This window comes from Bubalus kerabau, chromosome 20 (assembly GCF_029407905.1).
Source record: "Bubalus kerabau isolate K-KA32 ecotype Philippines breed swamp buffalo chromosome 20, PCC_UOA_SB_1v2, whole genome shotgun sequence".
Taxonomy (NCBI): Eukaryota; Metazoa; Chordata; class Mammalia; order Artiodactyla; family Bovidae; genus Bubalus; species Bubalus kerabau.
In genome coordinates this window covers 62686128-62758216 of record NC_073643.1, presented here as the reverse complement: position 1 = coordinate 62758216, position 72089 = coordinate 62686128, and positions in this window count along the sequence as shown.

Here is a 72089-nt window from a genome sequence, read left to right as displayed (position 1 = left end):
TGCACACGTGTATGTACACATGTATGCATACGTACGGACGCATACGTAGACGTCTACATAGAGCATATGTACATCCACACAGACGTACGCGTGTCTATGTGCCTACATACGCACGTGTGTGTATGTGTCTGTACATATATATATATATATGTACACACACACACGTAGACGTGCACCCATGTACGTATGTACAGGTGCCCGCGTGCATCCAGAGTGCCTATACACAGGTTGATGTGCATAGATGCGCACACATGTATACACGTACGCAAACGCGCGTGTGTATACATACGTGGACATATGCATCAGTGTACGTGTGCATCTATAGCCATGTGTCTGCGTGGATGTCTACGTGCGCGCGTGTGTGTTTATCTATAGGTGTATATACGTACATATATATACTCACAGACACACACGTACATACCCGGACGGAAACACACATCCGCGTGTGTGTGTGTGTGTCTGTCTGTCTGTCTGTCTGTCGTGTGCGCGCACACGCCCGTATATACGGGGAAAGCACAAGCATATCGCAAAAGGGGCTTTTCTGTCCAACACCGATCAAGGCGTCAGACACCTCAACCTCCAAAAGGGAAACAACCCCCGATGAGCGAAGTGGGCAGGAGGCCCGAACAGACCCCTTCCTTCCAAAGAAAGGTAGAACAGACAGACACCCAGAAGCACAAGGGAGAACACACATCCACGGCAGGGCTGGGCTGGGCTGGGCTGGGCTGGGCTGGGGCTGCTGGGGGTGGGGGCGGGCTCACGGAAGCACCCCCCCCCCCCCCCGGGGCGTTTCCCTGGACAATGATCCTTCTCATTCGGAGGGGAAAGGCCCGGGAGCCGGGAATCGCTCTCACGACAGCAAGTTCGAACCCTCAGAGGACAGTGGCTCCTGATGGATCGAACGCGTCTTTTCTGCAGCTGAGAAAACTGTGGGCGGACTCAGAGAGATCAGATCTCATCCCCTGGCGCCTCACAGACAGAGAAACCACATCCCTAGGGAAAAGAGTCCTGCGATGTACCCTCCCCCAAAGATTCCCCCATTCGACCCAACCCAGCAACTCCACAGGGTGCCCACGGAGGGAGGGGACAAAGAAGATACGGACGTGTGTATGTGAGGGATCGACCCCTATCCCTAGGTAGACATCCGTTCACACATCATGCTAGAACTCTGTCTGTGTGCCTACGCCTGGATCTATTCACGTGCGCGCGTGCACACGGGCATGCAGACACACACACACACACACACACACACACACACACACACACACACACACACACACAGGAATGGGACTCAACCACCAGAAGGGAATGAAATCTCACAGTCTGCAGGAACCTGGAGAGACCTTTAGAGGGTATTATGCTACATGAAATACCTCAGATCAGTCGTTTCCATGCAGAACCTACCAAACCATACACCGTGAACAGAACAGAACCAAACAGAAACAGGCTCAGAGATACTACAAAGGAACACACGGGGGTCGGGGGGGGTGGGGGTTGGCCAGAGGAGGGAGGGGCGGGGGTTGGGGGTGGGAGAGAATGAGTGAGTGCCACTGGTGAGGGAGACAGACGAAGCGGTGCAACCTTCCACTTATGAAATGCATGAGTCGCGGGCACGTCTTGACACCAAATGGCAAATGTCATTTGCCGTGACACCAAGTGGTGACGGACAGTCACTAACTAGATGTATCCTGGTGATCGCTGTGTCATGTGCTACACGAAAACCTCGTCTGTACAAGCTGAAAATTAAAGGGGGGGACGCCCCCCGCCCCCCGCCCCCCCCCCCAAAATAAAAGGAAAGGAAGAAGGAGGGAAGGAAGGAAAGAAGGAAGGAAGGAAAGAAGGCAAAAGAAAAGGTTGGCAGTCAGTTAGACGTCTATTTGAGAAGAGTGGGACTTGTGTGTGTGGGGGGAGGGGGGGGAGGGGGGGAGAAACTAGGGTGAGGAGGAGGAGAAAGAAAAGGACCCGATTGCCTTGAGGGGGAGGGGGAGATGAACGATCCCAAGAGTGGACAGGACGGTCAGGTGAGTGCCATAGGGAAAGGAAACGAAGCCAAGCAACCGAACACACTCCCCAAGGTGGCTTTGTTCAGTCCAAGATCAAGATGTGGACAGCACGGTGTCCTCCAGCACACAGCGATACACAGGCCTCACTCGGCAGGGGGAGTTCGGGATAACCCTGAACGCCGAAGCGGACAAAAGAAGCCGTCACGTTCATCCATGGCTGAAAAGTACCATGGTCCCACGACATTCCAAACTCCTCTCAAACCATTGGAAGACTCTCTCGCTCACTCGCCGTTCAAAATGTAGAGAACAGAAAAGGAGCGAAACGATGGTGGCTGGCTGGCTGGCTGGCTGGCTGGCTTTCCGTGAGAGTGTGATTAGGGAACACATGGACAGAAAAGCATCCGATTCACTTGTGTAAAGCATCTCTCTTGCCTTCTCGGGCCTGGTGTCTTTCCTCTGTCTGGATGATCCCCCTCCCCCCACCCCCCACCCCACTCCCAGCTTGAAGATCAGCCTCCAAAACGAAGCCCTTTGTGCTCTCCAGGTCCCGCCGCCACGATCTCTTTGGAGCGCCCTTCTGAAGGGGAACGTTTTCATCCACGTCATCGCCCTGAGACAGCTTCAGCCTGTCCCTCCCCTCCCCAACCCACCCCACCGCCACCCCCCGCCGCCCTCTCCCCCTCCTGCTCCTCTTCCCCCTCCTCTGAACTGTCGAGCTCCTCTCGCGCTGGCCTCTCACCCCACACGGGGTGGCAGTGTTGGCCTAGGTCTGCTCAGGTGTCTCCTAACAGCATCCAAGTGGACTTCCACTGTTTCTCGGCTGCGTCGTTCGGGGACCGTGTTTTTCCTGGCCTTGTCTGCGGGTGGGGGAGACCCGGACGGGCCGGGGCCAGGCGGGGTGGGGGAGCCTGCGTGTGGGGGGAAGGGTGGGGACAGAGAGGAGGAGGAGGAGGAGGAGGAGGAGGAAGAGGAGGAGGAGGAGGAGGAACAGGGACACAGCTCCCCAGCGCCAGTGTGTGCCTGAGGCCTGGAAAAGAGATCACGCACCAGGCTGGCTCCGAAAAGGGGAATCGGTCAGGAGACCGGGCACGTTTGTTCTTCGCAGAGTCCCTGCGGATCGAACAGGCAGTGGCAAGTTTGGGGCTTCCCGCACTTAGAACTGTTCACCCATCGTGGACACAGGCGTCGGGCACACCGGGGGTTAGGCTCTCGGTGCGATGTCCACAAGCCGTAGCCACTGAAACGTGTGCACCCTGGAGCCGCCGCCGCCGTGCAGAGGGAGATCTCATCCGGCTTCCACGGGTCCTTCCCGTGAGTAGGCCGGGATCTCAGGAAGCACAGACATCCAGAGCGTTGAGTGCACCTGACCGTCACGCTCTCAGAATCCAAGTGAACCAGAAGGGAGGGTCCCTCACGTGTGGGTTTGTCTTTCCATCGGAGGCATCCTCTCTTGGAGCCGATTAGGGTCCCGCGGGCCCCGTGGAGCAGAGAGGACAGAGAATGCCCTTCGGTCCCCTGCTCCTCCCACGCGCACGCGCGCGCGCACGCTCCCCAACGGTCCTAGGAACATCCTGCCCCAGAGGAGCGTGCCGGCCACGACCCACCTACACGGAGACGTCCGTGTCCGTCCGCGTCAGTCATCCTCGTCCAGAGTCCCCCGTCCGTCTGCCCTCGCCTTCACGCCTGGCACTGTCCGTTCTGTAGGTTCGTATCGAACCTGCCCGGAGCCCGGCGGCATCTTCCCGGATCAGGGATCGATCGAAAACACCCTGTCCCCTGCCTCCTCGGCAGGTGGATTCTTCACCACTGGACCACCAGGCAGGGAAGTCCCTTCACAGCCTTCTAAAATCATCTACCCCGAAACAGTCCACGTCGTCCTCCAAATCATGGCACCATCACGACTGAAATGAAGGAAAATATGTTCGTTCAAGAATGTCTTCACTCCTCAGTGCTTCTTGCTTTAGAACCACAAAGGCTCTCTCTCTCTCTCTCTCTCTCTCTCTCTCTCTCTCTCTCTCTCTCTCTCTCTCTCTCTCACAGCACACACACACACACACACACACACACACACACACACACGAACAGAGGTGGGCTCATAGTCCAAAAGAAACCAACGTTTGTGTGTATCCATCCCACTTGTTGTGGCTGTCGTGCCGTCGCTCGTCCAAGACGCTGATCTACTATGGAATCCGATGTCGTCTTCTCTAGGACACGTCGAGAGGCAGCAAGCGTGCCGGTTTGTGAGAACCGAAGGTCAACCCGGCATGATGGAGGCCAGCCAGGTGTGGGCTCAGAGGCCCATCGAGATTCGAACTCCAGTTCACGGAGGGGAGCGGTGGGAACAGGAGCGTGGACTGCGAGTCCGATCCTCACCGTACCAAAAGGCGACATCATCCCCTTCCTCCCTCATCGGCGTCTGCACGGCTCCTCCTGGCCTCAGGGATCCCATTGAAAGGACGTACAGGTTGTGTCCTTTTCCCTGGCCCGACCGTTTCGAAACCCTCCAAGAAAAAGCGGTGACGTCAAGAGATCCGCCTCGAGTTCGGGACCGGGGCTTCCCCGGGGGCCCCGTGGCAAACCACCCCGTGCCCAGGCAGGAGACATGGGTTTCACCCCCGGTCCGGGAAGAGCCCACACGCTGCCCATATGCCTCGGTGATGGAGTCTGTGTTCTAGATCCTGGCCGCTGCGAGTGTCGAGCCCACACCCAGCAGCCACTGAAGCCCACGTGCCCCAGTGCCCCCGCGCCCCAAGAGGAACCACAGCCACGAGAAGCCCAGACGCACGACCGTAGAGCGGCCCCCTCTCTCCACAGAGAGAGAACAGCTTGCACGGCCATGAAGACCCAGCACGCCCCCACAGACATCAAAGACGGCCAATGATCATCCAGCGAGACGGCCTAAGATCGGACGCGATCGGCCAATACCTAGTCCTATCCCTCGGGAAGCTCCCTGAATCTTCTGTAGATACGCCTAAAGAAACCCCAGCTCTCCGTGCCGTCGGAAGCGCGGGAAGCTCTCCGTACAGTGCCGAGAGCACCGTGGAGACGTCACCCTCGGGCCCCGTGAGCCTGACTGTTCTCACGAAATCCCTCACAGTCCGGGCTCTGGAGATCGGCCCGCGCGGACCTGCAGACGACGCACGGCCATCCCTCTCGGCTCCCTGCGTGCTCACCGGCCCAGGTGTGCCGTGCCCCCAGCCTCTGCTCGCATCTCCTGGGCCTGTCTCCCCCATGCTGCTCCACGGACTTGGAATCATTCTCCCCTCTCGTCTGACACGTTTTCTCTTCTGTTCGACCATGTCTGGCTCCCCAGGCACCACTTCCCCTCGTTCTTCTCTTCTCATCCCACTCGTCTCGTGGAACTCATTCTATGCGTCTCCGCTCCGTTCCCTAAGGACTCTGTCATCACCCCACTCATCTGGGGATCGACCGGCACCTAGGCAACCCCGGCCCGTGACAACCGTGGTTCCGTGTCTATCGAACAACCTGCCGACCGCAGGGGGCGTGTGGACGCGAACGAGCCGTGGAAAGCTGGCACCGGGGAATCATCCCGCGGACACACCCTCTGGTTCCACGGTGCTCTCGGGAGCGTTTGGGTCGTCGTCGTCGTCGTCGTCGCCGTCGCCGTCTTCCCTAAGACGTATGCAGTCGCTTTGATTCCCACGGCGTCTATGGGCAAAGAACGGATCGTTCCCCGGATCTCCGGAGAAGGCAATGGCAACCCACTCCAGTCCCCTCGCCCGGAAACTCCCGTGGGCGGAGGAGCCCGGTAGGCCGCAGTCCATGGGGTCGGGAAGAGTCGAACACGACTGAGCGACTTCCCTTTCGCTCTTCCCTTCCAGGCATTGGAGAAGGCCGTGGCAACCCACTCCAGCGTTCTCGCCTGGAGAACCCCAGGGACAGGGGGGAGCCTGGCGGGCTGCCGTCTACGGGGTCGCACAGAGTCGGACGCGACGGAAGCGACTTAGCGGCAGCCGCAGCAGCAGCGACCGGATCACCTCAGAAGGACTTAGAAACGAGTCGTGGTTGAGAAATGATGGATCCTGCCAACAATCTCACTTCGGGGTATACATCGAAGGACATGAACACCTGAATCTCACCTAGAGAGAGGTCTGCACTCCCAGGTCCATCGCAGCATCATTCACAAGAGCCAAGATGGGGAACCCGCCGAAGTGTCCATCTAGGGAAGACTAGATCCAGAAGATCCACGATCCAGATGGAGATCCATGGATAGGTAGATCTAGGTGTCCCAGGTAGCCCCAGGAATGAACACGTTCTTACGTCGTGATAGCATGGATGTGACTTAGGGAGGGATGCCCAATGAATAAGTCAGGTAGAGAAAGAAACAGAGCGTCTCCTGTCACTTCCATGCCATGCAAGGCCATCTAAAGCAATGAAAACGATCATCACAGAGCGGCTGGGGGAGGGAGACATGGGAAGATGTCGATCGATGTAAGGGCGGGGGCGGCGGGAACTTCACGGATAAGGTACATATATACTGTCTACGTCACAAAGAGCACGGTGATTCTAAAGAACAGCCTTATCGGTATCGCCGTCTCATATGCGGAGAAGGCAACGTCACCCCACTCCAGTCCTCTTGCCCGGAAAATCCCGTGGACGGAGGAGCCCGGTGGGCCGCAGTCCACGGGGTCGCACAGAGTCGGACACGACCGAGCGACTGGCCTTCCCCTTTTCCCTTTCACGCCTCGGAGAAGGAAATGGGAACCCACCGCAGTGTTCCTGCCTGGAGAACCCCAGGGACGGGGGTGCCCGGCGGGCTACCGTCTACGGGGTCGCACAGATTCGGACACGATGGAAGCGACTGAGCAGTGGCGGCGGCGGCGGCGGCGGCGGCGGCGGCAGCAGCAGCAGCAGCAGCAGCAGCATTATCGTATTCGAAAGTTGCCATGACCGTGGACATGACCCATTCACTTCCCATACAACGGAAGAAGGACATGGCAACCCACTCCGGTATTCTTGCCTGGAAAATTCCATGGATGGAGGAGCCTGGTAGGCTACAGTCCGTGGGGCCGCAAAGAGTCTGAGCGACTTCACTTTCTTTCGCATACAGTCATGAGATGTATGGGTTGTGATCCAGCTATGAGCTACCGCTTGGGTGGTCATGAATGATTCTTTTGCAACAGACAGGTGCATCAAGTCACCATTCTGTACCCGTTAGAACGAAGGATGTTGTACGTCCTTCACGAAGAACATTCTATTTCAATACACCGGGACATGAAACACATAACATCACCTAGTTTTAGTATCTTTCAATGAAGAGTCTGTATTGGCTGCGCCAAAAGAAAAGAAAAGAAAAGAAAGCTTTATTTGGGGTGGGGGTGGGGGTGGGGGGTGACTTAGAGATTGCCATGCAGGGACACAGATTTCCATAAAACCCAGGGCATGTTCCCCAGGAAAGAGTCAGGGGCCTAGAAAGCTGAGCCTCGTGAGGTTGTCAAGCCAGCTGAGAGCACTTAGGATTTGCTGTCATGCAAAGAAGGACAGGTTTCTTCTTCCAGGGTAGAGGGTCGCAAGGTATTTAGGGAAAGGGGAGGGTAGGAGAGGTCTCTTGCATTTCGGGAACGCTGTTTCCTTCGAGGATGTGGAGGCCTCTGGGACCCAGGAAGTGCTCCAAGGGTACATTCCGTCCAGACGGAGACACACGGACCTCTTCCTCCATGGCCTCCCCTCTCTATTTGGGGGAGCTCTCTCGGCCATGCTGAGTCCACTTGGATGTGTCTTTCCCATGTCATACCCTCTGGCATTCAAAGATCTCCTTCCATCGTTTTATAAAGAGACCCGGCGTATGTATCTTTTTAGAGACGATGAGCGTCAGACGCGATCACTCTCCGTGGCGTGGTTTCGGGCACGACACCCCATACATTCCACGTCTCTCCTGGCCATCGAGAAAGGCTGCGTACGGCACAGGATGCCACGGGACCGGGGAGGTCCTCGGGTTCCGCCCGCCCTCGACTTGGCTGCGGTCTCCGGTTTGGTTCTGTTCCGCGTGTGCTTTCTGACCCACGTGATCGCTCCGGATAGGGCACCCCATCCAAGCTCACACCCATCGAGTCTGTGTGACTCCTAGTCACGCATCAGGTGGGGATATCGACGCCCTCCACGTGGATCCATAACCATCGCCGTCCTGTGTTCAGGAGGATCCTTTCGTGGGTCCCGGGGGCGCTACGTGCTGTCCGTAGGAACTATGGAAGGAGGCTCGTGACATGGTGCAGGAGACAGGGATCAAGGCCATCCCCATGGAAAAGAAACGCCAAAAAGCAACATGGCTGTCTGGGAAGGCCTTCCACATAGCCGTGAGACGCAGAGAAGCGAAAAGCAAAGGAGAAAAGAAAAGATATAACCATCTGAATGCAGAGTCCCAAAGACTCGCAAGAAGAGAGACGAAAGCCTTCTTCAGCGATCCGTGCCCAGACAGAGAGGACAACAACAGAACGGGAAAGACTAGGGAATCTCTTCCAGAACGTCAGCGATACCAAAGGAACGTGTCATGCCAAGATGGGCTCGATCAAGGACAGACATGGTATGGACCTAACAGAAGCAGAAGATGTGGAGAAGAGACGGCAAGAATACACAGAAGCACCGTACAAAAAAGATCTTCACGACCCAGATCATCACGATGGTGTGATCACGGACCTAGAGCCAGACCTCCTGGAATGTGAACTCAAGTGGGCCTTCGAAAGCATCACTACGAACAAAGCTAGTGGAGGCGATGGAATTCCAGGGGAGCTCGTCCAAATCCTGAAAGATGATGCCGTGACAGTGCTGCACTCACTATGCCAGCACATTTGGAAACCTCCGCCGTGGCCACAGGACTGGAAGAGGTCCGTGTTCATTCCAATCCCAAAGAGAGGCCACGCCAAAGCATGCTCAACCGACCGCACACTCGCACGCCTCTCACACGCTAGTAGAGTCGTGCTCAAAATTCCCCAAGCCAGGCTTCCGCAATATGTGAACCGTGAGCTTCCTGATGCTCAAGCTGGTTTGAGAAAAGGCAGAGGAACCAGAGAGCAAATGGCCAACGTCCGCTGGGTCATGGGAAAAGCAAGAGAGTTCCAGAAAAGCGTCTATTGCTGCTTCGTGGACTATGCCCAAGCCTTTGCCTGCGTGGATCACGGTAAACTGTGGACAATTCTGAGAGAGATGGGCATACCAGACCCCCTGACCTGCCTCTCGAGGTTAGAACTGGACACGGAGCCACAGACGCGTTCCAAATAGGAAAAGGAGTTCGTCACGGCTGTATCTCGCCACCCTGTGTATTTACCTTATACGCAGAGTCCATCATGAGAAACGCTGGGCCGGGAGACACCCAAGCTGGAATCAAGATTGCCGGGAGAAATATCAATCCCCTCAGAGAGGCAGAGGACACCACCCTTAGGGCAGAAAGTGAAGAGGAACTCAAGAGCCTCTTGAGGACAGTGAAAGAGGAGCGTGAACACGTTGGCTTGAAGCTCAACATTCAGAAAACGAAGATCGGGGCATCCGGTCCCATCCCTTCACGGGAAACAGACGGGGAAACAGTGGACACGGCGTCAGGCTTTATGGGTCTGGGCTCCAAAATCACTGCAGACGGTGACTGCGGCCACGACCTTAAAAGACGCTTCCTCCTTGGAAGGAAAGTCATGCCCAACCTAGATAGCCTATTCAGAAGCAGAGACATGACTTTGCCAACAAAGGTCCGTCCAGTCAAGGCTATGGTTTTTCCTGTGGTCAGGTATGGATGTGAGAGTTGGACTGTGAGGAAGGCCGAGCGCCGAAGAATGGATGCTTTTGAACCGTGGTGTTGGAGAAGACTCTTGAGAGTCCCTTGGACTGCCAGGAGAGCCAACCAGTCCATTCTGAAGGAGATCAACCCAGGGATTTCTTTGGAAGGCATGACGCTAAAGCGGAAACTCCAGTCCTTTGGCCACCTCATGCGAAGAGTCGACTCGTTGGAAAAGACTCTGATGCTGGGAGGGATTGGGGGCAAGAGGAGAAGGGGACGACAGAGGAGGAGATGGCTGGATGGCATCACGAACTCGATGGACGTGAGTCTCAGTGAACTCCGGGAGTTGGTGATGGACAGGGAGGCCTGGCGTGCTGCGCCTCACGGGGTCGCAAAGAGTCGGACACGACTGAGGGGCTGAACTGAACTGAATGATTAAAGCAAATGTACAGTGAAAGTTAAATAGGCCACAAACAGGCTGTTTTGTTTAAACTAACGTTTGTATTAAATGATAGATAGGCCAGAATGACTTTCCCATGCCTCAATATATGAAAATCTCTGCCATCATTTTCCCCTTTTAGTTGTAATTCCTTCCATAGGAAGCATTTACAATCAATATGTTTTTCCAACATTGCCAGAGCGGCTCTTTGGCCTGCTCTGCGTCGATCCGTGTCCCTTGGTGCTCGGCCTCTTTTTTGTTTATATGTTTGCCTAGTTGTCCAGTGGGAAGAAACTAATCAGATATCATGAACAGGCTCAGAGTTATGTTAATAGGGGAATGTTGTATGGGCCATATATTTTACCATCTATACCCAATTGTTACACAGACAGTACACATGTGCTTTAGGCAGTAAACTTAGAGTCTGCAGTGCTACACACCGTGAGTAGTTATACTTTGTGACAACTTCCCTGGACAATTTTTCCATCCTGTACATTAGGGTCAAAACTAGAAACCAAACAATTACTTTCCATTAGAAGTCTCTGTTACCAAAATCAGATCAATATTCCAGGAGAACTTTGTTTTCTTAACAGAGAAAAAGAACAAATTCAGTCTTGCATCAGTTTACTGTTAAAAACAAAATTTACATACCTAATTAAATTCAGTCTAACATTAATCCTGACAACATACAAAAATCTTTTCTCTAAGTTTCTTTTTCACAAACCCTTTATTATTTTTTAGATCCAAACAAATTTGTCCTGTATTTCCTCATCAAAAAAACAAAGAACTGTAGGAATAAACTATCATTTTTCTTCAACAAAAATATCTTGTCTTTCACAACAGCACATATCCTACTTGTTTTACACACAGAAATGTTTCCCTTATTATTTTTACATATCACAATTTTTACTCCTTGAAGCCTTAATAAAACTAAGTGAGTCAAATATTATACCAGCATTTTTTGATTGGCAAACTCAATAACATACTCTATAACCCCTAAAAACATACATGCTTTTCATAGCATAATTTTTTTTCAGTAGTACATCATACAGGTTTAATAAACCAAAACATCTTTGATTTCCCTCTAGTCTTACAAGACAAAAGGAAGTAAATTTAGATTTCTTTGACTTGTAAGTGACCATATTTTTAAGGACAATTCAATAGAGCTTCTTTACAAATTAACCTCAGCAATATTATACAAAAACAAACACACATGCTGATACACACAGTCAGACAGGGATCTCATTCTTTCATCTTTTTACATTTTATGAATCAACCATTGCAATTAAACTAATCAGTTTATGGATAATAGAATAGCCAAATTTACATACTTATTCTTAAAAGGCTTCTTTCCTTTTTCTTTTTTTTTAGCTTGAAGTTTTACCCAATTAACCAAAGACCAAAGTCACAGGCAAAGTGGACTGTGTTTGTATTTCAAGGACTTGATAAGAGTTAACTTCAAGCTTTCTCCTAGGCATATTTTCATTTTCTCAGGAGCCGGGAAAAGTGTTTTATCAAGCTAGCTTTCCCTAACTGCATATACAAAAAGAACCAGTTTTTGTGACTTTCAAGAGTTTCATCTTAACCAATTTTCCCTGAAGCTTAAAAAATAATGTTGCCATTTTGTTGTTGCTCAGTCACTCAGTTGTGTCCGACTCTTTGTGACCCCACAGACTGCAGCACTCCCGGATTCCCTGTCCTTCACTATCTGCTGCTGCCATACGTTATTCAAATAATAATAATAATAAAAGTCATCTTTCTTTGTCTTAGTTATAATTTTGTAGCTAAAATTTTTCTTAATTGCATCTTAATGAGTTGTCATTTTACATAAGGCAGCAAGAATACCCATCACGCAAATGGAATACAGTCTCACACACTGAGTGACAGATCAGTCACAAACCCTCTCCGAGGGTGACCAGTACGGAGTCCCAAAGGAACACTTTCCTGACACAAACAGTCCTCATGGGTAGTTATGTTACTAAATTCGCAAGCCCATGTGCCAGGCACACAGTGAGGCCTATTAATTATAAACATTATAATGAGCTTGGAACAGAGAAAGGCTTACTACACATCCATACAAGGAGATGGGTCGCTCATGCCCTAAGAACTCCAACATTAATGAAACCTTTCAGCAAGCCCCCTGAAAAGCAAAAATTGAGGGATGGGTGTGGTTAGTTGTTGCAGACATCTCGGGGTCAGAACGTTTGTTTCTGAGGTCTGGTAATGATGTTCCTGTAAATCTCTACAGATGGATGTTACTCTCTGTCCTGATAAGAAAGGGCAAGGTCCCAAGGCACACCTTTCACCGTCCAAGGTCCCAGTCCTGGTTGAGAGGAAGCAGATCTCAGTTGGCAGCTCCTTCAGGTACAGAGTTTCCAAGGCCTGCCCTGCTATCATCCCTGAGGGAGGCAGGCATGCAACTCAACTGACCCTCAGTCTCCTCAGCTGCCCAAATGGGGAGACCCCGTCCCACAAACTGTGACTCATACGGACGGCCACTGCTATTAGGTCACAGAGACAGGGGTGAGGGAGAGGTTCACTGCTGCCTCAAGGGCTGGGCCAAGGCTAGTGGAGGCCTTATGAGGCCTCTGGAGCCCTGCAGGATGGAGCCCCAGTCTGTTCCCTGGGCCCTCCACTCACCCACGGACCGAAGGCTGGGGAATCTGGAGGGCCTCCCGGAGAAGGCCTGAGTCTGCCTCTTACCTCACTCTCCACTGGGTTACCAGAACCCCACTGACCCCTGGCTGAATCACTTCCCCAGTGGTCCCTCACTGACAGTTACCAGTGAGCAGGGCTCGCTGTGGTGCTGACCAATAGTTGAGCAGGACAACTAACACTCGTCAACAGTTGGTTGCTTCTGAGCGGGGCCTACTGAGGCGCCGACCAATGGCTGCGCAAGACCTGTTGCCTAGTAACAAGGAGCAGCGTAATGAGGCAGAGCGAGGGCCACCTGCTGAGGGCTGCACCCATCCTGCTCTGTTAGCCAGGAGTCAGAACCAATTGGTAAAAATGTCTAAATAGCACTCCGTGCTCACAAATGATCCTCAACATCAGACACACATCAGAACCAACTGGCAAGAATGCCCAAATAGCACTAACACTCACACATGGGAAGGTTGCTGTGTGCACACGAGTGCACAGTGGACTTACCCACTCTTGGAGCTTGTCAGCTCCTCCTAAATTCAAGTTTCCATTCCGCCAATAAAAAGCATAAGTTGGCAGCCAGTGCCAAGAAGGGGAGAAACAGAGAGGATTCTCAAAACAAATGGTTTTGAAGGCTGCTAGGAACACCTCCCATATCCCCTACTAGGGCCTAGCTAACCACAAGCAGGCTCATACACTGTCATGGCCATAGATCTCCCCTAGAAAACCCAGGAAAGCCAGGTGCTGTGAAAGCACAGGAGCCAGCAGCAGGCAGCCCCATCCTGGCGGCCAAAATCTGTTACAAAAGACCGAGTGTGGGGTCTGGTTGCTCGCCCGTCAAAAGCCAATAAACAGGCCAGGTTGGTGGAAAGGAAAGTTTCTCTATTTCAGATCTGGCAACTGGGATGGGGAGAAGCTGGCAGACAACTGTCCAAAGGCTGGCTCCACCCACTCCCAACAAGCAGGGGGCCAGAACTCTTATAGATAGAATGGGGTGGGACTACAAGTAGAAACAGCACAGTTATCTCTAACGTCATATTTGAATTGGTCACTAGTGGTCTGACCAGCGTCATCTTGGTTGCTTTAGGTACAGTTAATCTTCAGTTCTGGTGTCCATTTATTCCCATTTCTTTGCAGCCAGTTCTTGAGTTGTGGCAGCTCAGGTCCTGGGTACAGTCTAAGCACCATGTAGCTAACTTCTCCCACCTGGTGTTTTAGTATCTATAAGACAGCACACGGGATGTGGCTCAGAATATTATCTATAGCCCTTGAGAAAGAAATAAAGATCCTCGACTATGCTTAAGGACTACAGTTAGTCTCCTTTAACTGTATTCCTTTGTTTCAGCATTTCTCACTTCTCTAGCTAAACTTATTCTTTGATTAAAGTTTTCCACAGACAAAAGGCAGGCAGAGGACATGGTGGGTGGGGGGCAAGGACCATAGGTTCCTACTCCGTTCATAATGCCAAACTCCTGCCAAGCTCCCATTTGAATCAGCATCAGCTATAGAAACTGTCAAGGCTTCCCTGGTGGCTCAGTGGTAAAGAAGCTGTCTGCAATGAAAGAACTGCAGGAGTCACAGATTCAGTCCCTGGGTCAGGAAGATCCTCTGGAGGAAAACATTGAAACCCACTCCAGTATTCTTGCCTGGAGAATCCCATGGACAGAAGAGCCTGGAGGGTTACAGTCCATAGGATCTCAAGGAGTTGGCCATGACTGAAGCAGCTGAGCACGCATGTACACATAGAAACTGCCAGATACTTCTGAGAAGCATCACATCCCCGCAGTTTCCTCTGGGATGCATTTTCAAAGCCTCCTTCGTTGGATGAGTTCACAGCCTCATCCTTAAAGGTCCATGATTCCTACAAACACTGTGGACGTTCTGGCTCGAGTGGCACCATTGCTCACAGTGTGCAGAGGTGACGGTTTAGGATGACAGCACCGGGGACAGAGAGCTGTGTGGGTCAAAACTAAACTCAGAGGTCAAGTCCAATATATCTCTGGGGTGACTGCTCATACGCCTTTCAGATACATCCCAGAGGTGTGCACATTCTAAATCCACAATAACTTTCATGAAGATGGAACATCACATGAGAAGTAGTTTCAAACATCTGGAAATTCCACAACAGAATGATAATTTTAACTTCCTGACTGGTGATTATAAAACTGGTACCTGGGAGCTCATAAATATGCTCTATTCCCCACAAAGTTTAATTAAATTCACAGACTAAGCACGAGGCAAACAATATCCATGTTCTGCCACTTAGCTGTGACTGTGAGCAAAATTCCTCAGTATAAACCTCAGAATTCTTAAGTGTGAAATAGTTTCATAACCTCCTGAGACACTTGAGTGGCCGAGTGATCTAATAGGAAAGAGCTTCTTACATTAAAAAAAAAAAAAAAACAGGTAAAGCCACAGAAACACTAGTCTTGAGGTTCTTCAAGAACCTCGACGAGGTGTCCAGTACTCTGCAGGATGGAGCCAGCTTTCTGCGGGCCTGGGCTTAGGAAGCACCACCCTTATCACCTCAACACACATCAGTCATTCTTCACAAGCTACAACAGACAGATTTTCCTCCTCAAGCCAGTGACCGTGGGGCTGCAGAAATGAAGGAGGGTCCCAGCCTGATCTCTCCTGTGAGCTGAGGGCTCTTTTCCCTTCTGATCTCTCTGGAGCCTCACAGCTCTGATGATCCTTTTCCTCCTGCCGCTTCCCCATCTCCCTACTCAGAGTAACAGGAGATTCAAATTGGTTCAGGCCTCTCAGTGTAAACGCTGGAAAGGAGGCATTTTCTGCATTAGCGCTTGTCCACCCCACAATCCTCCCAGAGATGCTGTAAGTGAACTAATGGTCAGAGCCTGGAAGGCCTCCTGGATACACTTAGAAGACTCAGTACAAGTGAAGATACCGTTCTAACCACTGAAAAGAGAGTTATCATTTCACTAGAAAAAGCAAGCCCCCAGTCACACAGAGACACCTCGCAAAGAACTCAACTGTTAGCTGTTTCCCTCTGTATTTTATTATCTCAGAGTCAGTACGTTCTCTAAGCAAGTGAACCTGAGGAAATAGAAGAAAGCCATGAGACTTGAATCTGATCTGTAAATTCCAGGCCTAAAGTCATGAATTCCTAAACCTTTACCTGGGCATGAACTGCCAGTGGGGACCAGCAAACGGGAAGTATTCAAGAGAAAAGCAGAGAAATCTTCTTTCCCAGAGTCAACACTAAGAAGGGCTTGCCTACTGCTTCTCACAAGGGAAATAGTGAATCAAATTTATGTATGAGGAAACAAAAATCAAAGAGTTTTTAGAAATGTAATTAAAGCTACTTGAAGTTCTTAGTTCCTTTCCTGACCCCAAATGCTTGGAAAACCTCCATTGAATTGACTCCACTCCCTTAATATCTGTGTCAACCTATCATTATTTTTATGTCATATTCATCAAATTAAGTCATTTCAACATATAGTTACGAAGACCAACACTTTTCATATACGTCTGACCTTTTATCACATCAGCTGTCAAGATTCCAGTCCTGGATGACTTCACAGGCCTGCTTTTCTATGGCTGAATCTAACTAGCATCTTAAACCTGGGGAGGCTCATAAACCTCCCAACACCTTTCAAACATCTCTTGCCACTGTACTATATCTGGATAATTAAATCTTATTCTATGCTTCACAAATATTTCAGACTTTTTCTGCATATCTTCTAACTTTTAAACATTCTTAGTATTCATTTACTTTCCACAAAAGGAATCACCTTCTACTGCACACATGAATCAGATAATTTGAGGAAATTCTTCAGCTCACAGTGTCACAATGTTTACAAATATGCCTGATTTCAGACTAAGCCCACTTTCTCCTATTTTACTCTTTTCTCCCCTGCATCCTTGAAACTTTATATAATTAATGTAAGTATTATTTATTACCTTGTGACTAAAACATGAACATTTCAAACTCTCAAAAATATCTCCCTTGAGGAATTAGCATGTTTATGTTCAAATGTTAAGTACTTTATGAATTAGTTAATAAACTGTTAATAAATTTTTCTGTATTTTCAATGTATTCATGGTATTTTAATAAGCATTTATAATTGCCTGTGAAATCCCTTACATGAGTTTATATAACTTCAATAAGCTTCTCATATGGAACAGAAATTTGTACAGTAGACACAGACTGTGAAAAAATTAAAATATGTAATTATTAATTAAAGCAACTTTATTGTTATAGCATTTAGACCAAAAAAAAAAGAAATCTGTTAAGCATGTAGATCTGAGTGACACTATTCATCTTCATATAGGGAACATTTTCTAAAGAACTCCAAGAACTACACAATAAATAACACTTCTTTCTTACATGAAAAGTTTACAAAGATATTCTGGCCCACAAAAAAGCTCAATAAATGTCAAAATATAGAAATACCACAAATTATTCTGAGGGTTAAATAAGATATTGAATTGAAGGGCTGTGGGGGTGGGCCCAGAAGAAAGCTGCTTCCTGCACACCCCCCAACCTTGTACAAGGGAAGTGCAGTTTAGTTTGGAATCACTAGGTGTGTGTGGATTGAGGAGAATGGCGAAATAGAAACAGGCCATGAGCGATGAAAAGGATCCAAAATGTGACTACATATTATGCACTGGTGAATTCATTATCTCATGCAATTCTCCACATAGCAATGCGATGTGATAATGTTGCCATCTCTGCTTTGATAGAAGTGAGGATAGAATGGTTACGGGGCCTTTTCACTGATGGGGAGGTCAGAGCTGGGATGGGAATGTTGAAGCATTCAGAACCAGTTGGTGTATTTCCCATCAGCAACATCATGTCTAAGTGGATAAGCCACAGCTCACACCTTCTAATTGAGGGTTTGGGGGGAGGAACAGTGAAAAGTCTCCACTTACTCTCTGCTTGCCACCTCTTCTTAATATTTTCTGCTTCTGTGAGGTCCATACCATTTCTGTCCTTTTTCAGGACTGTCTTTTGCATGAAATATACCCTGGATTTCCCCTTATTTTCTTGAAGAGATCTCTCTTTCCGGTTCTAATTGCTTTCCTCTTTTTCATCACTGAGAAGGCTTTCTTATCTCTCTACTTGCTGCTTTGAAACTCTGCATTCTGATGGGTGTATCTTTCCTTTTTTCCTTTGGCTTAGCTTCCTTAGCTATTTTTAAGGCCTACTCCTGACAGCCATCTTCCCCTTCTTGCATTTCTTTTTCTTGGGGGTGATTTTGATCACCGCTGCTGGACACAGTGTTGCAAAACTCCATCCATAGTTTCTTCAGGCACTCTATCAGATCTCATCCTTTGAATCTGTCACTTTTTCCCTACTCCCTTCAACTTAAGTCTGAATTTGGCAATAAGGCATTTGTGATCTGAGCCACAGTCAGCTTCCTGGTCTTGCTGGTGACTGTATAGAGCTTCTCCATCTTTGACTGCAAACAGTATAATCAGTCTGATTTTAGTATTGACCATCTCATGATGTCCATGTGTGGAAACTTGTCTCTTGTGCTTTTTGGAATAGGATGTTTGCTGTGACCAATGCATCCTCCTGGCAAAACTCTGAGCCTTTGCCCTGCTTCATTTTGCGCTCCAAGGCCCAAACTTGCTTGTTACTCCCTGTATTAGTCTTTCTATTTACGCATTCCAGTCCCCTGTGATGAAAAGAACACCGTATTCGGTGTGCTAGTTCTATAAAGTCTTGTAGTCTTCAAAGAACCATTCAGCTTCTTCAGCATTAATGGTAGGGGCATAGACTTGGGTTTACTGTGATATTGAATGGTTTGCCTTGGAGACAGAGATCATTCTGTCATTTCTGAGATTGCACCCCCGTACTGCATTTCATGGGAAGGGCATGTCCTATCCTCGGGAAAATAGCTCAAAACTCATGCAGAGAAGTGTTGCACACCCATGCAAGATGTGGCTGGCTAGGAGCCCTTGAATGGGGATGATTGGTATGAGTACCAGCATTACTTAATATAAAAGCATAGTATTCGGAACACAACCATTAAAAGGAACTAGGTGGGTATTTCTAATACAACTAACAGGGCAATCTTATGAATTCGTGTGGCTGGCAGTGGGGACTCCCAGGTTGAGGAAAGAGGTCAGGGCGTCCAGGTCTACTTTCTGACTCCAGAGTCCGAGTCACAAGGAAGCCTGTTTCCTTTGTGTGTGTGTGTGTGTGTGTGTGTGTGTGTGTGTGTTTTTAATTCCTTTAGCTTTTCTATTATCTTTGGCTTTCCAGCTGAGTTTCTTCAGAAGATAGATGCATTTTATTTTGAAGAACACCCTTGGAAGTTCTACAACTTATTTTCGTTGAAGTTTCACTGGCAATTTTTGCAGTATCTATAGATCTACTTTAATATATACCAATAACTCGAATTGATGAAACTGCCTTGTGTAATTGTACTAGAATTTACCAACCTAGTTCCTCTTTCTAGTTTTTCCCAAATGCTTTTACATGAAGCAAACTTACCCTCGATTTATTAGGCATACACATTTGCACAAATGTTCTCCAGATACTTACCATTGGACTTCGTGAAATATGTAAAGATCAGTATGTAATCGTTTATTCAACTTTAGTATGACTTCCGGACTTCAAAGTTCTGTGCAAGGACTCCACTCTGTAACTGCATAATATAATTCTCACACATGCTCTTTCCCAGTACTTTCACGGTTGCCATTTCACAATCCACTCAGCCCCGTGAGCAAGGACCACGCAGCGTCTCTGGGCTGCGTGTGCGCCGCCCCGCCCGGGGCCAACCGGGTGCATCTCCTTGGAGGCAGCCTCCCGGCGAGGCGTTTCGTGCTCCCCGATGGCCGCGTTTCCACTGCAGCCCAGGTCGCGCGGCCGGGGCGTGTTGTGCGGGCTGGGTGCCAGCTTTGAGACAGACCTCCCAGGAGGCTCTCTGGCGTTTCAGCGACTCGTGCTGTTCCTTTCTCGACAACAGGCCCGCAACCGGGATCCAAACCGGAGACGTTCCAGGGACATCCCGCTGGTGGCTCAGAAGGTAAAGCGTCTGCCCGCCATGCGGGAGATCCAGGTTCGATCCCTGGGTCAGGAAGATCCCGTGGAGAAGGAAATGGCAACCCACTCCAGTATTCTTTCCTGGGAAATCCCATGGCTAGAGAAGCCTGGCGGGCTACAGTCCATGGGGCCGCAGAGTCTGACACGATTGAGGGACTTCTTTCTTCCCCCTGGAGCTTCGGCGCCCTGCCCAAGGGCTGCGCCTCCGCCACCCGCCCGGAGGGAGCGTTCAGGGAGCCGGCGGCGCTAGCAGCGAGAGCCCCCGGAGCAGAGAGAACCCGATACCTCCTTTCGCTGGAGATTGAGTTGGCAGTTTTAGGGAGAGAGAGAGAGCGAGACCACTTTACGGGGAATAACTGCAGCCACGTTCCCGAGTCAGGTGATGGCACCCGCCCGAGGGGGCCAGCACTCTTTCACGCTTCTCTACCAAAGGGATGCTGTCCGCCTTTGATCACAGGCCTGTCTGCCGTTTATCCCGCTGTCAAGTGGCCCACAGAGCAACAACGATGCGAACGCACACACGCTTCCTCAGTGGGTCTTGTCCACCCTGATCCCAGTCGTTTATCTCTCCCCCTGGAGCAGGGACCGGCCTGAATGCGAAACTAGGAGGAACTGGAGGTGGATCCCAGAGGCCCATTGTTTCCCACATATGGGAGATCCGCAGACGGTCCTGGGGTGCGTCCTCGCCCCTTGGGGGCCTGGGTCCATCCTGGTGACTTTTTGAAAGTTCACCCGCGGGCACTTTGGTTTTTCCAGTTCGGCTAGAAGCATTCTACGGCTCAACAGACAGGATGCTCTGTAGGCCCTGCCCTGTAGCGTCTCCGCCGGGAGCGCCCCTGTCCCCTCTCCTGGGGGTTCCCTGGGCCCGGCGCTTGTGCGCAAGACACGGAGGTTTTCTCGCCGTGAGTAACAGCGTGGACTACCGGGGCGCTCAGAGTGTGCTAACAGCGTGCTGGCGGTTCTGCCGGGGGCCAGGAGGTCAGCTGCCCGAGTGTCAGGGAATGGGACCGGCATGCACCGTTCAGGGATGGTCGGGAAGAGGGCTGAGCCCGGCCGCGATCCTGGGTGCACGGTCAGCAGAGTCTGCCTCCAGAGAAGCTGGGTTTTCTGGAGACGTGGAGAGGCCTCCGTACACACGGGTGGATGTCACACATCGAGTGTTTTCGAGCTTTTTCCGCGTTTTATATGTTTTTTTCCACCGAAGAATTGTCTGTTCTATCATTAACATACACAGACAAAATCTAACATTTGTAAAAAATATCAAGTTCCCCAGCGTGATCATTTTATGCATTCTGTCCACGGCCTCACACCCTGCTTTCCTGCAGACCCTCAACTCACCCCACCACACCTGAGCCACCATCAACCTCAGTGGACACAAGCTCAGTCCTGATGCCTTTTCTCAAAAACCCACACGCCATCCACCCTGACCAGGACACCAATGGGTGCCTCATGAAGGCGGCTAATGAAAAGAGCTCTTGTGCAGAGTTGAGGGGTAATGGTGGCAAATGGAGATGAGAGGTGGTTAGTCTCATCTTCCACAACCTGGAATCTTAACCAGGTATCCTCAGGGTGGTGTTGCCACTGATGCCCCCAGGCTGGGAACCCTGCCAGCCCGGCTTTACTGCCCAGTGTGCTCTGGAGCCTGGGCTCCCCAGGTTCCTGGGTGGGGGCTGCTCCCCACACGTTTTTAGGTCTGTGTGGGCTCTGCCCTCAGCCTGGGACTTTTTAGTCCCAAAGAGTTTGTCTCTTAAAACGCACACATTGAGAGTACTCCTAGTCATCAGAACTCACCATGAAGGATTTTTGTGCTTTTCTAAATGAGATACAAGAATGGGGCTCGTAAAATATGTGGAAAATGTTGACATACTCTGCCAGCTTTTTTCAAGGCACATAGTATCTCCTTGCTCTTCTCCACCCTGAACTGTCAGGAGTGTTGAAGGTCAGTAGCTGCAGTGACTCATGCTGTAATCATTGTCAAGGTTAGAGCATGAGTGCCAATTTGTAGTTGACCGCACACATTCTGGGGATGTGGCCCTTGGGGTCCTGCGAGGACCAGCTGGAAGTGGCCCACGTCCAGTTCCCTGGATACATTGCTGCTTGGGCACCACCACACTCCCCTGCTCCTGCGTTCCCTCCGTCAGCGTTCCCCCTCCATGGTGCAGATCAGCGTTACTCGAGAGCAGCGTCGGGTGACAGCAGAGCTGTAGCATCTTTCAGCGGCCAGGAGCTCAGCCGGGCTTCCCCCTCCAGAAGGTTGTCTGGCAAAACCAAACTGTCAAATTTAGGAATTGAGGCGCCAAGTGTCCTAGTTGCTTGGCCTGAGTCATCAAAAGGGCATAGAGCTGAAGTCTGGTGGCCTCTAAATCTGTCTCCAAAAGACTGGTCATCCAAGGAGAGAGACCTTGCATTTATATGTATCAGGTACTTACCAGGCATATTAAATACAGGGCTTCCCATGTGGCTCAGTGGTAAAGAACCTGCCTGCCCATGTAGGAGCCATGGGTTCAATCCTGGGTCAGGAAAATCCCATGGAGAAAGTAATGGCAACCCACTCCAGTAATCATGCTTGAGAAGCCCATAAAACAAGGAGCCGAGTGGGTTATAGTCCATGGGGTCGCAAATCATCAGAGACAAGTGAGCAAGTAAACAACTTGACTCAAAAGTCACCCTAGTTTTTCACTGTGAATCATTGCAATACAGTATGCTGAGTAGAAGAGAATTGGTAAGCAGACTAATGAGCTACTTAAGTGAAACTGACTAAAAACTCTAGTAACTGAGACTCAACAAGCAGCCCACTGTGGCCTCAGTGTCTCAGCAATTGTTCTCTCAGCCCAGGACACTCTGCCATCCATTACTTATTCCCTAAGCTTTCTGATTTTCTCCAAGAAGCGCATTACCATCGGACTTTGTGTACATTCTCTCTGCCTCTCTGCCTCCGCCTGTTTAAGGATGGGGATCTCTGGGCTCCTGTTTCATCCACTGTTGTGCCCTGGTGTCTCAAACAGGCCATGAATGCAGTGGGGCCTCCGTGGATGTGCTCTGGGGGAGGGAGCACTGAGTGTTTAGTGGGACAGCTGGGTGTCATGGAGCACTACTGCGGGTGTATATGAAGGACAGAGGATATAACCTACTGAACGCCCTAGCTCCTTTCTCATATATTTTGCTATCGTGGAGTTTGAATATCGAGCCAGGGAAAAGCAGTTGCTCTGACTTACGGACAGTCCTAAGTACAATAACGTGTACCTCCCAAACTGAGAAGCGAGGGGGCATCAGATCTCAGATCTTCACAGCACTCTTCCCTCCTCCTGTGTCGCTTCGAGTCTCAGAAACCCTGTACTCGGGACCCGTTCAGCCAATGTTTCCGTTCTGTAGATCCATTAATGCTTCTAGCTCAGAAAGGACTTTGTGCCCTGGAACTTGGAAGGCCCTCTCTATCCTTGACACATCTGAGCCTCAACTTCCCTGGAGACACACTCCCACTGCCCCTGGGATTTAAAGGGCTTTGCTCATCAGGTGAGACCACACAGAGGGCAGGCACTGAGGTCCTCCAGCCACCATGAACACCTGCACCTCCGTGAAGAGCCCTCAGCCTCTGCGTGGATGGGGTCCCCCTCCACGGGTGTTCCTGGGACTGGGACTCAACTGTCTTCCTCTGGGAACCGGCACCAAGATGACTTGCCCATACCTGTAAGTGGGGAAGGGGAAGAGTGCGTGAGTGGCCCACAGGGTCCCAGGCTCGTTGATCCCAGAGGTGGGAGCGGCACGGGAGGGAGGCCGGCAGGGCAGCTCGCCTGGGGCGGAGGCCGGGCCGGGGACTGTGTCCATGCAGTGTCCGCACCTGCCACAGATGCCGCTGGAGACAAACCGCTCCTGTGTCTGTAGGAGCCTGAGTCACTCTGCCAGCTCTCTCAGCGCCACCATTTACAGTAAACACTGTAATGCCCAAGGGCAGCCTATGACCCAGGAAATGCTCCCCTAATCTCCAGGAAACTTTCTGATGGCATCTCTCAAGATGTGAAGAAACTGCTTTGATGAAGTCACTGGCAGATTTTAGCATTGGCTTCAAAGGTACATTTTTGGTGTGAAATAAGCTGCGTTAATTCAAAATTAAAAGCCTATATTTAGAACCAGATTACTTCGATGACATACTCCTTTTCCTATTTGGAACCAGTCTGTTGTTCCATGTCCAGTTCTGTTGCTTCCTGACCTGCATACAGGTTTCTCAAGAGGCAGGTCAGGTGGTCTGGTATTCTCATCTCTTTCAGAATTTCCCACAGTTTATTGTGATCCACAAAGGCTTTGACATAGTCAATAAAGCAGACATCGATGTTTTTCTGGAATTCTTTTGCTTTTTCCATGATCCAGTGGATGTTGGTGATTTGATTTCTGGTTCCTCTGCCTTTTCTAAAACCAGCTTAAACACCTGCAAGTTTATGGTTCACGTGTTGCTGAAGCCTGGCTTGGAGATTTTTGAGCATTACTTTACTAGCATGAGATATGACTGCAATTGTGAGGTAGTTTGAGTATCCTTTGGCCATTGCCCTTCTTTGGGCTTGGAATGAAAGCTAACCTTTTCCAGTCCTATGGCCACTCCTGAGTTTTCCAGATGTGCTGGCATATTGAGTGCAGCACTTTCACAGCATCATGTTTTAGGATTTGAAAGAGCTTTCCTGGAATTCCATCACCTCCACTAGCTTTGTTTGTAGTGATGCTTTCTAAGGCCCACTTGACTTACACATTCCAGGATGTCTGGCTTTAGGTGAGTGATCACACCATCATGATTATCTGGGGCATAAAGGTCTTTTTTTGTACAGTTCTGTGTATTCTTGCCACCTCTTAATATCTTCTGCTTGTTAGGTACATACCATTTCTATCCTTTATCAAGCCCATCTTTGCATGAAATGATCCCTTGGTATGTAATTTTCTTGAAGAGATCTCTAGTCTTTCCCATTCTGTTTTCCTCCATTTTATAACCAACCTAGATAGCATATTAAAAAAGAGAGGTATTGCTTTGCCAACAAACACCTGTCTAGTCAAGGCTATGGTTTTTCCAGTGGTCATGTATGGATGTGAGTATTGGACTGTGAAGAAGGCTGAGTGCGGAAGAATTGATGTTTTTGAAAAATGGTGCTGGAGAAGACTCTTGTGAGTGCCTTGGACTGCAAGGAGACCAGTCCTAGGTGTTCATTGGAAGGACTGATGCTCAGGCTGAAACTTCAATACTTTGGCCACCTCATGCGAAGAGTTGACTCATCGGAAAAGGCTCTGATGCTGGGAGGGATTGGGGGCAGGAGGAGAAGGGGACGACAGAGGATGAGATGGCTGGATGGCATCAACGTGAGTCTGAGTGAACTCCGGGAGTTGGTGATGGACAGGGAGGCCTGGCGTGCTGCGATTCATGGGGTCGCGAAGAGTCGGACACGACTGAGTGACTGAACTGAACTACTTAGACGACTAATTGTTTTACGCAAGCATTGGTGAAAAAATAAAAGCTGCTATAATGGGTTTTCATCCGTTTGTGTTTTCGTAAGTTACATCATAGTCTAAACAGCGCTCTCTGGTTCCCTCTGTGGTTTAAGTTCGGCGTCACTGGCAGGTGCCGGCTCTGCTCCGTGTTCACTGTATTCTTTACGACAAGTGGTGCCGCTTGTTCATACACTGTAAGTGAGGATGCGCTGTGCGGGCCAGCTGGCGCCCCCGGGATGTGGTGAGAAAAGGGAGACGGTTGGTCACGAGAGCAGACATGACCTCTTGATCCAGTAACGGGGTCAAGAGGAGCGGAGTGGGAAGCCGTAGATGACAGCGCCTCTCCAATTACATGGTGGCATGGGGTTCTCCCAAAATTCTTCAGTTGTGGGTTCTTTGGATTTCTCCAATCGTCACAAGTCTCACCAGGGATGTCACTAAACCTGTTTGTCACTGGACAAACGTCCTCAGCATTAACGATTACTGCAATATTGTATCACAATCAAGTAAGAACTATCAACAATATGAAAATACATTAAGCCTCAGTGTCAGGCCTTCATGGCCAGAGGGGTCAGCTCTCCCCACTGGGCCACATGTTTGCCCAGGAAAGTGTAGAATTGAGGCCAAAGTGAAATGTGAGTGGAGGTGGGCAGAGAAGATCCAACTTGAAATAAAAGGGAGATGCCACGACTGAATCACCCCCGTGAAGCAGGAAGCGTGTTCTTGGCCAACTCAGCAAGGACAGGCTGTGAACTCCATTTGGCCTGTGCTCCCATGTGGAGTGGTGGGAGGAGATGGAGGAGGTGTCCCCCATGTCTGTCTTCTCTGCTGGTCCCACAGGACTGTCTGCCCCAGTCAGCGCTGTTACTGCGGTCTTGCCAGCTAGAGGTCAATTTACCGCTTCCACTGTTCTGAATTTCCCTCAGTGATGGTATGATTGATTCGAAGGTGTTAACGGCTTCTCCCGTAAGCCCAGGCAGTGTGCTGGGTTAAGCCATAGCCTGCCAAAAGAAAAAAAAAAAAAATTGCAAGGCTTAAATATTATTTGCATGCACACATTCCCACACTATTTTTACCACAGGTTTGTAACTTTTACTCCTATTGTCTATCTAACATTGGCCACTGGGGAATTTAGTAGGTGCTATTTGGTTTCAAGATGACAGATTAAACAGGGGCTAACGCGGAGAGACAGGCAAAATGTGATTTGGTTCAAATTGTTCAAGTAGTTTAAAAATGGTCTGATACAACCTTTCAGAGGAGAGGGCTCATTCTGGTCAGCCAGAAGGTCAGTGAGAGGAGGTGAGGAAGCTGGCCTTGGGGGTGGGGGGAAACTAGGAGGTTTAGACGTCACAGAAGCAAATGGTGGCAGCGTGGCTGTGTCCTCCGTGAGGCTCGTGTCTTAGCCCCCATACAGGCAGCGGGGGTTAGTAAAGTCAGGGCAAGGTGATCAAGCTGCCCACTGGGCACGTCTTTGGAGCACACAGCCACACCCTGAGAGCTGGAAAGTCTATGAGTTGACACCTTTGTCCGCCGGGGTATCCTCCATGCTCTCCCCCAGGCAGCAGGTTGTGCACCAAGACACTTGCCGGTTGGTTTTCCTGGGCATCCTGTGAGCTTGGGCTCTTGAGTGGACCTACCCTTGATTTGGTGATAATAGAGTCTTCAGTACCAGAATAGGTAGTGACTGCTAGCAGAAAAGAATCTAGTTGAAAGTAGTAACTCAAACTTAAGTTTTACCCATAGTGGCTCTTTGCCACCGAAATCCGCTGATGCCGCTTGCTGGGAGGGCGGCCCGCTGAAAAGACAAACGATTCAGACAGGTCTCCCGCTTCCACCTTGCATTCTACTGAGCCCCAGTTGCGGGGAACATCTCTATGCTGCTGACACCCCTGGCACAGAGAACACTCACTGCCCACCTGCTGGGTGTGCCTTCTGGACACAACTTTCAGCCAAGAGCTCCTCGAGGCAGCCTCATCCCTGGATGGATCTCTGGTGCGTTGCTTCATCCAATGGCCAAGTGCAGTGGGGACACTGGAGAAACTGTGAGGTCACAAATGCTGCAGAAGCCCCTCAGTGGTGGGGGCGAGGCTGTGTTGGCACTGCCTTACAGCTCAGTTTTGCCATATGCCCCATCCTGCTTTCTCACTGTCCCATCACAAAGGTTGACACGTCATACATAAATCCATCCCAACATCTGCTTTCACAGAGGTTTGTGAGAAGTGGAACTGGGAGTGGAAATGAGAGGGATTTACACTTCTCTTCAGCTGGCTGGCAACCAGGGTGCCCCCTCCTGGGCCAAGAGCAGCACCCGAAGCCACCCTACATGCAGGTCCAGGTGCTGTTTTCTGTGTTGGCACAGAGTCAGGCCACAACCTAGAACTAGGGCTCCCCCAGCTCTAGGTTTTTACAGTGAGCGTTAAAGGAATGAGTTGCACTTCCACCTTGTTAGAGAGCCTGAGAATTGCTATAAACAGTGGGGATTATGGTACAGAATTGGACATCTTCTAAAGGAACTCTTGAAAATAAGAGAAAACTTCCGTGAAGCTACTTCAGCCCTGCCTCCTTCAAGGATCATAGTGGACGTGACACATGGTGTAGATCTAATCTATGCTCACTAGCAAAATCCTTGACAGTACCTGCTGCATTGTCTGCACGTACACAGGTGTTTTCAAAAATGTCTTCCTTGGAGTCAGCTTCATAAAGACAGGAGAAAGTAGAAACTGTTTCCCATGCTATGGTCTGGGGCCCACAAAATAAGTGGTCAATAAAAGATTTCTATAGAGAAACAGTAAAAGCAATCAAACTGCTGCATGTAGCAGTGCTCCACCCTCTAATGTGGTAAGTTTGTATAAGTGAAGTCGCTCAGTCGTGTCCTACTCTTTTCGACCCCATGGGCAGTAGCCTGCACCAGGCTCCTCCATCCATGGGATTTTCTAGGCAAGAGTAGTGCAGTGGGTTGCCATTTCCTTCTCCAGGGAATCTTCCCAACCCAGGGATCGAACCCATGTCTCCCACATTGTACACAGATGCTTTACCATCTGAGCCACCAGGGAAGTCCAAGTTTGTATAAGAGGACCAAAAAAAAAAAAAAAAAGTACTTCTAGAATAGATAATACAAAATGAAACCTGGGGCTTTACCAGGCTGGAGAGATTTCTGGAACTGGATTTTTTTTTCACTTAGAAGTTCTTTTATTTTTACCTGGAATGACTTCACCAGAAACCAGCTGCCATTTCTTGGATGCTACAAAGTAACCAGCACGTTCTTGAGTGAGGACCGCCTTCCCTCTCAGAAGACTTGAACTGGCCTTTGTGATGTGAGCCCTAAGAGCACCACCAAGACCACAGAGAAAATGCATTTTGTTTAAAACGAGAAGCCCGCCTAAGTGCTGTTCTGGGTAGCAGGATTTTCTCCAGGCCACAGGGGCTGAACTGCAGCCCAGGCTGTACTGTATCCAACAATGGGGAGCAGGGAGCTGCCTTCTTGCCTGGTATCTTGACCTTCCAGGATCTAAGCATCCAAATTGTGTTTTAAAACTTAAAATGAAAAACACACGAGCCTCCAAATGTGCACAAAGTGACACATTCAACAGCAACTTCAGTTTGCCCCAAACTATTTGTGTACAGAGTTGAAAACTGTGTTGGGGATGGAAAGGAAAGGGAGGATATTAGCCTGGCTTTAAAGTAACAAAATAAAAATTACAAGTAAAAAATAAAAATTCCACTGTTCGGGAAAAAATCAGTTACCTGAAAGTTAGAAAGATCTCTTAAGAACTATAGTCTGGGGACTGTTGGGGAAGATGAAGCAATGTGGTTCTGAAACTTGGTGCTTCCCAGAATGCTCTACACGTTTTCAACCCACTGCTCTCCCCTGATCCTCAGAAGCTTACCTTTACTAGTTAATGACAACTCTCAGTGGAAATACTGTAGCTATGTATTCTGGGAAAATACATAATATCTAACAACCAGAAATGCGGGTAAAATGCTTGGGTGAGGCTGGACCCAGAGCAGTTACTCCTACCTGCAGAAAGCCGGTGCTCTCACACATTTTATCCTTGACTTCAGGAGGGCCCAGGCTCCCTAAACTCCCGGCAGTAAGAACTCCTGACCTGGGAGGGTAAAAAGGACAAAGGCACCGTCAGCGTCCTCCACACTTAGACCTTAGGTCCATCACAGCCACACCCATGGGAAGGAAGCTGGGCGTTCAGGGCACAGCATTCTGCCTGCAGGGCGGTCAGACATGTTATAAGGAAGAACAAATTTGACTCCACAGTAGGTGTCTCTTTTACTTCAGCCTTTTATTCTACTGCTTTTGCTTCAAGAACGTAGGTTGTAGCCCGCAATACAGAAGAGCCCATTCTCAACACCGAACTTTCAGTTCAACACTTTCCATGCATATACAGATAAGTCACAGAACAGAGACTAACATACTTTTCTTGTCATAGGTTTACAAGAACATCGTGGCCTTACCTGTGTGGACAAAAGGTCTTTGCACCAAGAAGCTCGCATCAACCAACTCACACCTCCCTCACCTGACTTTACAAATGCTTTGCCATTTAACCCTTTAGGGAGTTCAGGCAATGTGGGGCACCTGCCACCTGTCTCCATGCATGGCCCTGCCAAAACCTTTCTCTCTGTTTGCTTAGCCTCACTGTGCATCAAACACAGAAACTTATGCTCAGTATCAGGAGTAGACCTGCCTCACACTGCTTCAAACATTCTGCTGGACATTGTGATATGGCCCAGAAAGAGATTTAGACAGAACACAAAGAAGAGCACCAGTTCATTCACCAGCCCACATGGTCCGCTTCTCTCCTAGAGTAACTGCACTACATTTTTAACAGTAGTATTCAGTTATTTTTGGCTGTGTTGGGGTCTACAGTGATGTGTGGACTTTTCTCTGGTTGCAGCAAGCAGAGGCTACTCTGAAGCTGCGGTACCTGGGTTTCGCATTTCAGTGGCTTCTCTTGTTTTGGAGTGCTGGCTTTAGATATGCAGGCTCCAATTGTTGCGGCACATGGGCTTAGTTGCTCCAATGCACGTGGGATCTTCCCAGATCAAGGACTGAACCTGTGTCTCCTGCATTTGCGGTTCTTTACCACTGAGCCATCAGGGAGCCTTAAACACTAAACTTAACAGAGCACGTGACTTCTTGAGATGATAGGTGTTCCCAGCCTCCTTCACAAAGAGGTTGCTGGTGAGACTATGCTCTCCCTCCAGGATGGAAGAAAATCAAGCTGTGCAACCTCCAGGATATTTTCTAGGAAGGAGAGGAAGGCCCTTTCTCCTCCCCTCTTCTGCTTCAGGGAATGTAAACCCAGAAATGGTAGCTCTATCCTACCCTTCATCCATTCTCTGTTATCCTTGCATGACAGAGAAGCTCTCTGGAACAGCCCTGCAAGACCATCACTGGGCTACCTGCCTCCACATCTGGATGGGAGACAGAGGCACACTTCTCTTTGCTGTAATTATGTGGGGACTTTGGTTATTGTAGGCAAGCCGAACCAGCACAGCAGACTTTGAGGGAACTCTGTGTAGTGCCCTTGTCAGGCTGCTCTGAGAACCTCAGCTGTCTGGCATTTTCAGCTCTCCTTTACAAGCGGGGACAGCCAAGCTCAGCTCCAATCCATTCTCCTCTCCAAGCACTTCTCTGAAAATCCGATGTGTGAACAGGGATGCTCTTAACTCCCTTAATCAGGAGCTGATGATCCCTTCCAGTGATGAGGACATGCTGTCTCCCCCACACTGTGCACCCCCCCACACACACACTCTCCTAAAGACACAGCTGGTTTTGAAACCTGTGCTCTTTCCCTGATTATGTGGACAGTTTCTAACTGCACAATCTCAAGGAACAGGCAGCTCATGCGTGATGTAACTTGATTATTGCAATAAGGATGAGTTTGAATCTATAGGTTCTCTGTTAAACTGATGCATTGAAAAGCTTAATTTGAAAAACTCAATTTGAAAAACCATCTGAATTTTCTATTTGCAGTAAAAAGCTAGAATGTGGTCCTTGGATAGAGTTCTCAATTCAAGGAGACATTATTAGGACTTCCCAGGTGTTGGATCTGGTCCATATAATAATTTCTTATATGCCCTCCATCCTTATGGAACCTCCGATTTTATGGAGAAAGTCCAATAAATAAAATATTACACTGGGAAAGTTATAAAAAGTTTTATAATTCATTTGTCCTTCATTTTATCATAGATAATTTTCTACAACGTGTCTTCTCATTCATGGCTAATTTAAAATATAGTGTAGTAATAGAGTATTTCCTTTGGGGGATGTAAGTGATATATGACTGTATACAAGTCAGATTGGGAGTGAGAGTGGACTCTGGGGAAGCTGCTGCTGGACAGGAACATTTCAAGGATTCAGAGTCGTAGGTTCTTCCCCTACTTTACATTTTACAGTGAAGAGTTTTGTTTTTTCATCAGAAAACCCCCAAGTAAAACAAGTCCATATCTCCATGACTGAGGAGGTGTAAGATGATAGGAGATATGGGGGAGCCCCATTTCCACAATGTGCCTGGACCCCAAGGGCACATACAGCCCTTCACTGAGACACAAGGCCCTGTCCCCTCCCGCCATCCATGTGTGTGTCTGCCCTCCACGGGTTCACCCTTCGCTCTACCTGATGGGTCCTAAAAGAGAAAGTGCTGGGAGAAAAACCAACCTTGAGAGCATGTCTTCTTGGGAAGTTAAACCTACAAGAAGTCTAGTTAGGGAGAGGCTGGGGGCTGAGTCATACATTCTGGTCTCTCTTTGGTTTAATCGCATTCTCTTTGTTGCCAAACAGGCATCAGATCCTTGAGGTCTTTGATGTTCCATGGCTTGAATCATGGTTTTCAAGATGGCTAATTAGCATGTACTGTTCGATGCATCATGCCTGTGTATTTGCGTGTGTGTATTTGCACTCCCGCATACTTGCACATACACTCACACACATAAACAAGGAAAAGCAAGGAAGGGAGTGTATCATCTTTCTATCCTTAAAGGAAACTGTGAGTCCACAATCAATGAGATAAATGTGTCATGCAAGAGAAGTTTGTCTAGATCACTATTCTTTCACTAATCAAATGTTTAATTATTTACAAAGAACTTCTAATATTTTAGAACTTGAATATTTTAGAATTTTGTTATGAGGATTAAAGTGTGAATAACACAGTGCCCTTCTATTCATAGAAATCTGCAACCTAATGCAGATAATAGAAATACTGTAGAAAATAAGATATTGATATTAAAAGAAGACAAAATGTCTATCATGGTATAAATTACAGGTTGTTTACAACTAGTCTACTGGGATACATGGGCACTTTATATAAACAAAAAAAAATTATGTTTAAAACATTGCCAATTGTAGGACTTGGAAAGATTGTGTATTTTTAGAATGATTAGTTACTACAAATATTTTACAAAGTTCTGAAACCTGGGAAAGGTATTCTATAAGATGTGAATAGAGGAAAGTTAGATTTCCTTTCCTAAGAGTCAGATTCCCTATTTACTATTATAAAATACGTTAGTCATTCAGTGGTGTCCAACTCTTTGCAACCCCACGAATGTAGCCTGTCAGGCTTCTCTGTCCATGGAGTTCTCCAGGCAAGAATACTGGAGTGGATTGCCATTCCCTTCTCCAGAGGATCTTCCCAACTCAGGGATCGAGCCATGGTCTCCTGCATCACAGGCAGATTCTTTACCATTTGAACTACAGAGAATTCCCATATTATATCATGCAGGACTTATAAAGTCTCTGCTAAGTCACTTCAGTCGTTTCCAACTCTGTGTGACCCCATAGACGGCAGCCCACCAGGCTCCCCCATCCCTGGGATTCTCCGGGCAAGAACACTGGAGTGGGTTGCCATTTCCTTCTCCAATGCATGAAAGTGAAAAGCGAAAGTGAAGTCGCTCAGTCATGTCTGACTCGTAGCAACCCCATGGACTGCAGCCCACCAGGTTCCTGCTTCCATGGGATTTTCTAGGCAAAAGTACTGGAGTGGGATGCCATTGCCTTCTCCTTATATTATAACATAAGTACTCTTAAATATAATTCTTTGAATTCTTTTTTTTTTTTGCCTTGATTTTTTTTTAATTTTATTTTATTTTGAAACTTTACAAAATTGTATTAGTTTTGCCAAATATCAAAATGAATCCGCCACAGGTATACATGTGTTCCCCATCCTGAACCCTCCTCCCTCCTCCCTCCCCATACCATCCCTCTGGGTCGTCCCAGTGCATCAGCCCCAAGCATCCAGTATCGTGCATTGAACCTGGACTGGCAACTCATTTCATACATGATATTTTACATGTTTCAATGCCATTCTCCCAAATCTTCCCACCCTCTCCCTCTCCCACAGAGTCCATAAGACTGTTCTATACATCAGTGTCTCTTTTGCTGTCTCGTACACAGGGTTATTGTTACCATCTTTCTAAATTCCATATATATGCGTTAGTATACTGTATTGGTGTTTTTCTTTCTGGCTTACTTCACTCTGTATAATAGGCTCCAGTTTCATCCACCTCATTAGAACTGATTCAAATGTATTCTTTTTAATGGCTGAGTAATGCTCCATTGTGTATATGTACCATAGCTTTCTTATCCATTCATCTGCTGATGGACATCTAGGTTGCTTCCATGTCCTGGCTATTATAAATAGTACTGCGATGAACATTGGGGTACACGTGCCTCTTTCCATTCTGGTTTCCTCAGTGTGTATGCCCAGCAGTGGGATTGCTGGATCATAAGGCAGTTCTATTTCCAGTTTTTTACGGAATCTCCACATTGTTCTCCATAGTGGCTGTACTAGTTTGCATTCCCACCAACAGTGTAAGAGGGTTCCCTTTTCTCCACACCCTCTCCAGCATTTATTGCTTGTAGACTTTTGGATCGCAGCCATTCTGACTGGTGTGAAATGGTACCTCATAGTGGTTTTGATTTGCATTTCTCTGATAATGAGTGATGTTGAGCATCTTTTCATGTGTTTGTTAGCCATCTGTATGTCTTCTTTGGTGAAATGTCTATTTAGTTCTTTGGCCCATTTTTTGATTGGGTCGTTTATTTTTCTGGAGTTAGGCTGTAGGAGTTGCTTGTATATTTTTGAGATTAGTTGTTTGTCAGTTGCTTCATTTGCTATTGTTTTCTCCCATTCTGAAGACTGTCTTTTCACCTTGCTAACAGTTTCCTTTGATGTGCAGAAGATTTTAAGTTTAATTAGGTCCCATTTGTTTATTTTTGTTTTTATTTCCAATATTCTGGGAGGTGGGTCATAGAGGATCCTGCTGTGATGTATGTCGGAGAGTGTTTTGCCTATGTTCTCCTCTAGGAGTTTTATAGTTTCTGGTCTTATGTTTAGATCTTTAATCCAATTTGAGTTTATTTTTGTGTATGGTGTTAGAAAGTGCTCTAGTTTCATTCTTTTACAAGTGGTTGACCAGATTTCCCAGCACCACTTGTTAAAGAGATTGTCTTTAATCCATTGTATATTCTTGCCTCCTTTGTCAAAGATAAGGTGTCCATATGTGTGTGGATTTATCTCTGGGCTTTCCCTTTGAATTCTAAATTAGGTTTTTGAAAAGCCAGTATTTTTTATAAGAAAAGAAAATCTTTTCTACATGCATGTTAAAATTCCACATATCAGCTATTTTACTTAAGATTCAGTAAGTTTCCATGTTAAAGATTAGCAGAAAAAATGATATCTTTTTGATTATTGTATTGGGGTCCTAATTTCCTTCTAATTTAATTGTATATAATTCAAAACAACATAGAATAAAACATTTTAGCTATATAAACTAGCAATAAATTTAAACAAAAATGTACTTATAAATAGCTAAGGAAAACTCAAAATATCTTTATCAATGTGTTTTTATTATGCAAAAATGCATTTCAAGACAGAAGCAGAACACCAGATGGAACAGTATACCTGGAAGCTGCATGAAAATGCCTGTAATTTCATAACAGGAAATGCTGTGATTCTCATATTACTTTAATAAAGTTTTCATAAGTGTATGTAACTTTTGTATTAATCATGTCCTCAGTGTGACCATGTTAGCAGTTTTCTTTTCTCCAAGTATAATAAATAGAACTTACTAAATTCTGATAGTTTTCTATCAATGATTTTTTTTAATTGTTATGTTCAGTGTACTTCAGCAAATAGTGATATAGTCAAAACAGATGTATCTAAACCAAAGTCCACAGGAGATGTATGGTTTACTCTTCCCTAGTTTGAAGAATGGAAACACTGACAGTCTGTAGTTGATGCTAATTCAGATGGGAGCTGTATTCCACCTATGCTGATGTGCGATAATTCTTGGGTGAAAGAAGCAATAGGTGAGTTCCCTTCTCAGTGCAGGAGTGATAGCACATCTGGTGTCTAGGGCTTATTCTGAGATCTGCTGGGGGCGGGGGGGGGGGGGGGGAATTCACCAAAAGTTAACCTGCTTATTAAGTAAATTCTCATCATATAGTTTTAAGAAAATACTACTTTTCTTGAGAAGGGGTTGGCAAAGTTTTCTAAAAAGCCAGACAGTGAATCTATTAAACTGTGCCACGTGACTTCTGCTTATCCATCGACTCTACCATTGCAGCAGGAAAGCAGCCTCAGCTAAATGGTTAGTGAAGGGCCATGCTGTTGTCCAATAAAATTTTATTTATAAACACAAAACTGTGAATGTCATACAATTCTCCTATGTTGTGAAACAGTATTTAATTTTTTTTCAACACTTAAAAATATAAAAATCATTCTTAAGTTGCAGGTCCTGCCAGTACAGTATAGGGGTAGAGCCTAGTCCATGGGTGGTAGGATGCTCTGGCTGGGTCTAGAACCACCATGTAACTGAAAGATCAGCATGTCTTCTTCGAGACCAGCATTTCGCAACAAACCGATGGCACAAGTGAAACTGAAAGTGTTACTTAGTCGTGTCCGGCTGTTTGCGACCCGGTGGACTGTAGCCCACCAGGCTTCTCTGTTCATGGGATTCTCCAGGCAAGAATATTGGAGTGGGTTTCTATGCCCCCTCCTCCAGAGGATATTCATGACTGAGAGATTGAGATGTAACAGAAAATATGAACACAAAGCACAACAAAAACCAAGTTACCAAGCTCCGCCAAGGTGTGAATGAATCAAGTTCTTCCCCAGGACGCCTGCCCCCTGCTCACATGCAGCCCCCTCGTGTTGGCATCCCCCTCATCTTGGCATCCCCGGCCGCAGCAGTGAATGGAGGCCATCCTGTCCCTGGCATGCAGGGTGCCAGTTTGGTCTGAGCAGCAGTTCCTCCCTGAGCCCAGTCCATCATCCATCAGGTCCCCACTGCTCACCCTGGGAGGGGCAGAGAGCTGCCTTTTCATCCTCAGGCTCCGTGCTCAGAGTCCAAATAGGACTGCAGCTTCCCTGCCTGGTGATGGCCCAGGGGAGTCCAGCAGCTATTTTGTGCTCCCTGGACCCAAAAGGAGCTGGGCTGGGACCTGCCCTGGCTGCTCACAGCCAATGTCTGTGGATGACTCTGGCAATTTTAGTTCACTTGACACCTTACTTTGGCAGAGAACAGAATGCCTTCTGCAAACATTTGTAAAGAATAATTTTTGCCAAGGATGGGAAATCTGGACTCTTTCACACCAGAGATGAAGGCTCAAAAATGAAGCATGTGTACTTGGCTGCCACCTTGTTGCCCCATGTGGGCCCTGAGTGCAGGAAGACAGACAACAGGGCCAAGGCATTCCCTCATTCTGCTCTGTGGCTGTAGCCTGGAAGCTGGCAAAACAAGAAGTGCAAGTCCTCCTGCCCCGATTGGCCCAGAGCCCAGGCAGATAGCAGGCGTGAGCAGAGACAGACGGCCAGGGCCAGACGGCGGGCCAGCACACATCCTGTAAACAAGAGGGCTTTGGGCAAAGAAAATCAGGAGCCTCTAGAATGACAGGAAACCACACATTTTGGGGTTATAGATGTCCTGGAAGCAAAAACAAAGCTGGGAAAAGTGGAAATCTCTGTGTCTCGCTGTAACTTTTGCTCATTATGTGCTCATTACAATAAAATTAGCTTTGCAGATAAGAAGTTCCCATCGTGCACTGAGGCTGTGACTTAAACTCCCTCATCCCCTTGGGAAGACAGAGCTGCATTGAAAATTTTAAAAATGTGGCCCCAGTCTTGAATGTTGCATGGTTACAAAGGAGGACTTTGAGACTGTAAGGTTGCAGGTGGCAGCTGGCAGTAGACACTGTTTTGAGAGTGACTGATAGTGTCCTTGAGTCTGATGCTGTAGTAGGGAAGAACAAATCTATTAGGTCTGTTTCTTTTACTCTAACCTTTATACTCTATGGTTTCACTTTGAGTTAAGAATGTTGTCTATAGCCTGAAATATACAGGTCAGCCCATTCCCAAGGCTCTGATCTTTAAGAGTCTAACACTTTTCCATTCATGGACATAAAATTTTCAGACTAGAAAGTTACATTTTTTTATGGGATGTTTCCAGGAACATGGTGACCTGACATTCAGGGACAGAGAATTCCTGCACCAAGAAGTTTGCAACAACCAACCTCACAGCTTGCTTTTGGAAAAGTTGTGCTGAGAGCTTTGGGGGAGTTTGGGGCTTTTGTAGGGGTGTGAGCCCTCCATTCTTCTTAGAGGGCCCAGCAACAAATTTTTCTTTGCTCCAAACTCAGATGTTTCCATTTGTTTGGTCTCACTATGCATTGGAAATATAAACTAGCTTTCACTAACTACACAGGTCAGTTAATTGAAGCACTCCGTAATCCCAGGATGTGTCTGAAACCACATTCATAGTGGCCCCCTGGCTTCATTGTAAATGCCTAGTTGGACCATAGTTGCCCCAACTTGATTTTTAAATGGCCCCCCCCCCCACCTGCCCCAGCCCAGTGGTTAAAGCCAAAGTCACTGCATGTTTAATAGGCCATAAACAGGATGTTAGGGGTAGCCAAAATTCAAGTCATATATAAGCCAGAATGACTTCTCCTACCTTAATATGTGACAATTTCTCCCATCTGTATAAAATAATTTTATTTCAATTTGTGCAGAAAAGGTAGTGAAGCCAACGACAATGACCTTTCAAAAATCTGCTCATTCTCAAGCATATGAATATATTACCTTGCATGGCAAAAGGGACTTGTGTAGGTGTGCTTAAATTAAGAATATTGACTTGGGGAGGCTTTCAGGAGTAGTTGAGTGAGTGCAAGAAAATCCAAGCATCTTAGATAAGACAGAGGAGGGACAGAGGGTCAGAGCCAGAGAAGGAGGTGAGAGGACAGGGGCTGAGACAGTGACGTGACTGCAGGTGGGACCAGGAAGCGAGGGAGTCGTGGGGCCTCTGGAAGCCGGTGAAGGCAAACAACAGACCCCGCCCGATCCTCCAGAGCAGCCCTGCTGACACCGTACGCCGGTCCAGTGAGACCCATTTTGGATTTCTGACTCCAGAACTGCAAGAGAAGGAACTTGGGGTAATCTGTTACAACAGCAACCAAGAACTAATACAGGCAAAGAAATGTAACTTTTTTCAAAAGAAATACAGAACACAGGTGAGTGGAGTTATTTTGTATCCGGGAGTTAGAATGAGAAAAGGTTATGATAATGTTGCTCAGGAAATCAATGGAAAGGCCACTGTCCTAAGGGGGGAGCTGTGGGCAGAGGCCCAGGACCCTCCCTGTGGGCATGGGAGCTGTGGAAGGGGAGGTTCCGGCAGCCAAGCAGGGAGGGACTGTGTGCTTAGAGCCTCTAAGAGCATCTGGGCTGGAAGACGGAAGCCTCCCTGAGATCTGTGCTTCAGCACCTTAACCAGCAGCTGAGCACAGCTTCCAAAAGATGAGAGGTGGAGAAAAGAAATGAGCTGTGGGAATTAATCAATATATTAATTAATGAAAATATGTTTCAGTTATGTTTCTCTCTTCCTTATTATACTTAGTAGAATGTGACAGCAGTATTTTATTTAATGCTTTAATAAACTTTTTTTTTTTTTACTTTTCAAAAGATTCAGCATAGTAAGGTCCTTCCCCAAACCTGAATTAAAAGCTGCTTGTGTTGCATGTGGTTCATCCATTTAGACATGAAGATGCTGATAGGAAATATACAAGCTGGGCCTGAATTACACAAACGTTTGCATCCTAGCTCTACCCACTCCTTGTCCATGTGAGGTTGGAGAGACTGACTAGCCACCCCTAACCTCACTTTCCTTACTTCTACAGCAGAGATGAAATGTTATTATATTATATAGCTGTATGGAGAATTACATGAGATAATGTGTGTATTAGCTCATATCTGAGCTCACACTATAAAGCAAGTTGAGCGCCAAAGAATGGATGCTTTTGAAATGTGGTGTTGGAGAAGACTCTTGAGAGTCCCTTTGGACTGCAAAGATATCCAACCAGTCAATCCTAAAGGAAATCCACCCTGAATATTCACTGGAAGGACTGATGGTGAAGCCGAAACTCCAATTCTTTGGCCACCTGATGCAAAGAACTGACTCACTGGAAAAGACCTTGATGCTGGGAAAGATTGAAGGCAGAAGGAGAAGGGGACAACAGAGGATGAGATGGTTGGATGGCATCATCAACTTGCTGGACATGAGTTTGAGTAAGCTCCGGGAGTTGGTAATGGACAGGGAAGCCTGGCATGCTGCAGTCCATAGGGTCACAAAGAGTCAGACATGACTGAGCGACTGAACTGAACTGAGGTCACAGAAGCACTTTCCAAGTGGCTCAGTGGTAAAGAACCTGCCTGCCAATATGCAGGAGACATGGGTTCAATCCCTGGGTTGAGAAGATCTCGTGGAGGAGGAAATGGCAGCTCATTCCAGTATTCTTGCCTGGAAAATCCCACAGACAGAGGAGCTTGGCAGGCTACAGTCCATAGGGTCGCAAAGAATCGCATGTGACTGAGTGAGCCCACACATGCAAGGTCACATACCAATCCCAATAATCCCAATGAATGAGTTGAAATACTTTGTGTTCCTTGTCCACGTGGTCCCCAGGGTGATCACTCTTACTGTCAGACTTCAGTCATGCATTGGGCCCTTTTCATTTCCCACAGGCTGTTTCTACTTTTCCATCTTCAGCCATCCACACTGATGTTAATTACTTCCGACTGAAACTCCACCTTCCCTTGTGTGTGGTTGGAGGGATGGGTGGGAAATAGCCTTCCTCTGTGCCCACTGAGCCCTTAAATTCAAGATCTTATTTAATCCTTAGAAAAAGCCTCTGACGTAGCACAACTATTCTTATTTTCCAAAACACAGAACTGAGACGTGGTGCTTTTAGTAACTTGGCCAGGATTGATCTCATATGGTCTCTACCTGCAGAAATTTGAAGCAGGATTTCAGTTCCTCAACCAGAAATTGAAGTCAGGCCACAGCAGTGAGAGCACTGATCCTGCCCAGTGGCCAGTGAAAAGGTCCTCTCCAGTCGACATTATAGAAATAAAATCTGACAAAATAGATGGAAAATATTGAAAACAGTCAATGGTTTGTTTATTAGAAGGAAGAAGGGTACACTTGGACACACACACAGGGTGGCTCAGCGAGAGAGTTGCACCCTCTTAGTTTGAATCCCTTACGTGGGGTGTTTCTTCCAGGTTCCCTCTGACCAGTCACCTTGCTTTGCTGATCTCTGAGTCTGTGTTGGGTGTATCTCACGGTCTTCCCCAGTGTGCATGCCCATCTCATAGCCAAGCCAGGCTCTAGTGAAAAGGACTATGGGTAGGTTGACATCACCTACTATGGGGTGGTGCCTCCTCCTTTTGACTTCCGAGCAGCCTTTCTCTGGATGTGTATTCAGGAAAGCCTCCTTGACCTGGAGAATGAGAAATACATGGTCTCTTTATCTGGGCAGTGCCCAACTTCTTCTTTCTCCTGCTATTGCCTTCATCTTGGAGTATGTGTCCATAGGGGACAAACTCCAACTTGGGACAAACTGCTCAACTTGGGACCCATATTTCTGGTGCCTCAGAATCACATGGTGAACGAGTTAGTGAGTGAGAGGCCAAAACTTAAACTCAGACAAGTCTGATTCCTGGGCACTCATACCCACAAGAAGTTCTCTTCCTGTACTTTTCAGAGCTCAGTGGTTGTACTTTTTTTTTTTTTTAAGTAGCTCCTGTAGATTTCTCTAATTACCAAAATACTGTCTATTTATTTATTGTAGCCAGATTTGAAAATATTTATAATCGTGAAAGAAGGAATTTTAATTCACCTGTAACCCACAATCCCCCAAATCTACCCATTAGATATGACCTCTCTTGGCTTACTTTCTTTCAATTTTAAATATTTGCCTGATATAAAAATTACTATTGCCCAGCTAGCTCAGTTAGTAGAGCATAAGAGTATTAAAAGGTACTAGCTTTGTTTCATCAAATTGTTATTGCTGAGCATTTAAGATTATTTCTCATTTTAGAATAAATATTCAAACAGGTAAAACTTTATAGCTTATTATCTACTTGGTATAAATCCCCAGAAATGAGAAATGAAATCCCTAGGCCAAATAGGAAACATTTTAAAGGGTTTTGATTTGTATGTGCCACCAAAGAAGCAAACAAGACAAATTGTAGAGTACACAGATCTTCATGAATGAAAGCGACAGTCTTTGTTAATGGGTAAGATATTATATTGAAAGATTCTTACCTCTTTGTGCAGGAGAAAATATTATTTCACTCTTAATTTGGTTTCTTTTTCTATTTTCTGGCAACAATTTATATTTTTCATTTCAACTTTCTTACTTACGTATCTTGCCAATTTTTCTGCTAAAGTGTTTACACTGCTATATATTTATAGGAATTATTTATTGGGAATACCAGACCTCTAACAGCTGTTAGAAATTACATTGTGTGTGTGTGTGTGGGGGGGGGGAAGCAGTAACATTCTGAGTTTGTGGTTCTCCTCTTATTTTTTGACAAATAAGAGTTTAACAGTATTGTGTAGTAAAACTCTTTAAACTTTTTCTGTGTAGTTTGGCATTTAGGATAATATTATTTTCTTGTAGTTGCCTTAACAAAAGACCACAGGCTGGAGGCGAGCAGGGAAGGAATCTTAAGCAGCAAAAATGGATTTCCTCACAGTTTGGGGGGCCGGAAGCCCAAGGTCAAGGCATGATGAGCTGTGGTTTCTCCTGAGGCCTCTCCCTGCCTGGCACAGGCAGCCTCCTCAGCGTGTGCTCACGTCATCTGCCCTGTGCACACACAGCCTGTGTTCTTTGCTGCTCCAAGTTTCCTCTTTCATAGGGAAGGGGCACAGCCTGATTGGATTAGAGTCCACTTTAACAGCCTCATTTTACTGTTTAACTCTTTAAAGGCCAGAGATATATGTTTAGTCACACTTTGACATACTAGGGGTTAGGGCTTAAACATGTGAACTTGGGGGACAAAATTCAGTTCATAACAGTTTATAAATATCTTCCTTGTCTCATGACCATAGAAATATTTTTAGTTTTCATCTTGAAGTTCATGGCATCATGTTTTCTATTTATATTCCACTTGGAATTTATTTGGATGTGTGGTATTTTTGGGGGGGGGGATACATACAGAAAGTGCACAGGTAATACAAAAGTATTTAAATGTAAAAGAGTAAAAAAGAAACCGTATTCACCCCACCTGTCTTCAGAAATAAGATCAGATCAGTCGCTCAGTCGTGTCCAACACTTTGCGACCCCATGAAGCGAAGCACACCAGGCCTCCCAGTCCATCACCAACTCTCAGAGTTCACTCAGACTCATGTCCATCGAGTCAGTGATGCCATCCAGCAATCTTATCCTCTGTAGTCCCCTTCTCCTCCTGCCCCCAATCCCTCCCAGCATCAGAGTCTTTTCCAATGAGTCAACTCTTTGCATGAGGTGGCCAAAGTACTGGAGTTTCAGCTTAAGCATCATTCCTACCAAAGAAATCCCAGGGCTGATCTCCTTTAGAATGGACTGGTTGGATCTGCTTGCAGTCCAAGGGACTCTCAAGAGTCTTCTCCAACACCACAGTTCAAAAGCATCAATTCTTCAGCACTCAGCCTTCTTCACAGTCCAACTCTCACATCCATACATGACCACAGGAAAAACCATAGCCTTGACTAGACGGACCTTTGCTGGCAAAGTAATGTCTCTGCTTTTGAATATGCTATCTAGGTTGGTCGTAACTTTCCTCCCAAGGAGTAAGCGTCTTTTAATTTCATGGCTGCAGTCACCATCTGCAGTGATTTTGGAGCCCAGAAAAATAAAGTCTGACACTGTTTCCTCATCTATTTCCCATGAAGGGATGGGACCAGATGCCATGATCTTCATTTTCTGAATGTTGAGCTTTAAGCCAACTTTTTCACTCTCCTCTTTCACTTTCATCAAGAGGCTTTTGAGTTCCTCTTCACTTTCTGCCATAAGGGTGGTGTGATCTGCATATCTGAGGTGATTGATATTTCTCCCGGCAATCTTGAGTCCAGCTTGTGTTTCTTCCAGCCCAGCGTTTCTCATGATGTGCTCTGCATATAAGTTAAATAAACAGGGTGACAATATACAGCCTTGATGAACTCCTTTTCCTACTTGGAACCAGTCTGTTGTTCCATGTATACTTCTAACTGTTGCTTCCTGACCTGCATACAGATTTCTCAAGAGGCAGATCAGGTGGTCTGGTATTCCCATCTCTTTCAGAATTTTCCACAGTTTATTGTGATCCACACAGTCTTCAGAAATAGGACATTCTAATTCCTCTGTATCTCAACCCTCTGACATTTCCCTGTTTTTATTAGAGATTCTCACTTGCATATGAATTCCTAAAAAATACTTTGGATTTTCCGTTTTTTTTTTTTTTTTTTTTTTTGGCCTTTGTATAAGTGCAATCGCACAATGATTATCCTCTTGTGGTGTGATTATTATTTCGCTTCCAATGTTGGTTTCTGCGCTTTGTTTCATGTTATTGCATGCAGGTGATTAGCTTTACCATTTAGCTGCCATACTCTAAGTATACTTGTGGTGGTGGTGTAGTCACTACATTGTATCTGACTCTTGCAACCCCAAGGACTGTAACCTGCTAGGCTCCTCTGCCCATGGAATTTCCCAGGCAAGAATACTGGAGTGGGCGGCCATTCCCTTCTCCAGGGGATCATTCTGATCCACGGATCAAACCTTTGACTCCTGCATTGCAGGAGGATTCTTTATCACTGAGCCACCAGGGATGCCCTTTTACTAATGAATATTGTAATGTTTCCTGTGCCCATTACTATTATAGGCATAGTTCACATGTGTCTGCTCTATGGCTTGGGTAAGAATTAATAAAGCCTAGGGAATGAACACAGTTGATATACCTATTAACCAAAAACAACAGTTTCTGTCTCTGAGCCAATTCTGTATCTAAGCCAATATTTTTAATGTCCTTTTAAAATGTTTAATCAACTGTGGCATGTGGAAAAGTGCTTGATTATGATTCTAATATACATTTAATTTATGACAAATGAGCTTGACCATCTTTTAAATTTTTCATTGGAATTCATACTTTACCTTCCATGAAATAAATGCTTATGTCTTTTTCACATCTTTCATGATTTAGTTTTGAAAGTTTTTTATATTGATTGCACATATCATCTACTACGTGTCTTTTTGCTCATTCTTTTTATGATGTCTTTTAATGGCCAGTTCTTAATCATAACATGTTTATATTTATCAATATTTTCTTCATGGTTTCCACTTTGTGCGTCTTTTAAAGTTCTTCATTACCCTGACATCACAAGAGCATTTTTATGTATAGTTCTAAAGATTTCCTGTGTGTTTCACCTTGAATTTCATTTGACCTGGAACTGATGTGTCTGCTTTGATTCTGAAGGGAAGCAGATTCCTCTCCAGCAAAGCCTGTGGAAACCAGTGGCCACACAGCCACCTCTTTATGTCTCCTCCCTCCCACAGCCTCAACTTGGACTGAAGGAGACATGAAGAAAGGAAGGATAAGACAGGGCAGATGGAGATGGGGGCTGATGTTTTCCATGAGTGGAGTGCAGTCTTCCTCTAAAAGGGGGCATTTGAGTATAGACCATGTAGACTGTGAGGGAACGAGACATTCATGGCTGGAAGAGAAGCACATTTCAGCAAAACACAGGGAAGGTGGAAATTCTTTGCCCAGCGAAGTGCTCAGAGATTTCAGAGACAGCGAGGCGGCCGGTGCGGTCAGTGTGTGTGAGGATGCGTCAGGAGGAGAGACACCAGGGCCCGGGCTCGTGTTCACAAGCTTGTGCCCATCAGGTCAGCCCCATCCCCTGCCTGCTTAGGAAGCGTCTTGTTAAGGAAACAACTTGACTGTCCCTCTGACTCCTAGATAGAGCAAGGGGACCCTCCACTGCACTGTGATGGAGTTTACTTTCTATTACATCATGAAAGGATGACTGTCTTAGAGAGGAGACTTTCGGTCTATTTTGCTGTTTTTTGTCTTTGGTATCCTTAAGTGACAAGAATGGTCACTTCTCAATGCATATTAAATCATGAACAAATGAATGCAAAGGAGCGCTGGTAGCAATTCCTTCTGACTTCACTTGCCCCAGTAGGAAGAAGGTGCAGTAGGAGCGCAGGGCCGCTGCTAACAGACTCTATGAAGGGTCAGGGCTGCTTTCCCCTTGAAGCGGCCCGCCGAGGAGTCTCAGCTGCAGCTCCCTGCTGGGCCGGCCCGCTCTCCTCTCGGTCTCTGTCCCCTTGGTCAGCACTGCTGTCTGCAGGCGCTGTGGGCTGACCTCCAGCCTCACTTGCCTTTCCTTGTCTCCTTTCGGCTGTCCCAGATTCACAGGTGCCCATCTGAAACACAGAACAAAGATCTGAAGTCATTGCCCGCTGAGGGCTGAAACCCAGAACTCTGGTTGATTTATGTTGTTTCAGACAATGCAGGTATTAGCCTGTCCCTAGACAGAGGGGCTGGCCATGCTGCCCGGGCGAGTCTCACCTCACAGACAGCCTCCTGCCATTTCACCTTACCTTTTGCCTCCTTGGGGTGTCCTGCATGTGAACGCTACTGGTGTTCCTCACACTAACCCCTGGAGGGGTGAGTTATGTCCAGCCCCAGCCTTGAGGCTGCAGGGGTTGATGACTACAGACCTGGTCAATGTGGCCATGTCATCAGGGTGAGCGCAGGGGCAAAGGTGCCCGTGGCCAGGAGAGTCACACAGCACGGCCTGAGGACCAGGTGGATGGAGCTTCCCAAGGGGCCGAGACTCCAAAGGGTCGACTGGAGCCCTGAGAAGTGGATGCTTCAAAGACAATGTGGAAGCTGGATCTTGCGTGTGAACTGAGAGCAGTGAAGTCACCGCAAGAGAAAACCGAGGGAGGGAAAGAGAAGCAGCATGCAGAAGAGGCAGAGCAGAAAGCCCCGGATGTGCAGAAGGAGTCCCGCCAGAAGACAAGGGGAGTGGACAGAACAGAGGCCAGGCGGCGAAGGGCCTTCAGGGTCCAGCAGAGGGTTCCCAGCCTCGGCCACTATGCTGCCCGTGGAGTTGGGGAGGGTGAAGTTGTGTAGGAAAGCAACATCAGTTCAGTTTAGGTGCTCAGATGTGTCCGACTCTTTGCAACCCCATGAATCACAGCTCGCCAGGCCTCCCTGTCCATCACCAACTCCAGGAGTTCACTCAAACTCATTTCCATTGAGTCGGTGATGCCATCCAGCCATGTCATCCTCCGTCGTCCCCTTCTCCTCCTGCCCCCAATCCCTCCCAGCATCAGAGTCTTTTCCAATGAGTCATCTCTTTGCATGAGGTGGCCAATGTACTGGAGTTTCAGCTTTAGCATCATTCGTTCCAAAGAACAACCAGGACCAATCTCCTTTAGAATGGACTAGTTGGATCTCCTTGCAGTCCAAGGGACTCTCAAGAGTCTTCTCCAACACCACAGTTCAAAAGCATCAATTCTTTGGCGCTCAGCTTTCTTCACAGTCTAACTCTCACATCCATACATGACTACTGGAAAAACCATAGCCTTGACTAGACGGACCTTTGTTGGCAAAGTAATGTCTCTGCTTTTGAATATGCTATCTAGGTTGGGCATAACTTTCCTTCCAAGGAGTAAGCGTCTTTTAATTTCATGGCTGCAGTCACCATCTGCAGTGATTTTGGAGCCCAGAAAAATAAAGTCTGACACTGTTTCCACTGTTTCCGCATCTATTTCCCATGAAGTAATGGGACCAGATGCCATGATCTTCGTTTTGTGAATGTTGAGCTTTAAGCCAACTTTTTCACTCTCCTCTTTCACTTTCATCAAGAGACTTTTTAGTTCCTCTTCACTTTCTGCCATAAGGGTGGTGTCATCTGCCTATCTGAGGTGATTGATATTTCTCCCGCAATCTTGATTCCAGCTTGTGCTTCTTCCAGCCCAGCGTTTCTCATGATGTACTCTGCATATAAGTTAAATACTCAGGGTGACAATATACAGCCTTGATGTACTCCTTTTCCTATTTGGAACCAGTCTGTTGTTCCATGTCCAGTTCTAATTGTTGCTTCCTGACCTGCATACAGGTTTCTCAACAGGCGGGTCAGGTGGTCTGGTATTCCCATCTCTTTCGATTATTATGATCCACACAGTCAAAGGCTTTGGCATAGTCAATAAAGCAGAAATAGATGTTTTTCTGGAACTCTCTTGCTTTTTCAATGATCCAGCGGATGCTGGCAATTTGATCTCTGGTTCCTCTGCCTTTTCTAAAACCAGCTTGAACATCAGGAAGTTCATGGTTCACATATTGCTGAAGCCTGGCTTGGATAATTTTGAGCATGACTTCACTAGCTTGTGACATGAGTGCAAGCGTGCAGTAGTTTGAGCATTCTTTGGGATTGGAATGAAAATTGACCTTTTCCAGTCCTGTGGCCACTGCGGAGGTTTCCAAATGTGCTGGCAGAGTGAGTGCAGCACTGTCACAGCATCATCTTTCAGGATTTGGAAGAGCTCCCCTGGAATTCCATCACCTCCACCAGCTTTGTTCGTAGTGGTGCTTCCTAAGGCCCACTTGGCTTCACATTCCAGGATGCCTGGCTCTAGGTGAGGGATCACACCATCGTGATTATCTTGGTCATTAAGATCTTTTTTGTACACTTCTTCTGTGTATTCTTGCCACCTCTTCTTAATATCTTCTGCTTCTGTTAGGTCCATACCATTTCTGTCCTTTATCGAGCCCATCTTTGCATGAAATGTTCCCTTGGCATCTCTAATCTTCTTGAAGAGATCTCTAGTCATTCCCATTCTGTTGTTTTCCTCTATTTCTTTGCATTGATGGCTGAAGAAGGCTTTCTTATCTTCTCTTGCTATCCTTTGGAACTCTGCATTCAGATGTTTATATCTTTCCTTTTCTCCTTTGCTTTTCACTTCTCTTCTTTTCACAACTATTTGTAAGGCCTCCCCAGACAGCCATTTTGCTTTTTGCATTTCTTTTCCATGGGGATGGTCTTGATCCCTGTCTCCTGTACAATGTCACGAACCTCCGTCCATAGTTCATCACGCACTCTATCTATCAGATCTAGGCCCTTAAATCTATTTCTCACTTCCACTGTATAATTATAAGGGATTTGATTTAGGTCATACCTGAATGGTCTAGTGGTTTTCCCTACTTTCTTCAATTTAAGTCTGAATTTGGCAATAAGGAGTTCATGATCTGAGCCACAGTCAGCTCCCAGTCTTATTTTTGCTGACTGTATAGAGCTTCTTCATCTTTGGCTGCAAAGAATATAATCAGTCTGATTTCGGTGTTGCCCATCTGGTGATGTCCATGTATAGAGTCTTCTCTTGTGTTGTTGGAAGAGAGTGTTTGCTATGACCAGTGCGTTCTCTTGGCAAAACTCTATTAGCCTTTGCCCTGCTTCATTCCATATTCCAAGGCCAAAATTGCCTGTTACTCCAGGTGTTTCTTGACTTCCTACTTTTGCATTCCAGTCCCCTATAAGGAAAAGGACATCTTTTTGGGGTGTTAGTTCTAAAAGGTCTTGTAGGTCTTCATAGAACTGTTCAACTTCAGCTTCTTCAGAGTTACTGGTTGGGGCATAGACTTGGATTACTGTGATATTGGATGGTTTGCCTTGGAAACGAACAGAGATCATTCTGTCGTTTTTGAGATTGCATCCAAGAACTGCATTTCGGACTCTTGTTGACCATGATGGCTACTCCATTTCTTCTAAGCGATTCATGCCCACAGTAGTAGATATAATGGTCATCTGAGTTAAATTCACCCATTCCAGTCCATTTTAGTTCGCTGATTCCTAGAGTGTTGACGTTCACTCTTGCCATCTCCTGTTTGATCACTTCCAATTTCCCTTGATTCATGGACCTAACATTCCAGGTTCCTATGCAATATTGCTCTTTACAGCGTCGGACCTTGCTTCTATCACCAGTCACATCCACAAGTGGGTATTGTTTTTGCTTTGGCTCCATCCCTTCATTCTTTCTGGAGTTATTTCTCCACTGATCTCCAGTAGCATATTGGGCACCTACCGACCTGGGGAGTTCCTCTTTCAGTATGCTATCATTTTACCTTTTCATACTGTTCATGGGGTTCTCAAGGCAAGAATACTGAAGTGGTTTGTCATTTCCTTCTCCAGTGGACCAGTCTGTCAGACCTCTCCACCATGACCTGCCCATCTTGGGTGACCCCACACGGCATGGCTTAGTTTCATTGAGTTAGACAAGGCTGTGGTCCGTGTGATCAGATTGGCTTGTTTTCTGTGATTATGGTTTCAGTGTGTCTGCCCTCTGATGCCCTCTTGCAACACTTACTGTCTTACTTGGGTTTCTCTTACCTTGGACATGAGATATCTCTTCATGGCTGCTCCAGCAAAGTGAAGCATAGAACTTAATAATGCCATGCCCTTGATTAATAAATCTTTCAAATTTTTCTGTTCCTGCAGAAAATCATAAGTACTTCCTTTAAGATACTATGTATGAAGACCTGAGTATTAAATGACCTAGTGCTCCACCTGGTCATGTAGCTTAGAATAAAAGACAGAGTGAGGTGTGCCTCTGCTCGGCCTCATAGGAGCTGGGACTCAGGGCATGTCCCTCACCCCACCTAGGCCTCCATGCCCTTATTTCTAAAATGGAACACAATTATGTTATCTGGATGATTATAAGAATATTCTCATTCTGGAAAGAGTAAGAAATTCCATGTGCGTTCTACGATGCCTGTGATCGGGAGGCATGCAAGAATCACTGTGTTGGTCACTCACCCAGTTGTGTCTGACTCCGTGCAACCCCATGGGCTGCAGCGGACCAGGCTTCCCTGTCCTCCACCATCTCTTGGAGTTTGTTCAAACTCATGTCCACTGAGTTGATGATGCCATTCAACCATCTCATCATACTTATTATTTATTTTATATTTTCACTGGGAAATTAGAGATGCTTTACTAAAGACGTCCTAATGACTGAACTGGGTACATAGATGGGTTTTCTTGACTTCCTGGAATGAATTCCCACATCAAGCAGCCTCATTCCATTTTATTCTGCTCCATCTTGGTCTGCACTCTTGGTATCATCTACTTCCTCTTCCCTTTCCCCTTTCAGATTTTGATGTGTGTTAAATGGTGAGTTTTGTCTCCAGTTGTGGCCAGTGTGAAATGTTAGGCATCCACCACTGGGAACACGTAAAGAGGAGTAAACCATGCGGGGCCCAACCATCCTGTAAACAAGGAGATTTCAGAGCTCACTTTCAGTTGATAGCATTTCTAAATCCATTTAAAAATCTAAACGGAGTAACTATGCTTCAGAGGTCCATATAGAGCTGGGTGCCCTTTGTGAATGAGGTTTTAAACACATCCCTGCATCCCTGAGACCTTGAGTTTCCTAAGCTGCATCAAACTCAAGGACATTACTAGTCATTTTCCAAACAGCATGTGCCCAGCAGCCACCAGTTACAACCCTGTAGTTTCAAAGTCTCCCACCTTCAAAACTGTTTATTCATTTTGAACCTAAATCAATCTTTAACAAGTCCCTTCTTGATAGCCTCTTGACAACTTATGTAACCTTGAAGGTTTTTGTCTTTATAAACTTTCCCCATTTTATAGTCTGACAGAACATAATTCAACTGCTTCTTGGGTCAGTGTCTCCCAGGCTGATTCTTAAAAAGCTCCAGACAAAAGCCTCTTTATTTCAAACAGGACAACAGGGCTGCTTTCTGGGAATTCATGGTTAACACAGGGTGGCTTTTCTGTCTGCTTCCTGTGTTCAGGGCACCATTCTCCAGGAGGTCAAAGTTCACACTCTGTTTCTTCCTAGGACCTGTGTTGAGCCTTTATTCACATAAAAATGCTTCAGCTGAGTAATTTATGCTTAACATTTAGCAGATCTTCTGTCACATGTATTTACATAACTTGATGCTGTATACCGTGACAGATTGTTTTAATTTTTTCAAAGCGTTAACAAACGAAATTTAACTTAGTAAATTTTAAGAACTTGTTGGCTTTATTCAGTGATTCATGAATCTGGCACCATTCCATCTTGCAGACAGAAAGGAGCTCCAAGAGCTGAAGAATGCAGATTTATAGGCAGAAGGGAGCAGGAGCCAGGAAGTTACACTAGGCTTGTTGCTAATTGCAGGGTCACTTTCTTTTACAGGAGAGGAGGGACCTCTCAGACAGGCAATTTAACTAGTGCTGATCAGGAGATTCCTGACTGAGTGGTTTGAGGTTCCATTTCTGGGAGAACTGAAACTGTACAACAGTTCAGTCTCAGTTTGATGACATTGGGCCTAAAAAGTACCCCATTTGGTTCAGTTTTTCTATTATTAACAGAAGGTAGTAAATACAGATACATCTTTAAGGCAAAAGAAGTTAACATTCAGAGCTTAAACATTTTACTTGGTGACTCAGTGGCAGAGCCAGTAAGTGAGCCAACATTTGCTAGCCAATCATTTTCTTCTGAAAGATCTCAAAGCTTCTCCCAACTGATCTATAAGTCACATCATTGATTCTCTCTCTCTCTCTCTCTTATAGCAGGGTCACAGCCATGCTTTCATTCATAAACTCTAAAACTGGTGATCTCACTCAACAGAGTGAGTGAGATGCTATAAGTTAACCCCACATCTTGCACAACAGCCAGAAATTTGGAAGGAAATTACAGAAATTACAGATGGGACCCAAATGAAAAGTTCATCCACTTATTGATGGTGAATCCTTGAAAGCCTCAAACAAAGCCATTCTTGGCAAGCACTTCTTACTATTTTTGATTGTGCAAATAGTGCTTCCTGCTTCAAAGCATTTTTTCCTGTGGTGAATTGATTATTAGGTGTTCCATCAAATGTAATTTACCATATATTTTCACTTTGGTCTTTTCATAATGAGTAAGTAATGGAAGATGAAACAAGCTGCCTGAATTATTAGAGGCTGATTCTGTACAAGCATCCTCTTTGAATCTCAGCCACATAATTAAAGGTGTAAACTATGAAATGAAGCCATAGCTCTGGCATCAGAGTTCTTTGCATTCCTATACTTAAAAAAAAAAAAAAAAAAAATCTTGGAGCTTCCCTTGTGGCCCAGTGGTTAAGAGTCTGCCTTCCAATTCAAAAGCGTTCAATCCCTGGTCAGAGAACTAGGATCCCACATGCTGCAGAAGAGCTAAGCCTGTAGGCTGCAACCAGAGAGTAGACCACATGCCTCAACTAAGATTCAGGCAAGTTAAATAATTAGTTAAAAAAATAAAAATAATTCATGTGACCAAAGTTTCCTTTCAGCACAGGCCATAATTGGAACATGTATTGCCATGGTTGGGGCAGTTTATATTAAACTAGGGTCACAATTGAAGGTTGGTCTTTTCAACATAAAAAGGACTATATAGGTACAAAAGAAACCCATGTTGTCCTGTGAAAGTATATCCCATCTGTTTCTGACAATACCTAATTTCCCTTGGTGACAAGTTTTATACATCAGTATATGGATTTCGTTTAAAATCCACCTTCTAACAATAAACAGATATTTTTTTTGTGTGGTGTCAAAATAGTTGATCTAAGTTGAGAATGATCAATCCCATGCTCAACTCTCAGATTAAGTGCATGCTACCCTGTAAGTCCTCTGGGAGACGGCCTGCGAAACTGATCTGTTGTTAGTTGGGAATGATTTTCCATAGCGTGGAGCATACATACCATGCATGCTTCCAATAACACACAATGGGAAGCATGACCTTGAGAAAGCAGCTTTGTAACTGAGGGAAACTTCAGAACTTCAGGGCTTCCCAGGTGGCTCAGTGGTGAAGAATCTGGCTACCAATGCAGCAGACTCAGGAGATGGGAGTTCAATCCCTGTGTTGGGAAGATTCCATGGAGGAGGAAATGGCAACCCACACCACTATTCTTGCCTGGAAAATCCCATGGACAGAGGAGCCTGATGGCCTACAATTCATGGGGTCCCAAAGAGTCAGACACGACTTGGCAAATAAACGATGCTAACTGCGGGTTCTCTTGAGGAAGTTGCCTTCCTGACATCTTGTGAGAAATTCCCTCCGTGTGCACATCTTTATAAATAACAGAGAATTCACAAAAAATAAAAATGCTGTGTCTGAAATCAATGAGATAGAACCTTCAGACAGAAAGTTTCCTCTTTAAGCTGAAGAAAATCATGTAGTGAGAAGCCATCTCCCGTAATCATGGTGGAAGCACCTTTAATTGGAGCTCTAGCTCAGCACACACAGAGAACAGAGTGGCTGCGTCCCTGACACAACGAGGAAAGCAGCAGGAGCTCTTCCAGGAGAAGGGTCCCCGGGGTTCGCTAGATGGAAATCAGTGAATGTGCGAATTCCCTTCCTCAGGAAGAGAGCACCTGCAGGACGGGAGAGAACGCACTGAATGAAACAGTCTCGGCAATGAAGGAAGGAGACCCCTCAGCTAGTCCTTCTTCCTGAGTAACAAGAAAGTCCGCACTGAGGCGATGTCAATCATATGTCAACGTGGAAATCTTTCACCTGGTGTGCTTATCAGAAAATGAACACTGGGAAAAAATAGTCTAAGGATAATTAGTGGGTTTGCAACTGAGACAAGGTTCGGACCTTTGCATACTATTACTACAAATATTTTGAGAAATGTTGGATGAAAATTTGCTAACAATTAACCAAAAGTAAAGCAGCCCCACTTCAGTGGATCAGAACTTGGACATATGCAAGCACTGCTGAGCGAGTGTGTCTTTCAAAACCATGAAACATTGTGCTGAGTAATATAGGCCATTTTTTTTTCAATATGGTCAACTATTGGTCAGTTAGTGAGTTTCTATTTTTATGAACCTGGAAATGTAACTAGAGTTAATCAGGAATTAATTTTGAATTGCAACTAAAAAGGTAAAATACAAATAATGTGTGTTAACTGTTAGTGTTCAAATATGTGCACATTTCAAGGACTAATGGGCAAGAGAATAAACATATGCTCTGTGATTAAACACTCATGTTTCAATGAATTCCATTATTTTTAAACTTACTTGATATCCCCATAAGTGAAAAAGGATTAATCTTTAAAAGGAGTGCTAGGCATGAAGAACTGTGTGTACCTAGACAGAAACATTCCAAGAAGTCAGAATCAGGCATAGGTTCATCCCTTACATTAGATTTTGTAGTCAGGATTTGGTTTGTCTTATTTTTTTCACCAAAACTAATATCCAGGACTGTGATGGTGAAAGATGGTTGCAGAGATGGTAAGAGTTCCATTTTCACAATGCATTCAGACACCAGGGGTGTACACTCATTCACACACACACAACAGCCTACCCACACCTCCCAGATCCATGTGTACATGGACCCTCCAGAGGTTTCCCCTCATCTCTCACCCATCAATCCTAAAAGAGACAGTAATGGGAGAAATCAACCGCAAGAGCACGCTACTTTGGAAGTTAAACCTGCAAGCAGGTGAGTTAGAGACCAGGAGGCAGCTTCTAATGAGTTCTGGCCCCTCTTCAGCACAGTTACTTTTACTTTGTCAAAACAGGCATTATACCTCTGAGATCAGTTGAAGTTGACTGGGTTGAGGCAGGGTGCTCACAGCAGCCATAAAGCAGACGCTGTGGGCTGCAACACCTCTGTGCCTGTGTGCCTGTATTGGCACACAACCCTGTGCACCCGCCGACATGCGCTCGCACACCCACCAACTCAGAAAAGCATGGAAGACAGTACATGATCTTTCTGATCCTCAAAGGGAAATGTGACTCCATAATCAATGAGATAAATGCGTCACGCAGGAGAAGGTCGTCTAGATCACCTTATTCATTCATTAATCAAATCATCAATTTTTAACAAATATGAAGAACTTCCAATAGTTTAAAGCTTGTATTATGAAACTTGTATTAGGAAGATTAAAGTATAACTAATACAATTTCCTTCTCTTCACAGAACTCTGCATCATAGTACAGACAATAAAAATACACTAGACAGTACAATTTCTGATATTAAAAAAGACCAATGTCTATGCCTGGCACAAGATGTTACAACTAGTCTACTGTAAGCTGCTGCTTTATAAAACAAAAACCATTTGAAAGCAATATCAACTCTAATACTTTCAAAGTTTATATCTTTTCACGATGGTTGGCTTATTCCAAATATTTTACAAAATTCTGAACCCTTGAGAAGCTATTCTGCAAGATGTGTGGAGAAGAAATGCTAGATCACCTTTCCACAGGGCGAGGTTTACTGTTGACTATATCATAAAATAAGTACTTGTAAATTTAATTCTTTGAATTATACATTGTTTTTGAAAATAAGTATATTTTATAAAAGTAGAAAATCTTTTACACATGCCTCCTAAAATTCCATTATCATCTATTTGGAGATTCAATGAGCTTCCCTTTTATGGGATATTAGACAAAATGAATGCAAAAGTAACTGGCAAGTTTGGCCAGTTACTTCTAACTCTGAAAGGTTAAACCAGAGACCTTTTTAAAGGATTTGAATAATTCTGACGAAATCACCTTATTCTGCATGTCTGTCCACATTAGCCCCTCAGTCTGCCGTCTTGGAGCCAAACAGCACCTACTACATTTCCCAGTGGCCACTGTTGATGAACAGGAGTAAAAGTTACACATCTCTGCTAAAAATAAAGGGAATAGTGCATGCAAATAATATTTAACCCTTGCAATTGGTTTTTTTTGCAGACTATGGCTTAACCTAGCACACTGCTGTGCTTACGTGAGAACCCGTTAACCAACCTCCTATCAATCATACCATCACTGAGGGGAAATTCAGAACCGTGGAGGCGGTAAATTGATCTTTAATTGGCAAGACAGCAGTAGCAGCAGTAACTGGGGCAGACAGTCCTGGGGGATGAGCCAGAGAAGAAAGATATGGAGGACACCTCCTCATCATCATCCCCCACTCCACACGGGGGAGCCCAGGCCAGGCGAAGGCGCTTACAGCCTCTCCCTTGCTGAGTTGGCCTAGAGAACATACTTCATGCTTGTTCACTTATGTGACTCAGTTGTGGCGTCTCCCTTTTATTTCAGGTTGGATCTTCTCTGCCTGCCTCCTCACATTTCACTTTGGCCTCAAATTCTACACTTTTGTGGATAAAATGTGGCTCAGTGGGCAGAGCCAATCACTCTGGCAATGAAGGCCTGACACTATTTCATTTACTTCATGATAATACAGCATTTCAGTAGTATTTAATACTGAGGATGTTTAGGGACAAACATGTTTGTTCAGTGACATCCCTGGTGAAACTTGTGAAAACTGGTGAAATCCAAACCCACAAGTTTTAAGATCTTTTCGAGAACTCCATGCCCACGAGGTAATGCAGAGGGAAGGTGTCTGCTACAGCTTCCCATGCTGCTCCTCTTGCCCCCTTACTGGATCAAGAGTGAATCGAGGCCCCCCAGGGTGTGGGCGAAGCAGGAGCCCAGGGGCCGGGTCTGCTCTCCTTCACCCACCGTCTCCCTCGTCTCACCGCATCCCCATGGCGCCAGCTGACCTGTGCGCCGCGTCCTCGCCTGCAGTCTAAGAGCAAGTGCCACCATTTACCCCAAAGTGTACAAGGTGCAGACCTGGCACCTCCCCGTGACACCCTACTGAAAACGCAGGGGGAGCGACAGGGCTGAGCTTGGACTATAATGTAAACTTCAGCAAAATACAGATTGATGTGAAAACCATTTATAACTTAGCTTTTATTGTTTAACCAATGCCCACCTGCATAATACAATTTATTAGCCCTCTAACCTGGATCTGAATATAGGCTTTTAATTTTGAAATAATGCAGTTTTGCATTTCACACCAAGAATGTAGGCTTGAAGCCGATGCTCAAATCTGCCCGTGTCTTCTCATCCAAGCAGGTTTTCACCTCCTTCAGAGACTATCAGAAAGTTTCCTGCAGGTTAGGGGAGCATTTCCTGGATCACAGGCAGCCCCCTTCGGTGCTGCTATTCAGCGCGGGTGTTTATTGTAAATGCTGGTTCTGAGAGACTTGGCAGAGTGACTGACTCCTACAGACGCAGGAGTGGTTTGTCACCAGCGGCATCTGTGTCAGGTGCGGCCACTGTGTGGACACAGCCCCCGGCCTGGCCCCCACACCGGGCCAGCTGCTCTGCCGGCACTCCTCCCTGACCGCTCCCAACCCTGCGATCAGACCTTCTGGGCCACTCACGCCCTCTCACCCTTCCCCACTCACAGGGATGGACAAGTCATCTTGGGGCTGGTTCCTGGAGGAAGGCAGTTCAGTTCCTATCCCAGGAACACCCGTGGAGGGGGGACCCCACCCACACAGAGGCTGAGGGCTCATCACGGAGGTGCGGGTGATCATGGTGGCTGGAGGAGCCTTAGTCCCTGCCCTTCGCATGGTTTCACCTGACAAAGACCTTTAATCCCTGGGCCAGTGGGGTGGCTGCAGGGCATTTGAGGCTCAGATGTGCAAGGATGGAGGAGAGGGCGTTCCAAGTTCCAAGGCACAGTCCTTTCTGAGCTGGGAGCATTAAGGGATCTACAGAATGGAAAGATTGGCCACAGGGGACTGGGGTATAGGCTTTCTGAGGGAGACTTGAAGAGACGTGGGAGGAGGGAAGAGTGCCATGAGGATCTGGGTTCTGATGCCCACTTGCTTGTCCTCAGCTTGGGAGGTACAGGCTTTTGTACTTAGACTGTGCACCAGTCAGAGCAGAGCTTTCTCTGGCCTGTTCAAACTTCCTAATTGTGAGACAGAGGCAGAGTAAGACAAGGGCCTTCAGCAGGTTATACTCCATCCTTTATACACAATGCCCAGTAGTGCTCCATGACACCCAGCTGCCCCACTGAAAAACTCAGTGCTCCCTCACCCAGAGCACATCCACAGAGGCCCCACCACATTCATGGCCTGTTTGAGACACCATGGCCCGACAGCGGATGAAACAGGATCCCAGTTCCACATTCTTAGAGGCAGAGAGAATGTAACACAAAGTCTGATGGAAACATGCTTCTTGGAGAAAATCAGAAAGGAAGTTTAAAGACATTTCAGTGTGTTTAGGGAATAAGTAATGGATGGCAGTGTCCTGGACTGAGAACAATTGCCGAGACACTGAAGCCACAGTGGGCTGCGTGTTGAGAATCTCTTACTAGTGGTTAGATTTTTGAGTATGTTTTGTTTTAATTTCACTTCAGTTGCTCAGTCATGTGACTCTTTGTGACCCCATAAATTGCAGCACACCAAGCCTCCCTGTTCATCACCAACTCCCGGAGTTCACTCAGACTCACGTCCATTGAGTCTGTGATGCCATCCAGCCATCTCATCCTTTGTTGTCCCCTTCTCCTCCTGCCCCCAATCCCTCCCATAATCAGAGTCTTTTCCAATGAGTCAACTCTTCACATGAGGTGGCCAAAGTACTGGAGTTTCAGCTTTAGCATCAGTGCTTCCAGTGAACATCCAGGACTGATCTCCAAGTTTCACTTAGGTAGCTCATTAATAAAAGTTTGGTTACCAATCTCATACTCAGCGTATTGTATTTGCAATGATTCAAAGGGAAAACTGGTGACTTTTGAGTCAAAAGTTGCTTAGTTGTCTTTGATGCTTTGCAACCCCATGGACTACATAGCCTGCTAGGTTCCTATGATTATGGTACTTTTCTCAAGCAAGAACACTGGAGTGGTCGTCATTGCCTTCTCCAGGGGATCTTCCCTGACCCAAGCATTGACCCCATGGCTCTTGCACTGCAGGCAGATTCTTTTCCAGTGAGCCACATGGGAAGCCCCGTACGTTATAATTCAAGGTCTCCACTCGATGGATGGCCTGTCTTTTGGAAACAGATTTAGAGGTCACCAGACTTCAGGCCTAAGCCCTCTGAATTACCCAAGACAAGTAATTGGTCCCTTGGAGCCTGTTTCTAAATCCGACAAGCTTTGCTTTGCCAGCCAACTTTCCAGAGGGGAAACCTGGCTGAGTTCCTGGCCAGTGTAAGATACTACACCTCTCCTGCTGTCCCTCATCACTGCAGCCCATGAACCGCCACTCCACTACATGGAGGTAGACTGTCTTGATGGAAGAACGCAGGAGTGGGTAAAGGGTGGGTGGTGGCAGGGCAGCCTTGAGATACAGGGAACAGGACTCTGGCCACTTCCCACTGGCCCCAGCAGGACACCGAGTGTGCAGGAAACTACAAAGCAGTGCTTGCCGTCTACCTCACAATGATTAACCACGCGTTGCTGCAGCTGCTGGCCTTCAACACCCCTGACATGAGATCCGATTGCAGAGGAGCAAGAACGCACTTTGCGCTTTGGGAAAAGCTGACAGAACAGGTCTTTAGACATTTTCAAGAGATGATTTTATGAGCCAAATTCTTGTAAGCTCATACTTAGAGCACAAAAATCCTTCATGGTGAATTCTGACTAGCAGAAATCTTTGCCAAAAAAGCTTCAGTGTATATACTCCCCTTCACCAATGTCGCATTTACTGACCTTCCCCACGTCCTCTTGACAGCAGTTTCTAAGCACCTTCAGAAGTGCTGTCTCCTGGGCTATTGTCCTCATGTTGCCCCCAACAAAACTCAATTATCAATGTTTGTGCCCCTTTTAAGAAATCAAAATCCCTGGGACTAAAAAGTCCCAGGCCGAGGGCAGAGCCCACACAGGCCTAAAAACGTGTCAGGACCAGTCCACACCCAGGAACCTGGGAGCCCAGAGTCCAGAGCACACTGGGAAGTAACGCCTGGCTGGCAGGGTTCCCAGCCTGAGGGTGTCAGTGGCCACACCACTTGGAGGATACCTGGTTATATGAGTCCGAATTCTGGCTAATCAGACTTTCACCACCTCTCTCATCTCCATTTGCCACTATTACCCCTCAACTCCTTGCACAGAAGCTCTTTTTTTCAGCCGCCATGATGAGGCACCCATTGGTGTCCTGGTCATAGTAGATGGATTTTTGAGAAAAGGCATCCGGACTGAGCTTGTGTCCACTGAGCTTGATGGTGGCTACGGGGTGGTGGGGCGAGTTGAGAATCTGCAGGAAAGCAGGGTGTGAGGCCATGGACCAGCAATGCATAAAATCATGATCGTAAATTTTCTCTATCTCATTAGAAATGGTAGAGTTTGTGTATGTGAGTGACAGAATAGACAATGCCTAGATTAGAGAAACCAATCACAGGCTGTAACACTGATAACGCTCGAAAACATCACCCTGTGTGACATCCGCCCGCACGTATGGGGGCGTCTCCCCGTTTCCAGAAAGCCCAGCTTATCTGGAGGCGCAGGATTGTGTCTGGGCTCAGCTCCCTTCCCGCCCATCCCCAAACAGTGCAGCCCGGTCCCCATTTCCCGACATTCGGGCAGCTGACCTCCAGGCTCCGGTCAGAGCCGCCAGCACACAGTGAGCGCCCCCCGTTAGCCCGCGCTCTCACCCGCGGCGAGAAGACCTGCGGAAGACAGGGGATGGGGGCGCTCCCTGCGGAGATGTCTTAAGACCGTCAGGGTATCCTGTCTGCGGAGCCTTACAACGCTTCTGGCCAAATTGGAAAATCGAAGTGGCCGCCGGTGAACTTCCACAACGTCACCGGGACGGACCTGGGCCCCCAAGGGGCGAGGATGCACCCCTGGGCCGCCTGCGGGCCGCGGCACCGCGGTCCTGTGGGACAGAGAACACGGCTCTGGGTTCGATCTCCAGTTCCTCCTAGTTTTGCATTCAGGCCTGTCTCTGTTCCAGGGACGAGGTGAACGACTGGGATTAGGATGGACGGGACTCAGGGGGCAAAAACGCGGAAGCCTGGGTCCGATGGTGTACGTCTGCCTCGCTCCTTTCTGAGCCCCTTGCCAGCGGAACCCACGGCAGACAGCCCCAAGATCACAAACGGAGAGCGTCGTATATGGGAGGACCCGCCACAGAGCTCTGACCGGCCGGGCTCCATCACCTGACTCGGAAAAGTGACCGCGCCCCCTCCCTCTAAAGCTGCAAACTCAATTTCCAGCAATAGGAGGTGTCCCGACCTCGCCGCTCCCGGGACTCTCGCCGCCAGTGCCGCCGGCTCCCGACACGCTCCCTCCGGGCGGGCGGCGGAAACGCAGCCCTTGGGCAGGGCTCTGAGGCTCCAGTGGGAAGAAAGTGAAGTCGCTCAGTCGTTTCCGACTCTTTGAAACCTCTGTTGGACTGTAGCCCACCAGGCTCCTCAGTCCATGAGAATTTTCAGGCAAGAATACTGGAGTGGTTTGTCATTTTCTTCTCCAGGAGATGGCAGACGCTTTACCGTCTGAGCCACCAGGAAAGCCCAGAGGGAAGGGTTGAGTTCAAGGCGGCGACCGGTGGCTCCGAATCACCTCTGGAAGGTCCCCTGGATCGGTCCTGGTGGCAGGCCTGTTGTCAAGAAGGGAACTGCTCAAGCCGCTGAAACGCCCTAGCGCCTCCAGGGATGTCTGCCCCAAAGCAGGCTCCCAGCCCGTTCAACACGCCGCGGCCGCAGAGGAAACGCGGCCATCGGGGAGCTGGAAGTGCCTGCTGCCTCCAAGGAGACGCGCCCGGTTGACCCCGGCGGGGCAGCGAACACGCAGCCCAGGCACCTTGCGTGGTCCCTGCTCAAGGGACTGACTGGATTGTGAAACGGCAATCGTGAAAGTACTGGGAAAAAGCATGCGCAGTTTCAAGAGTGGCGTCCTTGCGAGGAACTTGTTTATAAAGTCCGGAAATCATAAAGAAGTGAAGAATAAATGGTTACAAACTGATCTTTACATATTTCACGAGGTCCAATGATAAATGTATCCGGAGAACATTCATGCAAATTTATATGCCTAATAAGAAATTTTGAGGTCAGCTTTGCTTAATATAAAGGCTAAGTATTTGGAAGACTATTTTGAGGAACTAGGTTGGTAAATTCTAATACAACTGCACAAGGCAATCTTACCAATTTGTGTTTGAGTTATTGGTATTAAATGAAGTAGATCTATAGGTACTGCAAAGAAGTTGAAAGTGAAGCTGTTCGATGAAAATAAGTTCAACTTCCAATGGTGTTTTTCAAAATAATAATATGCATTATCATCTGAAGAAACCTAGATGGAAAGCCAAAGATAGTAGAATAGCTAAAGGAATTTTGAAAAAAAAAAAAAAAAAGTTGAAAACAGACTTCCCTGTGACTTGGACTCTGGAGTCAGAAAGATAAGTGTCTCTAGAAATAAAAATGGGCCACCTCTCCTGCTACTGCTTCCAGGCTGGCTGGTAGCATCCCAGCCCCTAAACATCTGTTTCATATTGATTCAGAGCCAGATGTGTGGTGTGTGGGGGTAACCTCCACTCTGCAGACCTGCATGCCGTGACCTATTTCCTGGACCTGGAAGTCCCCACCTCCAGCTACATGGATTGATATGATTGCCTTGTGTATTTGTACCAAAAATTACCTACCTAGTTCCTTTTACTGGTTGTTTTCCAAAATACTCTGCTTTTATATTAAGCAATGCTGGTACTTATGCCAATCATCCCCACAGGGGCTGCTGGCCCTGCCTGGCATGGGTTCAGCCCTTCTCTCCATGTGCCTTGAGCTATTTTCCCAAGGAAAGGACGTGCCCCTTCCATGAAACACAGTTCTTGAGTGAAATCTCAAAAATGACAGAATGATCTTTGTTCATTTCCAAGGCAAACCATTCAATATCACAGTAATCCAAGTCTATGTCCCAACCATTAATGCTAAAGAAGCTGAAATTGAATGGTTCTCTGAAGACCTATAAGACCTAGAACTAACACCAAAAAGAAAAATGTCCTTTCCATCATAGGGGACTGGAATGCAAAAGTAGGATGACAAGAGAAACCTGCAGTAACAAGCAAGTTTGGGCCTTGGAGCACAAAATGAAGCAGGGAAAAGGCTGTTTTGCCAAGAGAAAAACACTGGTCATAGCCAACATCCTCTTCCAACAACACAAGGGAAGACTCTACACATGGACATCATGAGATGGTCAGTACAGAAATCAGACTGATTATATTCTTTGCAGCCGAAGATGGAGAAACTCTATACAGTCAGCAACAAAAAGACCGGGAGCTGATTGTGGCTCAGATCAGGAACTCCTTATTGCCAAATTCAGACTTAAATTGAAGAAAGTAGGGAAAACCACTAGGCCATGTATGACATAAATCAAATGCCTTACGATTATACAGTGGAAATCATAAATAGATTTAAGGGACTAGATCTGATAGACAGAGTGCCTGATGAGCTATGAAAGGAGGAGGTTCGTGACACTGTACAGGAGACAGGGAGCAAGGCCATCCCCCCCAAAAAAGAAATGCAAAAAGGCAAAATGGTTGTCTGAATAGGCCTAAAAAATAGCTGAGAAAAGAAGAGAAGCTAAAGGCAAAGGAGAAAAGGAAAAATGCATCCATCTGAATGCAGAGTTCCAAAGCGTAGCAAGGAGAGATAAGAAAGCCTTCATCAGTGAACAATGCAAAGAAATAGACAAAAGCAATAAAATGGGAAAGATGAGATCACTTCGAGAAAATGAGAGATACCAAGGGAACATTTCATGCATAGATGGGCCCAATAAAGGAGAGAGAGATGGTATGGACATAACAGAGGAAGAAAATACTAAGAGGTGGCCAGAATACACAGAAGAAGTGTACAAAAAAGATCTTAATGACCAAGATAATCACGATGGTGTGATCACTCACCTAGAGCCAGACATCCTGGAATGTGAAGCCATGTGGGCCTTAGGAAGCACCACTATGAACAAAGCTGGTGGAACTGATGGAATTCCAGTTGAGCTATTTCAAATCCTAAAAGATGATGCTGTGAAAGTGCTGCACTCAATATATTGGCAAATTTGGAAAACTCAGCAGTGGCCACAGGACTGGAAAAGGTCAGTTTTCAATCCCAAAGAAAGGCAATGCCAAAGAATGCTCAAACTACCACACAATTGCACTTATCTCACATGCCAGCAAGTAATAATGTTCAACATTCTCCAAGCAAGGCTTCAACAGTACTTAAACTGAGAACTTCCATATGTGCAAGATGGATTTAGAAAAGGCAGAGGAACCAGAGATCAAATTGCCAACATCCATTGGATTAGAGAAAAAAGCAAGTGTTCCAGAAAAACATCTACTTCTGCTTCATTGACTTCAAGGATGTATATTGTCACCTTATTTTTTAATTTATATGTAGAGTACATCAAGTGAAATAAACGCTGGGCTGGAGGAAGCACAAGCTGGAATCAAGATTGCTGGGAGAAATATCAATAACCTCAGATATGCAGCTGACACCACCCTTATGGCAGAAAGTGAAGAACTAAAGAGCTTCTTGATGAAAGTGAAAGAGGAAAGTTAAAAAGTTGGCTTAAAGCTCAGTATTCAGGAAACAAAGTTCATGGCATCCGACCCCATCCCTTCATGACAAATAGATGGAGAAATAGTGGAAATGGTAGCAGACTTTATTTTGGGGTCTCCAAAATCACTGCAGATGGTGACTGCAGCCATGAAATTAAAAGATGCTTACTCCTTAGAAGAAAAGTTATTACCAACACAGACAGTATATTAAAAAGCAGAGACATTACTTTGCCAACAAAGGTCTGTCTAGTCAAGGCTTTGGTTTTTCCAGTGGTCATGTATGGATGTGAGAGTTGGACTATAAAGAAAGCTGAGAGCCAAAGAATTGATTGATGCTTTTGAACTGTGGTGTTGGAGAAGATTCCTGAGAGTCACTTGAACAGCAAGTAGATCCAACCAGTCCATCCTTAAGGAGATCAGTCCTGGGTGTTCATTGGAAGGACTAATGTTGACGCTGAAACTCCAATACTTTGGCCTTCTGATGGGAAGAGCTGACTCATTAGAAAAGACCCTGATGCTGAGAAAGATTGAAAGCGAGAGGAGAAGGGAATGACAGAGGATGAAATGGTTGGATGGCATCACTGACTCTATGGACATGAGTTTGAGCAAGCTCTGGGAGTTGGTGATGGACAGGGAGGCCCGATGTGCTGCAGTCCATGAGGTTCCAAAGAGTCAGACACAACTGAGTGACTGAACTGAACTGAACTACTCCTGCCAAGTGAGAAGCCTGAAGCAGGAAACCTGTGGCAGGGCAATGAAACTGTCATCGCAATTAATTAGAGCCTGCTTTTGCTTCAGTCCATCTCTAGGCTCAGCACTAAGTTTTGCTCTAGGGATCTGTGTGATATCTAGGGATGTGTAAAATAATTTTTCACATTCTTTTACTTCCAACCATTAATCAATATCCAAGAAGGGGAAGAAGTCAGATTCTTAAATCCAGGATTCAGATACTTGACATTACCATGAACTGCAGGGTAATGTCCACCCAGTGAAAATCTGCCTGACTACACAGAAAAGCTACAATTCTCCTGTCTCTTCTCTGCCTTAATGTCTGCAGGAAAGGACAAGTGAATTGCCCCCGAGTCCCTTTCTGTTATGCTCACCTTAGATCCTGTCCCTATATACCCCAATACCCAGAGGCAAAAAGTTTACAGAGAGGTGAAGCCAGGGAAGCAAATCCAGTGTCCCCTGATCCCACTGGGATGACCTTGTTTAGTTCAGTCACTCAGCCGTGTCCGACTCTTTGTAACCTCATGGATGCAGCACCCCAAGCCTCCCTGTCCATCACCAACTCCTGGAGTTTACTTGTGATGCCATCCAACCATCTCATCCTCTGTTGTCCCCTTCTCCTCCTGCCTTCAATCTTTCCTAGCATCAGCGCTTTTCCAGTGAGTCAGTTCTTCGCATCAGGTGGCCAAAGTATTGGAGTTTCAGCTTCAGCATCAGTCCTTCCAATGATTATTCAGGACTGATTTCCCTTAGGATAGATTGTTTAGGTCTCCTTGCAGTCCAAGGGACTCTCAAGAGTCTTCTCCAACATCACAGTTCAAAAGCATCAATTCTTCAGCACTCAGCCTTTATAGTCCAACTCTCACATCCATACATGACTACTGGAGAAACAATAGCTTTGACTAGATGGACCTCTGTTGGCAAAGTAATGTTTCTGCTTTTTAATATGCTATCTAGATTGGTCATAGCTTTTCTTCCAAGGAGCAAGCGTCTTTTAATTTCATGGCTGCAGTCACCATCTGCAGTCATTTTGGAGCCCCAAAAAATAAAGTCTGTCACTGTTTCCATTGTTGTCTGCAAATCACATCTGTCTGCTGGCCCCTCCCAGCATCTGGCCAGGATATTAGGTGCAGGGACCTGCTTAGCATGTCTGCCCTAAGTATCACAAAAGACCAGGGCAAACAGAAGATTGAAAGGGAAGCAATCCAAGTGAGGGGATCGTACTCATGATGAGCTTATTACAGTTTGGCTCCACTTCCTAGAAAAAGAGGGAAACTGTGCCATGTGCAGTGAAACTTCTACAGAAACTGGAGACTACCAGAAACCTTGACCTTGTCTTGAAAGTGAAAGTGTTAGCTGCTCAGTTGTGTCTGACTCTTTGTGACCCCATGGACTGTAGCCCACCAGGCTCCTCTGTCCATGGGATTCTCCAGACAAGAATACTGGAGTGGGTGGCCATTTCCTTCTCTTAAAGCTTGTTAAACAGCCCTCTGCTTGTAGCCTGTCTTCATGGCACAAGCTCACTTTAACTACTTTTTTTGCACATCTCATACCCTTCAAGATTCACGAAGCCTAAACTATAAGATGTGGCCCCAGTTATTTTCAAAGAGCTTGGAGCCAGTTGTGTCTATTTCAAGCTTGAGCTAGGTAAGACTTTCCGGGACCACTTCCTTCAAAACTGGACCTGTGTAGGGTCCTGTGAATGATTAATCTCAGATGAGCAAAAATTCCACCCTTGGATCATGCTAAGTGCCACCAGCTTTGAATACACATCCCATGAAGAAGTAACATCCCATTACCCAGATACATCAGCACAGAATACTAACTGACTTACCTTTCCTCACATCCAATCACCTTTCCCCACACGTAAAGCCATCCAGCCTCTTTATCCCATGAATATCCTGGACCCTGGCCTTTCAGGGAGGGGGATGTGAGACTTGTTTTCCCATCTCCTTCTTGGCTGCTCTGCGAAGTTTTTCTTGCCACAGACCTCAGTGTCTCAGGATTTGGTTCGCTGTGCATCAGGCACATGAACCTAGTTTGCTAACATGAGCGCCAGTGTTTTTAGTCTTTATTTTTACCAAAGCTCCTCTTATCTGGGAGCAGAGATAACTTTTAACTTCTCTTTTGGATTAGACTATGTCAGTAAATTTGACATTGATGAATTCTAAAGTTCTGTATTTGAAGACGTATAGTGGCAGGTTCAATTAGAATCTCTCCATATCACATTTTTTGTTAATTCCAAAAGAGAAGGCTATACCCTCCCAGAGTACATGCCCACATGGTATGTGCCCCAGCTCAGCATTCACCTGAGAGTCCGCTCCAGAGTCCACAGCAGAGCTGTGTGTCAGGCGGAGACAACCAAGGAAGAAGCCCCGTGTGCTGGATCCGGGGGTGGTTACAGACAGACGCCATCAGGGCAGACTCATGTCCAGAACTTACAGGCTGCCACGGGTGGGAAAACATGGAGAAAAGTAATACTTGGGGGTCAGAGCATCAATTGTGAGAGCATAAAAAAACAAAAGGCTGGGAAATGGCCATGGGGCAGGGGGCAGTCTCAGGCCAGCAGTGATGATGGAGAAGCAGGAGGCTCCTTGGAAGGAGGTGCTCTTTGAAGGCTTGTGGTAAAACACAGGATGCTGCTGAAGATGAGGACTGGGGACGCCAACATACCCGAGAGGAATCAGAAGAGCCATCAGGAAGAAAAAGAACGTTACATGTAGCTGCACCTAACCAGAGCACTCACAGGGGGGCTCTCTAAATGACAGTGAGGTCACCACCCACATGCCTCCCACCACTGCTCACTTATAAACGCTATAGCATGCAAGTGAGTGAGGCTGAGTCCAAAATCCAGGGGCAGTACCAGCATATCAGGTATCTAAGTAGCTAATACAGGCTTCTGAAAGAGCAAAAAAATCTCATTTCTTCCCTGGATCTCTAGATACATGATACTTCTGGACAGAGCTGACCTTGAACTTGTCTTTCACATGTCCACTCACCCATCCACAAGGTATAGTTCACTGTCTCTCGGGCCACTGATGACATTTAAGGTGAAACCTATTCACAAAGTCCCCAGAGACTCAGAGTTGAAACAAGATCGTATCTGGTCATTCACCCTGTGATTCCGCTCCCGCGCTTCCTGCTGCTGTTACGTGGGCCGCACATGAGCCTCGTATCTGGTCATTCACCCTGTGATTCCACTCCCGCACTTCCTGCTGCTGTTATGTGGGCCGCACATGAGCCAGTTCACCTGCTTTAATGTGCACACACGGGAAGGAGGTCACTTTCAGTTCACGGAAACTAGATATTTAATGGTAATTGTACCAAAGGTTCCAAATGTCATTTCGGGCACTGAAATAATTGATTTTTTTTTTTTTCCTTCGGAAAGTGGCTCTGGGGCCAAGAGTACCTACTCCACTTTCCCTGACTTTCCTTGATTCTTCATATTTTTTTTAACAGAAAATAAATCTAAAAAGGAGAGGCTACAGTGCAGGACAGTGAAGCACCACCGAAGGACAATGTAACCCCCCAGTGTCGCAGGATTTTGGCATCTCCCCTTGGATGACCGTCACCACTGTCCTCTCTCAGTCAGACAGGCACTGGGGGCTCTTCCTTCAATAACCCAATTCCTCCTGAGTGTCAAACGTCCCCTCACCCGTTTGCAGGAACGTTGCAAGTGCTGTGCCAGGTTAATAAGGAATTGTTCACAGAGGGCTGTCTACCTATGGCTCAGCAGCATCTCTAGCAGAAATACGGACCCTGCATGACTCATATCTGCATCTCCATCTCAGGCCCATCAACTCAGACTCTTCCATTTAGAATAAATTCTAAAAATAAAAATTGTTCCCATGACATCATCTCCTCAGTAAACTTCTGTGCTTGTCCAAAGGCCTTCTCTCATATTTAGTTGTTAAGACACCCTCTTCATTTTTTTCGGGAAGATAATGATAAAGGAAATGTTGACATGTTAAGATATAGAAAGTCATTTTGACTTATACATGGAGTGAACTTGACTTTAATGAAACTAATATGTGTGCCTTATAGGCCTATGAACAAACCATGCTTTCACCCAGTAGTCTTCATTTTACCTCAGTGCTCAAATGAGTGTTTTGCTCAACAAAGAACATGCAACTGATCTAAACAGGGAGCCCAACTCTTTCCCTAAGTAGGTGTTTTGCAGGTTTAACTTATAAAATGGACACGCTTTCTCTGCTCATCTTTCTCTCGGCATCTAAGAAAAGTATCTGGGTAAAGAGTGGATCTTTGGAGGGTAGACTTACAAATGGATCTCTAAGGGCAGTGCTTTCCCATGAATCAGCACATTTACCCCCTGCTGTTCTAACAGAACCTATAAATGGGACTTTCCAAGTCTGCAATGATCTTCTACCTTCTCGGTTCCAAGATATCTATCTGTTCTTCTGGGGAAAAATCCTTTGGCTACAAAATTCTAATGTAGGAGATGAAGTACTACCTGACTCAGGTCTTGGAATTTTCCTGTCCAGGTACACACAATTCTCCTTGCTTAAAGATGAAATTAATTTATACTCTTCAAAATTTATGGAGATAATAAATGAAAAATTTAAACTAACAAAAGTAACTGAATTAATGTCCACTCTGAGTTCTCTGTGTGTGCTAAGGCTGGAGCTCCCACTGAAGGTTATCCCACCATGATAACAGGGCTAGGGTATATTTTCACATGACTTTCCTGGTGGTTTAAGAAAAAAAATTTCTGGCTAGAGGATCTACCTCATTGATTGCAGACATAGGGTGTCTCTTCCTGCATTCTCTGTGCATATAAATGTGAGAGGGGCATCTAAAGGCTCTTCTCCACTCATGACTTTTCACATGATGACTAAGGTCATATCTTCATCTAATGCTTTTGCACATAGATGACACTCGTGTGGTTTCTCTCCAGTGTGAATGAGTCCATGACTTTGAAGGAATGAAGATTCACTGAAAGCTCTTTCACGGTCATTCCAGATATAGGTCTTCTCTCCTATGTAGGGGCTTATAGGTGGGAATAGAAGTTGGCCTCTGATGAAGGATCTCACACATTCATTACATTTTCAGGATTTCTCTACTGTGTGATTTTTGGTGTATACACAGCCAAGGCTCCAGCTGAGTTATTTCCCTCCTTCACAACATTTGTAGGGGTCTCTCTAGGGCAAGTTCTCTCATATTGTCTAAGTTTAGAGCATCGACTGAAGCTTTCCCCTGTTGACAGTTGGACTATCTGTAGGAGAATTCACCTTCTGTTAGTTAAAATATGAATAAAGAATGGCCAAAGGCTCTTCCAACTTGGCAACAAGTATAGGGTTTTTCTCTTATCTGAATTTCTGGTGCACATAAAAGCAAGTGGTCTACTTGAATTCTTCCCCACATTCATAACATTTATTGGGGTTCTCTTCTGCATGAGTTAAGACATGTGGAGTTGACGTTGTTATATGTGAAATCTTCCTCATATGCGTTCCATTCATGGCCTCTTTTCTAATACGAAGCCTCTGCTAATCTGCACGGAGAGGAGAGGCTGTGAGAGACTGCCCGCACACATCCAGGTACTATTTCTCTGCGCATTGACAGCGGTCTGCTTTCTCTGTGATGATCTCCTTTGGAAACTCTCTATGTTTGTTTTGTTTTCATGCAGTGTTACTTTGCTGAATTCATAAGCATTTTCTCTTTTATAGTCTCTCACATGCATAATGTTCTAAATGAGTTTTAAGTCTTCTTTAGTTTTCAAGCATTATGTATACAAGCTATGCTGAGGTAATTACCCTTCTCTTAAAGCTGAAGTTACAGTTTGACTTCAGGACAATATTATCCCCAACCTTACACTGTTCAAAACTTTCTACTGGGATGGCATTTATGCTCAGGCCTATTTTTCTTCTGAAGATTGTGCTGAATTCCTAACTCATCCCATTACCAGGTCACTAATGTGATGAGCAGATTTCATCCTCAAGAAACTTACCATTGATCTGCAAATAAATGGGCCCTTCCTGAAGGTATCCTGTGTGAGTATCCTTCCATGCTTTCTAGGTCTACCTTCCATGCCTGAAAAAAAGAGGGAAAAGAAATAAGTAGAGTGAGTTAGGGGAAGGAAGATTTTGGAAACGTTTGCAAAGCTAAGGTACATATGTGTCAAATATTGGCTTTTAACACAGAAATGGGAGAATGTAATAATGATTAGATATACAATATGGAACATTGATGGAACATACAATATGGAAATATTGGTGTTGAATATTTTTAAGGGTAAAATAAACGAAAAATAAAATGAGGGTTTAATGTCAAGGAAAGTCAATAAAGGTGAGAGACTGAAATAAACATGGCTACTTGAATGTTTAGCTCCAATAATAATAGAAACAACTCTCTCTGAAGCCAAAGAATATACACTAAGAAGAATCAAAATCAGTGTGCTCAGAGAATTAGGACACTATCCAAGGGATATTTCTGCACTGGCCTGCCA